The sequence below is a fragment of the Pholcus phalangioides genome, unplaced genomic scaffold (genome assembly GCF_987345545.1).
Source record: "Pholcus phalangioides strain wild (caught in Gottingen) unplaced genomic scaffold, Ppha-v1.0 ptg000027l_1, whole genome shotgun sequence".
Lineage (NCBI taxonomy): Eukaryota > Metazoa > Arthropoda > Arachnida > Araneae > Pholcidae > Pholcus > Pholcus phalangioides.
In genome coordinates, this window is record NW_028301617.1 from 5,012,677 (window position 1) to 5,084,765 (window position 72,089).

At 40.2% G+C, this 72,089-nt stretch overlaps 1 protein-coding gene across 2 annotated transcripts; it reads right to left on the reverse strand.

Moving 5' to 3' along the window:
- Window positions 1-5,317: 5,317 nt before the first annotated feature.
- LOC149068232 (3'(2'),5'-bisphosphate nucleotidase 1-like) lies at window positions 5,318-38,986 on the reverse strand. Of its 2 annotated transcripts, XM_089251825.1 has the most exons (8): window positions 38,684-38,986; window positions 35,394-35,495; window positions 30,810-30,917; window positions 19,362-19,410; window positions 18,122-18,213; window positions 13,025-13,042; window positions 10,041-10,241; window positions 5,318-6,505 (listed from the first exon to the last, which is right to left on the reverse strand). In XM_089251825.1, the coding sequence occupies exons 1-8, from the start codon at window positions 38,801-38,803 to the stop codon at window positions 6,257-6,259; spliced, it is 939 nt and encodes a 312-aa protein (XP_089107951.1). In that variant the 5' UTR covers window positions 38,804-38,986; the 3' UTR covers window positions 5,318-6,256. The 2 variants fall into 2 exon arrangements, with proteins under 2 accessions (XP_089107951.1, XP_089107952.1); XM_089251826.1 differs by lacking the exon at window positions 13,025-13,042.
- Between the last annotated feature and the right edge of the window lie 33,103 nt (window positions 38,987-72,089).

Genomic DNA, 72,089 nt, shown 5'->3' on the forward strand with positions numbered 1-72,089 from the left:
CTGCAATTGATTCCGATAATTATTCAGGGTGTCCTGTAAGTGCTTTCAAAATGAGCACAACTCAGGTCTATCACCATCTGTGGACAATTTACTACCAAGTGAGTTGTGCCGGAAGTGTAAGTGCACCTAACAGTCTAGTGTCGTGTTCGATTTTTCAGTGCTGCCATCTATATTTCAGGAGTGAAGTGAATGTATTACGATTGAATTATATTTGTACTGTTTGTAGGTATTTTGCTCTCTGTGGCAAGACTTTTTAAAGGGGAGATCGGCTCGCATTCATGCCTCAAAGTTGGAGACAACTACTGTGTGGTTTGAACCTGGAACCTCGCAATGAGTCTGTCACTATGACCACTTACCACCACAGCGGCTCCTGTAAATGCTATAGCACAGCCTTTATCTCATCAACCGTCTATCGTAGAGGTATGATTTCAGTCTAAAAAAATGCTCAGCAAGCTTTCAAAAATTATCCTGGACCAGTTTTGAGAGTGAAAATACAGTGTCACAAAATAAAAAGAAATCTAAATTTCTATGCAATCCTCCCTTCCCGCTCCAACTTCCAATTAAAAAGTTGCTTCTTCCAACTTCCAATTAAAGCCCCTGTCTCGCCTGATGCCAGAAAAATTCCTTGTTTCTAAGTGCAATATTCATAGTAATATTTGAATTTAAAAAAACAGAGGAAAATTTGGGAAAGAACAGTGTTAAATGCAAGTAAAACCGGTTTTATGCATTTAATGCTCTTCTTTCCCAAATTTCCTCTTGTTTTTCGAATATCTCTGAATATTGCACTTAGAAACAAGGAATTTTTTTTTGTTGCCACCAGGAGGACAGAGGCAACAACTTTCTGATTGGAAGCAATTTAGACTTTATTTTGTGACAGGCTGTTTTTACGGCCGTAATGAGATGGGGGGACTTTGAGGGCCCCCAAAAAGTGAGAAAATGGAAAAAGATGTCCAAATCTATTCTATCACTTTGGTCCCCTCGAATGGAATTTCTGGGTATGGGCCGGACACGCTGTATTTTCACTCTTGAAACTAGTACAGGGTAATTTTGGAATGCCTATTGAGCATTTTTTAAATTGAACTACGACAAACGGTTAAGATAAAGGCGGTGCTACACTATCTACCAATAAGTATTTGGACACCTATGCAAATGACGATATCTGCGGTCCTGAGATACGTCACGCCCTCCGCCGGTATATATCGTGTAGGAAACAACATCGGCATTAGTCGCATGCAAGATGCCGCGCAGTTCGGAGCTCTCTGATTGCGAGAAAGGTATAATTATTGGGTATCACAAAAATGACCGATCCTTAAGGGACATATCTAGCGAGCTGAAGTACCCAAAATCGACAGTGGCCTATGTGATTAAGAAGTGGAAGGTGAGCTGTGATTGTCGGAATTTGCCCCGAGTCGGCAGACCAACGAAACTGGGAGATAGAGGCCGACGGGTGCTGTCCAGAGAAATTCAGAAGAACCGCACCCAACCGATGGCCCTCATCCACGAGGAGTTTCAACAGGCATCCGGGAGTATTGTTTCAATGAATACCATCCGTAAGGAAGCACATCTGATTGGTTTTCATGGTCGTGCTGCTGCCCATAAGCCTTTAATCACAAAGTCCAACCGCGTTGCTCGGTTAATGTGGTGCAAAGCACATCAAAATTGGACCGCAGATTAGTAGAAACGGGTTCTTTGGAGCGGCGAATCAAGGTTCACCCTCTACCATTCGGATGGCAGGGTCTGGGTCTGGTGTCTGCCTGGAGAACGTCTCCTGCCAGAATGCATTGTGCCAACAGTCAAGTTTGGCAGAGGTAGAATTATGGTCTGGGGGGTGTTTCTCCTGGTATGGACTAGGACCCTTGGTCCCCATTCATGGTAAGCTCAACGCTGATGCCTACTGCACTATTTTGGATGACAATGTGCTTTCTACGTTGCGGCAGTTTTACGGGGTGGACCCGTGTTACTTCCAGGACGACAATGCCAGGTTAACCAAGGCTTGGTATGGTGCCAATGGGGTTCATCGAATGGACTGGAATGCCCAGAGCCCAGACCTGAACCCTATCGAGAACCTCTGGGACGAGTTTGATCGGCGAATTAAGGGGTGTCCTACCCGTCCAAAATCGGTGAAGGAACTGACATGTCTTTTCCAAGCAGAGTGGAAGAAAATACCACACTAGCCGTCACACAAGGACTTGTGGAAAGTATGGCACGGAGGGTTCACGGTGTAATTGCCTCTCGTGGAGGCTCTACCAACTATTGATTTTGAATAAAGTTATTCTTTTCTATCACAGGTGTCCAAATACTTATTGGTAGATAGTGTATAGCACTTATATACATGACATCCTGTATAAAGGATTACATTAGAATGTATATGATTATATTGATGCTGTAATATATCTATATATAATTGATTAATTGACAGGGCCCCCCCCAACTAGAGAGGATCGGGTGGGGGCACCAGAATGTGTGCTTGTCCCGGCTGACCAATCATCTAGTTGCAGCTCTGTTAACCGATATTAGTCAATGTCACGAGCGTAGCCAGAAGTTTCATTCGGAGGGTGGGGACCAAAGTGATAGAACAATAGATTTTGCCATCATTTACTGGTCATTTTCTTACGTTTCGGGGGATGGGGGGTTCTTGCAAGTTCGTGCCTAAGCGGAAGGCATGAGGATTACAATATGACAACCTCAGCTTGTGCGAACTGTCAATTTTACTTTTTCATGTGGGTTCCATTACTTTTTACCAGAGCTGGTTTAAAGATTAGACACTTCCAACACCACAATTTTGCTTCTTAACATGCATGCTCAACCCATGGCCCGTGGGTCAAATGGAGCCTCGGAGTCATCTGAAGTGGCCCATGAACTGAAATCTAATGTTGTAAAAATAAACTGAGTGACACATTTCCAGACCATTTGATCTTATGTGGTCCTTGACATAGGTCTGTATCAGAAAACAGTATAATGTGAATTTACACTTCATGGTTATGAAGGCCCCCCAAGGCCCTAGTGAGAGGGGGGGGGGTGTTGGTCCCCCTGAAATGTGAGAAAATGACCATATGACCCCCCTTGTAAATTCACCTTGGCAGAACTAAAACTGCAAAGGGACAAACATCCAGGGCCCTTTAACAATTTTGGTCAAAATTTCGAAAAACCCTTTCTTAGTGGGTCTACTTCATGAAATAAAACTACTGACCACATTTCATATTCATAACTTCAGTGGTTTTGGCTTGGCGATGATGAATCATTCAAGGCCGTATTCACAGACAGTTTAAATTATAATTGTAGGTTAAAGGATTAGATATCAACATGAATTGGCTAGAATCCTGAATTTAACCAATCCGTCTTGATCTCCAATTCTTTCACCTGCGATTGTGGTTTAAACTCTGTTGGTGTAAGTTATAACCACGGTTGTAAGTCAGTCAGAACATGTTATTTTATATATATACAGATGATGTCAAAAAATAAAAATTTGTTGCCAAAAGGTTTTTTGGTTGTCCTTAAACTTTTTATCACCACCAATGGATTGCATTTCCAAAGTTTAGATTCATTTCTAGCTGATATTGAGAGAAAATTTGAATAGACCAATCAAATAACTGGATATCGCAAGCAACCAATCAGATTGTTGCTTGAGCCTGATACGAACTCACTGCTTCATTCTAAGCCGCCTAGAAAGGGAACTAAAAGTCCTCTATCTATGAACAAAAAAAATGGTTTGCTACAACTCCGGGTCGGAAGTATAGTGAGGCTAAAAAGGGGGGGGGGGGGCAACTACCCCTTTGCAGTAAACTGAAGGAGTGAGAAAAAATAATTTCGCAGTGGAGGGGGCAAAATCATGTGTTCCTCCCCTATCACAAAAATCCCAGTCATCACCCTGCTCCAAGTGATATCCATTAAAAAAAAGCAGGATAGGGAGCAGTGATATTACTGACGTCACAATTAAGCTCAAAGATGGCAGATGAATAAGCCTAGGATTTTAAGGAACTTCAATTCCAACCACAGCGTCAGATTATTACTTCTCATTAGTCAGGAAATTAAAAATTCTTTGATGGTGACGTCCTTCAGAAGCAGTCCATACATACACTAATGCATAGCTGCCAAATTTGGAGTAAGAATTCTGGAGGTTTTCGAACGGATCCAAATTTGGTACAAAAATAAATGTAATGAAGGGATTTTTTAAAACATTTTAGGGATTTTTCATTAGTAAAAAACAATTTTAGGGATATTTTCTCATTGTAAAAACTGTGACACTGTGCAAGCCATTGCTAATCATGGCCAACCAGTAGGTTGAAATCCTTGGGTTACATTACCTCTCAAAAATCAAATCTCGCAAACCCAAAAAATCTCTGTCGGGCCCGAAACGGGACATATGGATAAAGCAGATGCACGTGATTGTGCTAATTTAGAAAAGTCAAATTGACGTGTGCTGATTACAGAATTTTGTGTTTTCTCCCCAAAAATGAAATTTTCATTTGTGATTTCACGAAATGACATTAATTTACACACAACGCTTATGAAGCAGCAGTTTTTTTTCCTTTCGGGTAAATTCTTGAGGAATAATTTTTCCCTAAATGTAGTTATTTGTTACAATCATGGGTGGAATTTGGGAGATAAAAGTATTTTTCCGGAGTCCAAAAGTAGAAATTCGGGAGACTTGGCACATATGCCAATGTCCTTGTTCAGTGTCTAAGTAAAAATTACAAACAATTCTTATTTAACTCTATAATGCCCAGATCGCCCGAAGTCGGCCGAGTAGGTTAATGCCCATAACCGCCTCAAGTCAGCCCAGCTAGGGGGTATGGGTATGTTTTGGTGGGCTTTTGTCACCAACGGGGAATAAGATGAAAGCTCTTGTCAGGGGCGGGAACGGAAAAGACAACTGCAACGCCCTATCAATGGGATTTTAAAAGCTGATGTACCTTGTTCCTTGAGAATGGACTAAGGGTACTCAATGCATTTTACAAAGAGATAATACTGTGAGGAAAGGGGTGTTTTCAGTAGACAAATTATCTCCCGAAAATCCATTGAAATGAAAGGGTGAACGTCAATGCAAAGGGTGGCATGAATAGAAACTCATGGAGAAAGGGTGGGGAGAGGGAAAGTGGCCGAAATTTGGACGAGTCCACTTCGAACACAAAAAACTTGGTATTTTCACGGCCCTCCCAGGTTTTCTATCTGGGCGTTAAAGAGTTAAAATGCCTCTAGCCACTGCTTGCTTTCTTTTGCGGATAAATAATTTTCGAAACAACTCGTACGTGTGCCGACCAACATCATCGCTGCTGCAGAGTAAACAGAACTCATTGCATCCATTGTGACAACATAATAAACATATATTATAAATTTATTCAATATATAATCTCAATAAAGAGGATTCATAAAATATTGATGCCGCATTACAGAACATATACAGCACAGGCGCACAACCTTTTTAGTCTGGGTGGGGGGGGATCTGCCAGAAATTTGTATAAATGGGGTGACCATATGAATTAATAGTTTTACGGGACATTCTCTCTCTCCAGTAATTTTCGTCGTCCTAACTTTTTCACAGAATGTGTGTGTCCTGTTTTTCCCTGATATTTCCAACAAGACACTTTTGAAAACAAGAATAGAGATTATTTTCATGCGTTATTATGCCTTTGGCATTCTTTTTTTGGCTGAAATTATCAACTTCACTTATTCTTGGAAAACAATTTTTGCCAGTAATCTTACTATATTTGCTTTCGATAATTTTACTGACTGCGATTGAAAACTTTACTTGCCTCTGACAATTTTTTCGGCTGTAATTGGGAACTTTATTTGCCTTTGATGATTTTTAGGTAGAATTAGCCACTTTACTTGCCTCTGACAATTTCTTGTCTTTAACTGGCGACTTCACTTGCATTTAACAATTTTTCAGCCTAAGGGTTTATTGTGTGGTGTTTATTGATACTTTTCCACTGGAACACTTTTCACAGGCAGGATGGAACTTCTTGGCAGGCTGCGTGTGGCCCGGGGGCTGGAGGTTGTGCATCCCTGATATAAAGTCAAGCAAAAGCAATAAAGCTGCTTAATGGATAATCTGTTCCATATATATATATATATATAAACATGCTCATAATTTAAACAACACTCCCACATTTTCTGTCTCTCCACATTCGCTAGTTATGCAACAGTTTGAGTTTAACATAGTTTAGCGAGGCAACAGAAATGCCAGAGCAGGGGCTACCAAACTTATCTAATCGAGATCGCTTTCAAGTCCAGGTTCCGCAAAACAAGGTCAGGTCTACAGCATCACATCTGCTGGCATTTTATTAACGTACCAGTCATGCACAGAAGCTGTATATGTTGCCAAAACACCTGTCAAATTTGGATGTTCGACATCCGCATGGTATTTGATGTCTTTGCCATGAATATCTGTGAGTTTACCACCGACTGAATGAAGGAGAGCCTCTGGCGCACAGGTGTCCCATTTCTTGCAGCCTGGACTGGGAAAAACGTAGCCTGTTGCTTTTCCTTCAATGAGAAGCAGGACCTATAAAAAAAAATAGATATGGATGAGGATTAAAATGGTATTATTCTGAAATGATGACCTAAGATAAGTGAAAGAAACTTGTCCCTTATCTAAGGAATTCAACATTAGAACAACGGACGGGATCCAGAAATTTTGCCTCCAACATTTCATCCCTCGAACGTTTTGTCCCCAGTACATTTCACCTGCCCTAACTGTAGGAGTGACCATATAAGTGGGTGAGTGACTGTATGAGTAGCCAAATGAGTGGGTGATCGACTGTATGAGTGAGTGACCGTGTGGATATCATTATATCGTGTTTAAATTAATAAAATATCCTTATATCTTGATTTTACTGTATTGAAGCATTATATGCATTCACATTTTTGCAGCCTACTGATATTTATACAGGGTGATCCAAAAGTCATGCAACCCATTATAAAAAAATTAATTTCTCAAATTCTACTGATTGTAAGTAAAGTTTTTCATAGACAGCAGTGTTATATTGTTCAAGATGGAAAGTTGTTTTTTTTATTTAACAAATGCACAGATACTTAAACAAACCTTATTTTTGTATCCACAAATGTCTTATTTGAACTATACAGTTTATTTGATTTATTTCGTGATAGAATTTTAAAAATAAAATATATTAGAATGGGTTGCGTGACTTTTGGATCACCCTGTATAAGGGACGAAATGTCAAAGGGAATGCCAGGAACAAAATGTCAAAGGTGAATTGTCAGGGACGAAATGTTCCACTTGATCACTCATATGGTCACTCAACCCCTTCAATTAGTTACTAACTTCTTCAATTGGTCACTCACCCACTCACATGGTCATGGCAGTTGAAATGTCAGGGGCAAAATTTGTGAAAGTGAAATGTATCAGAGGCGAAATTTCGTAAACTACGATGGATGCTGCGATTTCGACAACAAAGTTATTTTGATATGCGATTACACCTAAACAACTTCTCAGAATATTGAAAAATCACAACTTTTTTCATCTTCTTGCGACTTCTGATTTCCTAGAATATAAATAGTCTCTTAGTTAAGTGGCAAAAAGGAATTTCTACCTGGGGTGACGGTAGTGGTAATTTTTACCTCTATCGAGATTTTGCACAAATATGATTATCGTGAAATAGATTTTCTTTTTCCTCTTACTTTTGCGAATATAAATATTGCAAGAATAAATATTTTATCCCATTGTTTGCTGGATTTTTAGTTTGTATATGTTACAGTAAATGTGATAAATATTGGTGGTTATACATAATAACTAGTTATTATGCATTCTTACCAATCACCTTGGTAAGTTTGATAAAAAATTTATAACTTTTACCTGTGGATATGCACAATACCCAAACTTTGTTGGTAAATTTGACGAATATTAAAGAAATTATCACTTTTACAGGAGATCATGAATAATACCCAAGCACCATCTGTAAATTCAATGAATGCTGTAAACATTATCACTTTTACTAGCGATTATGCATAATAACCACACAAGTAGTGTTGGCAAATTTGATGAATACGGTGAAACCGTAAAATTACCGTTATAACCATTATTCCGGTGAAACCGGATTTGATTGTGATTCTTCGAGCAAATATAAATTCTCAGCTTCATTTTCACTCGGCAGCCCAAGGTTTGAAGCAAAATACAGTTCAAACATTTACAAAGAGATCGCATTTACAAATTTGAAAAATTTTAAATATAGCTGTCATATCCCGAACATTGCATATGCTACTGCCAACGCCCAAAGTGCGGCCAATTTGTGATGGGGATGGCCACTTCATGAATTGGCCTGGAGTTTTAGCTAGAATCCATATTGCATAAATGATTCAGGCTTTGGCCTGCTATTTCGCGAAGTGGCCGGAGATCCTTGGCAAAAGCTCGATGTACTGATGTAAGATGGCCCGTTCCGGAAGTAAGAATTAATGCAAGAATTCCGGTGAAACCGGAATAATGTTCCGTTTTAGACCGATTTCTGTTTTATAAAGGTGCAAATAAAAGCACTAATCATTGAACAGACTAATTTTGATTCTGTTTAAGACAGGTTTCCATCTCATAACAATGTCTGTCTCAGACAGGTTTCAGTGCACTTCAAATTTATCATCTTTGTCCATGTTTATGCATAATACCCTAGTGTGATTGGCAAATTTGATAAATTTCAAATGAGTCTAGTATGCGTGTTGAAAAAAGTTGGAACCCAATATAATGATAACAAATTTTACGACTGTAACTCAGAGAGAACATCACACCCAACAGACAGTTGTTGTCACATAATACATGTTGCTAGTTGTTCAGTATATGGTGAATATTTTGGAAAAAACGAGCTAGGATTCTTATCAGCTGATGATTTTGAAAATACATCAGATCCCATATTGACAGTAAGCAGAGCAAATCTAGGTCTTGAGTATCGGGTTCCCAGAGGAATTGAAATTGTGGACAAGGCAAATAATTAGGACTTTACTGTAAGTGCACCGTATACACCTTTGATTAAATAAATTGACTGTACACAACACGATCAGCATAGAAAAGCTGTCATTTGTGTATGTATATGTTACTTGCCAAAGAACGAAATTGGCCAATTCCACTTTGTGAATTGGGCAATTCTGTTAAATACTGACCCGGCCAGTTCAAGAAGTGGCGTGATTTCTGACCAAAGTCCAATAACAAAAGACATGATTTCAGATCCTTGTCAAGCTGGTATATTCTTTTGAGACAATTATGCTCTCGTTAGTTATGGCAACTCATCACACCGCAATCACGATGCAGAAATCATTTTTTATCCCCAAAATTTGGCAGAAAAAACTGTATGTTTATATAATTATTTTTATAGTTTTTCTCTCTCGTCACATGGAGCTAATTGAATACAGCTGCTCTATCTATGGACATGTACCACACGTTGGCAATTAAAGAAATGTACTTGGCTGTTAACGGGCCATCTTACATCAGTACATCGAGCTTTTGCCAAGGATCTCCGGCCACTTCGCGAAATGGCAGGCCAAAGCCTGAATCATTTATGCAATATGGATTCTAGCTAAAACTCCAGGCCAATTCATGAAGTGGCCATCCCCATCACAAATTGGCCGCACTTTGGGCGTTGGCAGTAGCATATGCAATGTTCGGGATATGACAGCTATATTTAAAATTTTTCAAATTTGTAAATGCGATCTCTTAGCAAATGTTTGAACTGTATTTTGCTTCAAACCTTGGGCTGCCAAGTGAAAATGAAGCTGAGAATTTATATCTGCTCGAAGAATCACAATCAAATCTGTTTTACGGTAACAAAACACAATATTAGTCTTTGTCATTACAAGCCATTTTGTCCATAATTCCAAAAAAAGGTATATGAATAACAATTTAATGCAAAAATAAGTCGAAGAGACTGAATAGATAGGTTAAGAATTCTTTTGGTAAAAGAAAATTACATGCAATTTTTCTTATTGCGGTTAAAATGACCGCTTCTTGTCATTCTAGTGTTAAGAAGCTGAATGAAGTACAAAAATATTGAAACATTTTACATGAAGTAAAATACAAAAATATTGTATGACATGCTTACCTTATGGCCTGCTCCGCCAACCTTGAGCACCTCGTCCGCATTAATAGAAGAAATTGCTTTCTGGACACCAGGATTCGAATGAGACCTGGTGGTTGTAATTATCACCTTGTCTTTAGGTGGCGATGAGCAATTTATACCGAATGCCCCGACGCCTACTATTCCCCACATGGTTCGCCCTAACTTTGTATAGTCCTTTTCCACCTGGAATTAAAACCAAATTGCATTCGATGAATCTCGATCGTATCAGGAAATTTCAAGGTTATCCCAGAAGCAATTGACCTTTCCCATAAAACGTTGAGTTTATTTTGAAGCTTTTATAACAATTATAAGCCACAAAACATCAACAATGAGGGTGAAAAACCAGGCCAACTTATGGGATAACCAAAGTTAACGAAAAACTATTGTGAAATTAAACATATATCATGAGTCACAAACATGCACAAACCATTACATGCAGAAGATTTTTGCATGCTCATCAAACATGTGATTGATAAATTTTTTGAACAAAAAGGCAGCTGTTAATTGTTCTTTTTTGAAAAGCATGCATGCAAAATGAAAAGTTCAATAATCAGCGAATACATGCTCCTTGCAGATAGAAGATTTGTGCTATCATTTATGGAAAATTCACTGATAACAGTTTGGCACAAGTACGTGAGTGAGTGAGTGAGTGAGTGAGTGAGCAACATAGTGGGAGGGGCGAATGGGCACTACAGTGAGTGAGCGGGCAAGCAACTTAGTGAGTAACCTAATCAGCAACCTAGTGAGTAACCTAATCAGCAACCTAGTGAGTTAATGATAGAGCAAGCAACCTAATCAACTGCTCCCTTGAGCAACTGAGTGAGTGAACGGGTTGCTTGTTCACTCACTGGGTTGCTCATTCACTCATTCATTTGTTCACTTGTTCATAAGGTCACTGAGTTGCTCATTCACTTCATGATTTGCTCACTGACCCAATCTCTTTCTTACTCATCCACTCCCTTACTCACTCATCCTCTTCCTTTGCACTTAACCACTCCCTGGCTCATTACTCTCCATTTGCTAACTCACCAATTGTTGTCTGTGAATTTTTTTTCCGGTGAATTACATGGAGGTGAATTTCCAGACACCACATGCTACATTGAAAATAAACATTTAGGTTCAAAACCACGGAAAAATAAAGAAAATTAGAGCGAATGCAGCTCTATTTCAAAGGTAATATGGACTGACTTCAAAGAAACGACTGCAGTCTCTCTCTCACAAAAAATAATTCACTAACATTCATAGCCCTGCTTACATGGAAAATGGTAAAAAGGCAGTTTAAAACTCGCTTCAAGAATTTTCATCAAAACTCATTTATAAGGATCAGCACTTTAATCCCACTTTTCCAATGTCGTCACTCATCAGAAATCACATGGCTAGCCTCCGTTGGTTCCTCACAAACCGAAAGAGATGGATGAAATTTTGTCACTTTCCAAAATTTTGACAAACGAGACAGCAGAATGCAGACTCAATTTTTCAGGAAAAGTGACTTGCGACATTTTTCCATCTAACCACAGATTTATGATAGTTTCCCAACTAATGCCGCAGTTTTGGTTTCCAGCCAGGACAGCAATCACACCTATATGCTGTGATGGTTCCAATGACATGGGGAAAAAATTAATGTTCCAAGGTGTTTTTAAGCAAGTTAGGCTTTGTAACAGCACAACTGAAGCATCAAGTGAGACAGTATTCAATCTCAACTACACCAAATTGAGACTGGACACATGAAAACAGCTGAGGTTGCTGGTTCCTTGCCACCTTGAAAAAGATGATAGACTAAATAGGTGCTTCTCAAAATGTGTCGCGGCTCCAAGGGGCATGACAGATGTTTGTCAGGGGTGTCGAGACGAGCTGAAAATATTGATGTGTATTAAATATGTCATGTCAAATATTCAATGCCATGAAGTGGTTCTTTTTGAGACTAATCTGGTGCACTGCAGATAAACAATGATAAAGGCAAGGGAACTGTGGGATTGGAAAAAAGAAGGGGGTCTGTCCAGACATTTTTTGTAGGGTCCTATTTTTTAAGAAAATTTCCTTATTCTTGTGAAATGTCTATCAATTTTGTTGGAAGCGAAATAATCTAGGTAATTTATAACAAAAGAAATGAAACGCCAAATTTATAGTTTCATTAGTATGTGTTTTGTGAAGGCTCTGTTTTCCAGATCTGGAATTTTGTGAAGGGTCCAAAAAAGGACTCCAAATTTTGGCTGGACAGACACCCGAGAACGACTGGACTTAGGGTATTGGAATGGAACAGAGTATTATTAATTAAAAAATATACGATCCTTTGAGATCAGGAAGGGGCGATAATTTTTTTCCCTTCTGAAAAAGGGGGGGGGGGGCCTAGAAAAGATAGAAGAGAAAAATTTGAGAAACTGTGGACTATATATAATACTTTACTGCACACCAACTGCAGTCATATATCACCATACGGCAATTTCCAACCATTGGAGTTGGGTGGGAAATGAGGGCGCCGTCTATCGGTAGTAGCCACAGGCTCGGTAGATAAAGAACTGTTTCTGATGTTCTTCCATGGATTCAATGATTCATTTCATGGTTCACCTGCGGACCTTGATGGTAAACTTCATTAGTGGAAGACAAGCATCTTACCACTGCACCACTCAGGCATATAAACTATAGACTAGTATTTGAAAGTGCACACAACAGCCTTTCTCCAGCAATACTTAACAGACACATTGTATGACATTTTAAAAAAGAAAGTTTCTACACATTTGAAATTACTTTAAATACACTTGATTCTACTTACTAAGCCACAAGCACACAAAGGTGTCCATTCAATTATTGTATGTAGATATGATAATTGAAAGGTGTAATTAACGGTAATATGTGTTTGGAATCATACATATGTATTATTATCCCATGAAAAAAATTCCACATGCAAAGACTAGTTTGTTCATGAGTCAAACGTTATTGCATGCTAAAAATCAAGGAGAAATTCTTACGATAACGATGTCCATCGGCTGCAAGAAACAAGAGCTTCAAAATAAAATGAAACAGAAACAGTATAAGCATCAAGATATCGCATGACAGATAGAGCCAGACTCCTTTCTGGCAGATCATTATAAAGTACTCTTAGTGGCTGAAAAATTAGGAACACCCCTCACTACAACAATATCTTCAGACTTCAAAGCAGCTAAACCAAAAAAATTTGGGCGGAAATCACTTGTGAACGAAAGAGGTGCTAGGCGACTGACACGCATTGTATGCAGCAACAGACAAGCTACAACGCAAAAAATTGAAGTGTAATACAATTCAGGATCATCACAAAGCATATCCGTATACTCTACAAGACAGATCTTAAAACAAATTATGTTTTAATAGCCGGCAACCAACTAGAGTCCCTTTGATTTCGCTGCAAAACCAAAGAAAATGGCTTTTGTGGGCTTGACATTGCAGAAATCAAACACTTGATGAATGGAAGAAGGTTTTCTGGTCTGATGAGTCAAGATTTCTTCTCCATGACGTTGATGGCAAGATCCGTGTGTGGCGCAAGTAGCACGAAGCCATGGATGCCACATGACAACTGTTCAAGCAGATGGCAGTGGAATCATGGTCTGAGGAGTATTTTCCTGGTATACTCTTGGTCCCTTATTTCCATTGGAAACACCCACCACTGCCTACTCCACATCGCTGCTGACCACATGCACCCTTTTATGGCCAAGTTTCCTGCTGATGATGATGGCTATTTTAAGCCGGATAATGCACCCTCCCACGGGGCTGGAATTATCTCAGATTGGTTTGAGGAACATGATTGAGTGTCAACTGTTTCAATGGCTCCCTCAGTCACCCGACCTCAACCCGATTGAGAATTTGCGGGACAAGGTTGAAAGGTCTGTTAAAAGCTCCAAAATACCACTCTCTAATCTGAGGGAATTAAGAGTTCCCATTTCGTTAGCATGGGCTAATATTTCTCTTCAACGGTTTCAGCAACTTGTAGAGTCCATGCCTAGAAGAATATCTGCAGTCATCTAAGCCAGAGATCCCACACAATATTAGTGGTGAATAGCTGGGTGTTTCTAATTTTTTGGCCATTGGGTGCATATAGTAGTAAATATAACGCTGAAGAAGTATATTGCACATGATATAGTAAAATTGAAACACTATATAACAGAAGCTCTCTTAACCCTTTGAAGGGCAGTGGGAACCCCTTTGTTACTGTTATAAAAGAATCCATTGTTGATGAAACATATACTCCAGGACAATCAAAAACGGAGACAATAACTCGGAGCAAAACTCCACAACAAAACACTGTTCCGAAATTCGGAGAAAGGATTGGGCCAAGTGATAAAATTTTGGACTTGGCAGAAAAATCCCCTATTGTGATTTTTATGTGTTAATTTACATCACCCTTCATTGCGCACATTGTTTTCCAAACAGATCTGTATGCAACCCAGGTAGAAATGGGGTTTGATCCAGTTTCAAAGGATGTGTTTCTATGCTAAGTTTCTATTATGGCTAAAAACCAAAAATTTAGCTATGAGCATTAAAAAAACTCTTTTGTTAATTTTTTTTGCATTTTATATACATTTTTTTTGTGTATATATATGCATATGCATTAGTTTTTGCCTCTTCTTTGTATTCAAATCGCAGTTCTACAGAAAAAAATTTTCCATAATTTTTTTCAATTTTGCACTTGAACTTGCCATTTGAGACTTCACATCTTCCATCACGAATTAAGATACAATTTAGAAGTATCTCTCTATATTATGACATCCTTTATCTATTCTAATCTTTTTCTGGTTAATAAAATGAAATATTCCCTATTGTAAAGGTGCCTTTGTAACCTGCCTAGCATTTTCAACCTCACTGATGATTGCTAGTGCGTGGTGGGACAAACGGTGTCCCACCTCATGTAAACAAATATGTAAATTTTTTTCTGAATTTTGTGAGGAAACCTAATATGTACACCCATATGTATCAATCAGTACATCAAATATCAAATTATTTTTTCATATTTTACATAATTTGATGTTGCGCCCTTTAAAGGGTTAACAGCTCCAAGTAGCACAGAGGGTCTGCCGGTTCAGAGAAAATCAGGCTAAAAAAAGGCCTCATTGAAACTAGTGCAAAAATTTGTTGAGTATGAATTGTATTGATGATGAAAATATATCTTACACTTTGCCTAAAACAATAGTATTTTCTTATTTAAGAAATTTATAATTCGAATAAATTTTCAAGGCAAAAAAATAAAAGAATTCAAATAATACCTATCGTGTTTCTGAAACTACTGGGTGCCATTATCACAGCGCGAGAGGTGATACCTTTAAAAATGGCACCCAGGAGGGCCAAAATGCAACGGGTTATTTAAAAATTCTGTTATTATTTGTCTGCATTGAATGCTGTTAGAATTGTTAATTTCTTACGTACTGAAACTTTTTGGTAGCTCATGGAAATATTGTGCTATATGAACCCCTACTTGATAATAAGGCTGGAAAATCCCAATCAAAAATCAAGAGTCGTTTGACACTTACAGATTAAGGATCACTGTGGTAGCATACCAAGATCACTTATGCAATAGGAATTTTTATAAGGTTGGTATGGGAAACGCTATGTTTAAAGGATGGCTTATTAAGTGATTTTAAACTTCATACAAATCATTTCCTCTGACTGAAACTATGAACACACACATGAATCACCACAGCACAAAATTATATTGGTTGAAGAAAAAAATTTTTGGGGATTTCAAGAAAAAGTTACATAATCATTTACAATATGTTCAAATCTTTGGAAAATATATTTCTTCTGCACAGTTAGGAAAAAAGGATTCAATCCAGACATGCACTTACAAAATGAGAAGTATAAAAATATAGAGAAGAGTGGAGGTGAAGAGAAAAAAATTGAGTAGGTTAGGTTGAAATGGAAAGAAAAATTATAGAAAAAAAATGTGCCAGAGGTGCATACCATTACAAAGGTATGCTTACACACCTTGAAATCCGGCTCAGCCAAAAAGGACATTGCAAAAACAGGCTGTCACTGGCTAGTCTTCGGCGTGCTCCAAGTCTGCTTGATTGTTCATCACCCGATACAGGGTTGAATAAATGATCAGCCACATGAGCGTTTCTGTATTTACATGCAGTATCAGCACATGTTCATGATTGCAAGAACTTTAATCAAACAAATCACACATCTAAATTTGTATCATTTCATAAGAAAGATACTTAAATTCCAACATTATATTCCAGCATTAACATTACAGTAGAACCTCGATCAACCCAAAGGAATGAGTCCAGAGCCAACCCAGATACGGTGCACACCGCCTTAATGTGATCAAATCGGGACTCTAGGTTTCTGATAACAATAACAGATCTATAACTATATTCCCAAAAATAATCTTGGTTGTAAGTATGATGATCCATGTCCCATGCAGTCGAACATGACACATGGAAAATATTTATCTTAAATGTTTATAATACCATGTTTATCTTTCCAGCATAACAGGTTTCAAAATGTTGAATCATGTCTTTTTTAAAAATCATTTTAAAACAGAATTCTCCACCCTCCCAACTAAAATAACTTTTTTAAATTCAGAAAAATTATGAGGACTAAGAATGGAACTGTCTAATGAATATTGAAAATTATGATACTTTTTATAATGTACGGTACATTCATAGATTCTTGTTAAAGTCTTCAGGCTGAGGAATTGTGGTGTGGTCAGAAGAAAGAAACTGACCAAGAACTGAAGAAAGGGAGTTTTTTTTACCTTACACACGCATACCATCGTGAGATAGATAAGTTTTACCCTACTGTTGAGTAGCTAGCTATTCTCGTGTGTAGGGCAGGCTTCAGCTTGGCAATGCCGTTATGCAATGTGCCAAGATGCGTGCTTGACCTGGCTGACCAAGCATCTAATTGTGACCTCGCACAAAAAACTCCTATTCTCTATTTTTTATGGTATGAAACCACTTCTCAGTACTATGTATGCCAAGTTCAATTTAGGGAACAGACAATGTCACATAGTTTCAAAGCCCTGGGCTTCGTAGATTGTCCGATTAGAAGCAGCTTGTTGACCAAACCAACATTTCCACAGTCAAAAACTGTGACTGCAGTATACCTCAATCTGATCACATGCCATAATTAATCGAGGTTCCATACTATTAATTGAATCAACAGTAACCAAAGAATAAACAAAAGCTAAACACCTGTGAGTTTTCAAACAACTAATATAAGTCTCCCCATTGCGCCAGGCAACACGTTGATAAAAATAAGAAACAGAAAGAAGTGCAAGCAAATTTTGAAACCTCAGAGAATCACATTATAGATGTTTCTTGCTTTGGGATAACCAAAACAAAGAAAGTTTGAAAACCCACTGTCATAGGCCTATACACAACAATGTAAAACCAATAATTGAATGCATTATTTTATTGATAAGGCTAGTTAACACGAGTTAAGTACTTTAGTAGTCAGCTAAATTTCAACTCATTTTTAAGTTCGCAAGTATTTTAGATTCGTCCCTTTGGACGGGGGGTCTCAAACTTTTTCACCTGCAGTGCCTCGTTTCCTAATAAATGCTTATTTGCAGCTCAACAAAGGATCTCTTAAAAAAAACTTTGTCATGATGGCCACTCCACAACACCCCTGATAAAGGTTAGGGGGAGCACAGTTTGACAATCTCTGTCCTAGCATTTTAACTGAGTCTATAACCGAGGATAACGAGTTTATGAAACCACACCTACTGGAGCTTGTGCATTACGCCTACTTAATGAAAAAATATACTGTACTGGATTTTGTTCTGCTTGTAAACTTGGCCATTAAATCACTAACTCGTATCTTGTTATTTGACACCCCATTCGTCTGTTCGAATTCACTTAAAATTTAATTAGAATTCGCTTGACCCCTAAATCCATATAAACTGGCCTTTAAAGTTATGTTTCAAACATCACTAAAGGAGGAAATGATAGAAAATTACCTGGTAGTTCTAATAAGGCTGTTCGAATTCACTTAAAATTTAATTAGAATTCGCTTGACCCCTAAATCCGTATAAACTGGCCTTTAAAGTTATGTTTCAAACATCACTAAAGGAGGAAATGACAGAAAATTACCTGGTAGTTGTAATAAGGCTGATGAATAACGCCACCCACGGCTTTACCTTCAACTGCCACGCCTATGAGGACAGTCACATGGTCTAGAAGCCCTGTTAAGAAAAATTAATGAGTTACACATGCTTTAATATGGCAACCGGGACCAGAAAATAGAGAGAAAAGGGGAAAAATGCCCACAGCAGTCAACATTAGGTGGGAAAGAAAACACCATTGTAAACTCTTGAAATTTTCCCGTGGAAAAGATGGCATAATCACGTTTGATCCTAGTTATGGCATTGCCGGGTTTGCATTACTTTTTGAATCACAATATGGTAATACCTCAATGGTAAAAAAAAGTGAGATATCACCAACAACTTCATCTAGGTTCTATTTTTAGTTAAAGTATGTGCACACCACGCAAAAGGCGCTATGCATTGTCTTCTGAATTCATTGAATTTCTGTTTAATGTGAATGGGATACTACAGTCGATGCTCATTATAGTGACCAGGCGTTGCTATGACCGTTCCATAATAACAACTGAAAACGATAATTTTCAAATGTTTTCACATTCATCCCATGTTATTTTTCATCCAATATGACGACCTACAAAGACCATTCGATTCAATATAACTTTTGAACTCAGCTCTGCCTCGCCTTTTTTTTGCAAAGAAACGTACAAAATACAGAAATATCTGTATTTTGTGGTTGTCAAAATTGTGTTTTACCCTCACCCTTGATATTGGAGAGTTAGGTAAATAGGTGCTGGAACCTAGGGGGCTCAGGCCATTTGAGCCCCCCCCCCACTAATAATTTCTGAAAAACAATGCAATCCTTCCCTGTCCCATATATACGGGACGACCAGCAACTTTAAGGCCCCCAATGTTTTCTTCATGTCGGTGCCTCTGATAGGTGGCATCAGAGTTGGGGCTGATGGGGGCAACAATTTTAAGTGGGAACAAAGAACATTGTTACAAAATTATGAAACTTTAAGGTTGTGGGGGCGGCAAAAATCCTAGTTATGGCCCTGGGTGTCATGCATCTAATGCATTTTTACTTTTGCTTCCTTTGTAAGAAAATAAATAATATAATGTTTTATTCCGTTGAAATATTAATTCTATTAAGAAGCTAATTTTTTTTCTGATGTTCAATATCAATATAACGACTTTCCAATATAACATTCATTTTCCTTCGAATGATTGAGGGTTGTTGAAAGAAATGCCAACTATATAAAGAAGCAAAAATAAAAATAATTCACAAATACCTTGTGTGTATTCTTTTGTCCCATCTAAAGGATCGACCCAAATAACCACCTGAAATATAAACAAAACAATGTCTTAACTCCTTGTAGTGAATCTGGTGGTCCACCAGAAGTGCTTTCAGAATGCCCCCTGTGTAAACAGGGTCCATTTTGATGATGCGGGAAAAAAGGAGGAGTCTCTCGTGAGTTGCTAGTACACTGTCTTGGCATGAATTGGTTTTTGTCACCAAGTCATTTCTGCCATTCCGTCAGTGGTTTTGGTCTCACAATGTGCACTTTGAACATCATATAAAAAAAAATTCTTCGTATATTTTGAAACTTGTTAATTTCTTTTGTAAAAAAATTTCCATTATATCAGTAATAATTTAATTTCATTAATAACTCTTTTTTTTGTAATTTGAAACATCTCTTCCCTGCGCAATCGAATACAGTCGACCCTCTCTATCTTGAAACTGACGGGTGCAAAAAAATTTCGAGATAGAGAGTTTTTGAGAAATAGTTTATTTATAGTGAGGAAGAAAAAACACGCCACAAATCCGATTGATATAGACTAAAAAATACCATACTACATTTTACTTCATACTAATGAAATTATTGGCTAAGTTACACAATCAATGTTCAATCGCACTATATTCATAATACTATGCAGTAAAATACGTTCAAATTTTTTTTTTGTTCCATTCAATTTTATTTACATACCTTATTTAAGATAATTCATAAGCTTAGATTGATACATTTTTTTGCTCTTTGAGCCTTCATCTATACTCTAGCAAAAGCTGCGAATATTTCTGGCTCTTATCTTCTCAGTTTCGTCCTGAATATGGCGCAGCATGTTAACAGTATGTGTTCAGCCATTTTCACATTGTTACTTTTTGCTAATTTCTCTGCAGTATTTTCTGCTGTACTTTCATCACCCAAGTCGGCCACACCATCAGCAATAATTTCGGTACCGGCCAAGATGCTGCAAGTTTGTAATGAACTGTCCATTTCCACAAAATTGGAAAATGAAATTTCTAGCTTGAGTTGTTTTAGTAATGCCTCAATGTTTTGAAATCATCTTCAACATTGTTCTTAGAATCGCTAAAATTTGAGTGAACCACCAGATATGATCCTTCATCACTGAGATGATCGAACCCAACTTTCTTGATGCAAATTTCAAATTTTCTGTTCGCTGACTTTCTGCCATGCTGAACAAGCCACCTGTATGACCCACTCCCGTCAATCATAGCTACCTATGGTTGACAAGATCCATTAACATAATGGGCTGTAATAAGAATATAATCCTTTCTTAGTTTTTTCACCTACAGAGGAAAGCCAGATTTTCGCGACAGAAAATGAATTGCCAATGTAACGTATCGGGATCCGATCCCTCTACGTTAATGGTGGTCTTGTCGTTATGTGGGAAATTCCTTCTTATTTTAGACCCCAGGGACCTCTCAGTTACCGGAAACCACCCGAGGACCCACTGGCGAACCGGTAAGGGCCAGAGTGTTCGATTAGTTCGGCAGTCGGCGGGTGGGGTCTTTCGGCTGTCGAACGAGAACGGGCCAGAGGTCGGGCTACTGATGTCCCACATAAATTAATTCCCCTCATGACGACGATGCCGCTATTTTCGTGGAGGGGTTTGATCCAATATATGTATAGTTGGGCGAGGCTTAGCCCAGTTTAAATTATTTTTATCGAAGAACTTCCCGGGGGAGTTGTTGCAAGTCTCGTTGTGCGGATACGAAAATATAGTGTTGTACTCACTTATTTTCGGCGGGGGGCTGCAGACCTCCGTCGGAACAATTCATTTCATATTGTTATGTTAGTAATGTTTACATAATCGGGAGAGTCTGATCAGCTCTCCGGATTATGTCATGTTGCCAGATTCCAATGTAATTAAATTGTAATGTTTATAATAGTGACGCATGAGTATGCAAATTCGATAATTTTGTTGAGGCGAAAAGGCCATGCGAGGACATGTGGTCCCAAACTTCTTGTAAAAGGGGAGTATAAATTCCTCCCTCTTTGTCTCTCACATTGCGTTCGTCTAATCTTGTTCTGTTCAACTGAAGCCCTCTAGTAGGACGGTTCACCGTCTTACTACCGTATCTATTGGCCTTAGGCTGAATTGTTAAAATGCAATAATCTACATTATTTGAATCCGTTTTCCGGCAGGTCCGGAATCAAAATATAAAACAATCTTCACAGTCAAAGTTCTTCATTGCTGATCGAGGTGGTCCGGCCCTCAACCGAGAGGCCCCCGGAGCTGATCAAGGTGGTTCGGCCCTCAACCGAGAGGCCCCCGGAGCTGATCAAGGTGGTTCGGCCCTCAACCGAGAGGCCCCCTGGAGCTGATCAAGGTGGTTCGGCCCTCAACCGAGAGGCCCCCTGGAGCTGATCAAGGTGGTTCGGCCCTCAACCAAGAGGCCCCCCGGAGCTGAGCAAGGTGGTCCGGCCCTCAACCGAGAGGCCCCCAGGAACTGATCAAGGTGTTCCGGTTCTCAACTGAGAAAACTCCTCTGGTATTTACGGAAAAGCTAACAACATCGGATGTCCGATCACTGCACAAGTTGACTGTTGTTGATCATCAATTGGTGAGCCAGTATCTTTACTGCTAACGTCAAATAGAGGGCTCCAAGATATACTAATCCATTGTTAAAATTAACTAACCCATATAATTGAATAAATAATAATATTTCATGCGAAAGTTTGTTTCTAATCATTTTCCACTTGTCGTTTGCCACTTTATTGCTGGATATTTCGAACCGGGCAAGCAACTCCCATAAGGGACGTTGCAATTTTGGGGGCTCGACCGGTTCTCAGTAAGTGTGGCAAACCGCGGGTGGAAAGTACTTTCGCTAAAAAAAAAAAAAAAAAAAAAAAAAAAATTTTTTTGATATTTAACATTGATTTTAGAGATGAATTCTAATAATCATAGTACGCCTAGAAATTTAGGTGATGATGTTCGTGTACAAATTGAACCGGAACCAAGTGGTTCACAATCGAATAATGGTTCACAAATGAACTTTACTTATCCAACAATGTCAAATCCTTATAACGAGACGCATGTAATACTTCCCCCGGCATTACCTTTAAATCCCGCAAATGCTTTGGTTCCATTGACCCAACGCAGTGTTGGTAGTCTTATATTTTCAGGTAGTGGAGAAGACGTTAGAAGCTTTTTATTAAAATGTGAATCGTATTTTAATCCTTACAGTGTTCCTAATAAGATCGAGTTAGTTGTAAGCACGTTTGAAGGTCGTGCTCAGGCCTGGTGGCAAACGATAGGCAGGCACGAATGGGAAAAATGGGGCCCCCATAAATCGTGGGAAAGTTTCAAGGGCTTGTTATTACAAACCTTTTCAAGGTATCATACCAGGGTTGAATTAGCTCGTGCTTTATTCTCTGAAAAGTTTTCGACGGGCTCGTACCTTGATTTCGTATTACATAAGTTAGATCTTTTTCAGTCGTTCGATTTAACCGTTCCGGAGTCGGACAAAATTGAACTTATAATGTCACAATTACCCTATAATGTGAGAACATTTTTGGAAGTTAGGAAGCCTAATTCTTTGCAACAATTATTTGTAATGTTAGATCAATTTCTTGCAACGCGTGAAAATGTTCAAATTGAATCTCGTAAAAATTTTGAATCTTGTGAAAATTGTGTTGAGAAATTTCAACCTGAAGTTAGAAAAAATTGTGTGGGACCTACACAAAATGTAGTACAACCTTCAAGACGGCCTTTTAGGACAAATAAATTTTTTCGACAAGTTACCTGTTTTGGTTGTGGTCAAATCGGCCATATTGTAAAAAATTGTAAATCAAATGGGAATCAGGGAAACTAGACCTGGGATACATGAGAAGGGGTAGTGTATCCATGGGTAAAAAGACCCCTAGTAAAAAATTTAGTTTTCTTAATCCAGTTGTGAGAGTTAACAACAAGATTTTGACAGCAAAAATTGATACCGGTGCCGATTGTTCAGCGATCAGTTTCGATCTGGCTCGGCAGGTTGGTTCACCCACTAATCAAGTTAGACCCTATCACGGTGATAGATTTCAGTTGGCATCCGGTGAGTACTGTCAGCCTGTGGGGATTCTTCGGGCCCAAGTGGAGATACGAAACAGTGTCGTGCACACAGATCTGATAGTGCTCGCCAGGGTCCCATTTGGGATCTTGATCGGCAGTGATATTTTGAGTAAAACTGAAATTATAGTTGACTTCAAAAACTTTGAACTTAAAGGAGGATTGTTGTCGTATAAAGGAGATGTTGATCAGGAAAAAATGCAAAATTTAGTAAGTAAATCGGAATTTGATTCCGATCAGAAAAAAAGGTTGTTTGAATTGTTAAAACAATTTCCGAATTTGTTCAGAAACACTCCCGGTAGAACTCACGTTGCTGAGCATAAGATCGTGACTGACGGAAAACCGGTTTTTCGATCCCCTTTTTCTCTTCCGCGATGGAAAAAACAATTAGTAGAAGAGCAGGTGCAACAGATGCTCTGTGATGACGTCATTGAGCCTGCCTCCACAAACTGGGCTTCCCCGTGTTTTTTAATCAAAAAGAAAACTGGTGATTGGCGATTTGTCGTCGACTATAAAAAGGTGAATAAAATTACGGCACCCGATCGGTACCCTTTGCCTTTCATCGATCAAATTCTACAACGAGTGGGTGACGCACGATTCGTCTCTACGTTCGATCTGGCCTCAGGGTATTGGCAAGTTCCAGTGCGGCTAGAGGATCGGGACAAAACGGCATTCATAACCGATTCTGGAATGTACCGATTTAAGGTAATGCCCTTTGGACTCAACAATGCCCCGGCCACGTTCCAACGCATGATGACTACAATCCTGGGCCACTTAGTCGGTAAGTGTGCCGATTTTTATTTGGATGACATTGTCGTTTACAGTTCGAATTTTGAGGAACATTTACAAAACTTGAAAACAGTATTTTCGTGTTTGGAAAAAGCAGGCTTAACTCTTAAGCCAGACAAATGTAATCTCTATAAAAAAAATTTGGAATATCTAGGTCTCTGTTTGACCAAAGAAGGATGGCACGTAAAACAGGACCAAACCGACGCCATTTTGAGTTTTTCTAGGCCTAAAACAGTAAAACAGGTGCAACGTTTTCTGGGACTCTGCGGGTGGTACCGGCAATTTGTTCCCCATTTTGGTGATGTCGCTAACCCCCTTTACGGCCTGACAAAAAAAGGGCAAAGGTTCAAATGGGACAAAATACACCAACAGGCGTTCGAAAAATTGAAACATCTCTTGTCTTGTGCTCCCGTTCTAACCACAAGAAAAAAAGATTGTGCCTTAAAAATTTACACAGATGCCTCAGGAATTGGGCTTGGAGCCATTTTGCAGCAAGTTGAGCCTGACGGGGAAAAGCCGTTAGCCTATGCCAGTCGTACCTTGAATTCAGCAGAAAAAAATTATTCGGTAACAGAACAGGAGGGACTCGCTGTTATATGGGCGTGTAATAAATTTCGAGCCTGGTTTTCAGGAGAACCTGTTACTATAGTAACGGATCACAGGGCAGTCGCCTGGTATTTTGAGGCTAAACAATTGAAGGGGAGGTTAAGCCGATGGGCTCAATTACTACAGGAATATCCTTTAAAGTTTGAATATAGAAAAGGTTCGACCATGCAGGCCCCTGATGCCCTGTCCAGAATGCCCGCTGTTGTCACCGCCGAAACTGATTTCGAGGAAAAAATTGATAATAAATTATATTTGTTCTCGTTTTTGGATTTACCTGAGTTAATTGTTCAACAGAAAAAAAATTACCAAGATATTATACAGTATTTTAATGATAAATCTGTCGGAAGACAAAAAATTGATGAAAAAATTGAAAAGTATTACCTTTTCGAAAATCAAAAATTGTTTTTTAGATTCAGGAATAAAAAATTGCTAGTAATTCCTCCACCATGTAGAGAGAAATTTTTGACTGAAATGCACATGCATCCCATTTCAGGTCACATGGGAGTCAATAAAACTCTTCAGCGATGCCGACAACGCGCGTTCTGGCCCGGTATGCGTAAAGATATAAAAAAATTTGTCCTGTCCTGTAAAAAATGCCAAACATGCAAATTCGACAATACGAGGCGATGGGGAGGCATGGTGTCAACCTCTGTTGATCATCCAGGAGAAATGGTTGGGATTGACACCATGGGTCCCTTTCCCGTTTCTTCCAGAGGGAACGTGCATCTGTTAGTCGTCGTCGATTATTTCACAAAGTGGGTAGAGTTATTTCCACTAAGACGAATTACGACAAGTGCAGTTGCTAAAAAGTTTGTTCATGAGTACTGTATGAGATATGGCTTTCCAAAAAGATTAGTTTCCGATAATGGTTCTTGTTTTATATCAAACCTTATGAGGGAAACTTGTAAAGTTCTCCAGGTCAAGCAAAGGTTCACAACCCCCTATCATCCTCAATCAAACCTTACCGAGAGATTTAATAAGACAATTAAACAGATGATCTCCTGTTATGTTGGTGATAAACATAAAGACTGGGACAAAAATTTAACCTTTTTTGGTCTTGCTATTAGGTCGGTTCCCTCGGAAACTACGGGTCAGTCGCCAGCTAAATTGTTTCTTGGTAGAGAATTAGTTTTACCATTTGACTGGGCTATGGACATACCGGTTTGGGAAAGGGTGAGTTTGCCCGAAAACTTACTTAAGCAAGTTAAGGAAAATGTCAAAAAACAACAAAGGAGACAAAAAAGATATTATGACAAAAAAAGATTATTGCACACCTTTAATCAGGATGATTTGGTATTAAGGAGAACGCATTTCCGTTCTAGTGCGCAAGGCAATGTTATGGCGAAGTTGAAACCACGATGGGACGGCCCGTGTAGAGTCCTGGAAAAAATTTCACCTATTGTCTACCTGATAGTGGATTTATCCAATGATAATGTCTATAAAGTCAATGCTTGTGACTTGAAAAAATTCGTTAGTAGTGACCAAATCGTTCTTGAGCCTGTCCCGCAGTCACCTGAGAGTAGAGAGGTCCTTGTACAACACACTTCCAGTAATCCGAGTCGACATCATGTTTCACAAACGCCCTTAAATAGTGCTAATTGCAATAACTCTAGTACGTCCTTTAACCGGCAAAATCCCGAGGAGGACACCACTCCTAAGATGGTGAAAACGAATTTCATTAAATCTTCCGTAGGTTACTCTAAGTTTTTGGTTCCGATTCAGAGAGGGTGGCAAAGGGTTCTCGTTAAGAGGAAAAAAGAACCTCGTATTGACGTCTATTATTACTCTCCCGAAGGGACAAAATTCAGAAGCAGTGTTGAAATTTCGCGATACTTACAAAATCGGGATACTGATTTGGCTGTCGATAACTTTTCCTTTAGTGGGAAGTTTAATATACCAGGTGATATGTTAACATAGTTTTTGCAAGTATTTCTGTAAATTAACTTTTTTTAACCTATAGAATTTTTTTTTTTGGGGAAAAATTCTTCCGTGGTGAGGGGGAATGTAACGTATCGGGATCCGATCCCTCTACGTTAATGGTGGTCTTGTCGTTATGTGGGAAATTCCTTCTTATTTTAGACCCCAGGGACCTCTCAGTTACCGGAAACCACCCGAGGACCCACTGGCGAACCGGTAAGGGCCAGAGTGTTCGATTAGTTCGGCAGTCGGCGGGTGGGGTCTTTCGGCTGTCGAACGAGAACGGGCCAGAGGTCGGGCTACTGATGTCCCACATAAATTAATTCCCCTCATGACGACGATGCCGCTATTTTCGTGGAGGGGTTTGATCCAATATATGTATAGTTGGGCGAGGCTTAGCCCAGTTTAAATTATTTTTATCGAAGAACTTCCCGGGGGAGTTGTTGCAAGTCTCGTTGTGCGGATACGAAAATATAGTGTTGTACTCACTTATTTTCGGCGGGGGGCTGCAGACCTCCGTCGGAACAATTCATTTCATATTGTTATGTTAGTAATGTTTACATAATCGGGAGAGTCTGATCAGCTCTCCGGATTATGTCATGTTGCCAGATTCCAATGTAATTAAATTGTAATGTTTATAATAGTGACGCATGAGTATGCAAATTCGATAATTTTGTTGAGGCGAAAAGGCCATGCGAGGACATGTGGTCCCAAACTTCTTGTAAAAGGGGAGTATAAATTCCTCCCTCTTTGTCTCTCACATTGCGTTCGTCTAATCTTGTTCTGTTCAACTGAAGCCCTCTAGTAGGACGGTTCACCGTCTTACTACCGTATCTATTGGCCTTAGGCTGAATTGTTAAAATGCAATAATCTACATTATTTGAATCCGTTTTCCGGCAGGTCCGGAATCAAAATATAAAACAATCTTCACAGTCAAAGTTCTTCATTGCTGATCGAGGTGGTCCGGCCCTCAACCGAGAGGCCCCCGGAGCTGATCAAGGTGGTTCGGCCCTCAACCGAGAGGCCCCCGGAGCTGATCAAGGTGGTTCGGCCCTCAACCGAGAGGCCCCCTGGAGCTGATCAAGGTGGTTCGGCCCTCAACCGAGAGGCCCCCTGGAGCTGATCAAGGTGGTTCGGCCCTCAACCAAGAGGCCCCCCGGAGCTGAGCAAGGTGGTCCGGCCCTCAACCGAGAGGCCCCCAGGAACTGATCAAGGTGTTCCGGTTCTCAACTGAGAAAACTCCTCTGGTATTTACGGAAAAGCTAACAACATCGGATGTCCGATCACTGCACAAGTTGACTGTTGTTGATCATCAATTGGTGAGCCAGTATCTTTACTGCTAACGTCAAATAGAGGGCTCCAAGATATACTAATCCATTGTTAAAATTAACTAACCCATATAATTGAATAAATAATAATATTTCATGCGAAAGTTTGTTTCTAATCATTTTCCACTTGTCGTTTGCCACTTTATTGCTGGATATTTCGAACCGGGCAAGCAACTCCCATAAGGGACGTTGCACCAAGGCCACTATCACCGTGACTTTAACTTTGAGATAGTTTTTCAAAAACTACTTTGAGACAGAGAGGTGAAAATGCATTGATTCAGTGCAGTGAATGTAAGAATTTTTTCATTTTTCGAGAAATATGGTTTTCGAGAAAGAGAGGTTTCACTGTATTACGATTCACATCACAACTGCAAATATACAGGGTGTGTAGCGAACAGGGGCGTATAGCATTTTACTGGCGAACTATTGATCCTAGAGGTACACTTCCAATTAAAAAAAAGTTTTCATATAACGTGTAGTATTCAGATATGTTGTTCATGTTTGAAGGGGGTTGTTTAGTTATTAAAATATGAAAACAAACTTTTTATACAGTCCCAGTGTGCCCAAAAACCAAATTAAAAAGTTCTTGCCCGTCCACGGGCCAAGAAAACGCGTAAGTTGTTCCTGTAGAAAAGTATCAATGTGTGTCTCTCCTGATGTGCCAACTGCAAAAATTACACGTTTTCAAGTGGAACACATTCACTGAGATATTTGAACTAAAAACAGGAAAGTTGGGAAAAAGTCAGCTCTAATGTGGAAAAACTGTTTTATCTGCACTTAACACTGTTTTTTTCCTCCAATTTTCCTCCGTTTTTTGAAACTGAATATCTCAGTGAATATTGTACTTAGAAACATGGAATTTGTTTGGCATCAGGAAAGACAGGGCAAAAACTTTCTAATTGGGTTTTTGAGCACACATGGACTATATAAAAAGTTAATTCTTTTATTTTGTAACCAGACAATCCCTTGAAACATGAATGACATATCAGAGTACTGTGAAGCATCGATTATCCAAAGCAATTGAGAACTGGGGGGTGTTTGGATAACCGATCATTCATGGAAAAAAATTGTACCAGTGTCATAAGAGCAATATGAAACAAAGAAACAGTGCTAGGGGCCTCTATCTGTTGCTAACGGAACTTCTACATGCCATGTGAATTTGAATTGGCCTACTGGAACGCTTTCGGTTAACCAATGTTTCGGTTGATCGGTATTCGGATAATTGATGCTCTACTGCCCTATACGTTATTTGCAAATTTTTTCTAACTGGAAGTATACCTCTAGGATCAATGTTTCATCAGTAAAATGCCATGCCTCCTGTTTGCTATGCACCCTGTATATTAACCACTATGTACATTATATTTTTCTTAGACAAAACGTTTGGAAATAACAGCAAATATATTTACAACTAGCAAAAATGGCTAGCGAGAATAACTATCAAACCACTATTTCATAGTCACAAAAAAAAAACATTCAACAATAAATCCGGAAGATAATGTCTGCTGCCTAATGAAAAAATTATGTGTGCCGTCAGGCACTTAAATGTTGCGCCTTATACCCAGGGCTACAACGATACTTTTTCAGCCGAGCAACAATGCATTATGCCTCTGCCATGTAATTCTGAATAATTAAAAAAAAAAAATTAGCGCCTCCTCTTGGTCTAGAACAAGATCCACCTGCACCCTTCTCTTGGCTTGGAGGGGTGGGGAGGGGGGGAGGTTCCTGTTGAAACCCTAGGCCAGAGCGTTTGATGTCTGAATTCTAGTGGTCTTTAGCAGAGTTTTAGTGCGTGTATGACTTTGTTACAAGGTCAAAATGTAATAAAAGTTTTTGTCCAGTTTTGCTGCCCCTAAAGTTTAGCGGCCTAACGCAACCGCACCCTTAGCATCTACCCAAGTCTCACCCTGCCCACATCAATTAAGAGGCATGCAGCACATTTTCAGATCACCTAAGTGACCCGGGGTGCATTTACAGACCACGTAAGTGGCAAGCGAAACAACTATACATCACTTAAGTGGCCCTTTTACCCTCTCCACTGCCATACATCCATCTAGCAATTGTACTCAGGAAAAGGAAACATACATAATTCCCCCCATGGACTTCAATGGAAAGGGTTTAAACTTCCTTGAAAATTATTTTTCCCTCATAGCGAGATGCATATATTTTTTTGATTCCACATCCAAAGTGGCGGTTGTTCAGAAATCATTGTTCGGCGGTTACCTGCAATGTTAGGTCTATGGGGCACGTTCGGTTCCAACAAAATGTGGCAGTTTTTCAGAGATGGCCATTAGAAGAGGTTTCACTGTGTATGTACAAAAGTTTTATTCATTCTAAAATTGTTGATCCGTGTAGAGAACACACACAGAAAATCAATTTTATGTACAGTGAAATCTTGCTGCAACGATAAATCTGTGTACAATGATATATTTTCAAGGCCTGTGTGCAAATGTCTATACTCTAATGCTAAACTGCTTGTTACAATGACAGACCCTCTAGTAAAATATCTTTTCTTGGTCTGCAGAATATCGTTATATCGAGGTTTCATTGTATATAGATTCATTTTGTAAATCAATTACATCCATTTGAAGTTTCTCCTATTTTAACAACTGGCTGTTACTGTATAGAATAATTTTTGTTGGTCAGCTTGGTAAAAATTGATCCTCTTGCCCACCATTACCCTGATAATCAATGTTCTACTGTATATGGAAATGTTACATCAGATATTGTGACATAACTACTCACATCCTCTTCTTTAACGGTCTGGTAAGGCTCTGGACATCTCACATTAAGCAGCTCACATTTCTCCAAGTTCAAAGTCAATTCATCATCACTGTCATGCTTGTCAAGAGTCTGAAACATATGCAATATATTAGCAAGAATAAAAAAAAAATAAATTTTCAAGCGCGGAAATAGAAACAATGGTATCCCATATTATACGGGAAAATAATGAATTTCTCACCAAAGCCAAATGTTTACTTTCGATTACATTGTTCTTGTACGCAGACTCAGGCTAAAATTGCAACTTTCATTTACCTGATTTGTGAAAATTGCATCCGGTACGAGAGAATGAACTTGATGAAACTATTAATGTATTAGGACATAGGGTTTTTAATATTTTTGTTAGATGGCATACCCTGGTGAACTCCAATTCAAATTCTTGCATCTTAAGTGAGCTTCAAATTATGTTCTTGCACCCCTTTGAATGAAAATTATGTGCGGAATGAATGACTTATAGAATATAAAATTTTCTGAATCACTCTTAACAATGCCTTCTGACACTCTCAGTGATGCGTGCACCTGTGGTTAAAAGCTACCACTACTACTTCTTAAGCTGAGGCCACACTCTTGTCCAGCCTGGCCCAATACGGTCCTAAGGTTGGTCATGGGTGAGTAGTGTGGCCACTCTGCCATTGGTAATGACAGTCAAATAAATGCTGGAGGCTGGTCGAACAGAGTGACCAGTATCTTCCAGCCCCAACATTGGGACAGTGTGTAGTTAGTTCATTATTAGTCACATCATTCCCCTCTTGCTGCAATGCAAATATTTGCGAATGACTATTGAACCAGGTTCGAAATGAGCGTAGACTTAGCTTTAACTGTGCACACACTCCATACATATTCCTTGGTAGGATGAATCGGTACATGCTGGAATCTGTGTTGAGTGTATTTGTGGCCCCTAGTGTATAATGTATTCATGTTGTATGAGTTGGGCATGTTTTTGTTCTGGTGGTGCTGCCATCTGCCTTCCATACTTTGAAATGAAAATGACAAATGCCAGAATTTTCGTGTTATGCAAGTATGACATTGAGGGTCATGAAGAGCGACTTTTTCAAATGAGAGATAGGCTTGTATTTATATATCAAAATATAGATAAAACGCAGAAAACCAATTTTAGCAGACTACCACTGTTACTTAATCGACACACACTGGCTTGGCATGTGCAAGAGAGAGGAGAGGTTTATAACTCAAATTTTTTGTATTGTCTTCAGAAAATCTTACGCACCAATAGCAAATTTGGCACCTGTAATTTCTTAAGCTCTGTTCTAGAAATATGAGCCAAGACACTGCCAAATAACATTCAAGCTGCAGTACTGGCAAAAAGGCAGTAATGTTTTAAGTTCAATAACATATGGTGAATCTAGTGCATCAGCAAACTGGGTACATGTATGTTCTGTCCATTTGTAGCCCTTTGGAAAAAAGTAAACAGCATTTGATAATACACACAGATACCAACTTCATTGTGACATAGTTGAAACGTGCAATGGATTTGAAAAGCATCCAAAAAGAGAGATGAGCTGAACATTTCCGACATCAGAACATCATTATAGTTAAAAACGTATGAAACACAATTAATATAAAACACATTTTTAATATGCGACATCAATCAAAACAATATACAATCAATAGTAAAAATACAAAAAAGGAATCTAGAGAGGGGTCAGCAAAAGAAAAAAAGGAGAGAGAGAGAAGAAAATGAATCTCGAAACAAAAACTGATAAAACTGGACATTTACCTCAGACTTACCACAATGAGGCTAAGGCACACAAGGACTAGTTATAGGGAGGCTAATGCATACGAGGAACGGTAATATTGATTAATCAAAAAATATGCGAAGATCCTCAAAACAAATTATATTAAATGTATTGTACACATCCTTATATCTCATATGTTCTTTCAATTATTGCTTGTTTATCTTAGCGTGTGTTCAATCAATCAATCATCAACAACAACCATTTTCAATCCACTGCTGGATGAAGGTCTCCTCTAAATTTTTCCATTTTGCTCTGTCTGATGCTTTAGCCATCCAGTAGACTCCAGCCACTCTCCTGATCTTGTCAATCTATCTTGCGTGGGGACGCCTTCTTGGACATTTAGCACGACGGGGGTACCAATATAGAATACTTGTGGTCCATCTGTTGTCCTGTCTTCTTGCAATATGCCCAGCCCATTTACATTTTAGACGTTTAATTGTTTCCATGATATCATATACTTTTGTGTGGTTCCTTATCCAAGTGATTCGTTTTCTGTCTGTTCTTGTGATGCCTAGCATACATCTCTTCATGCTCTTTTGTGTTGTCTGTAGCCTTTGTATCGTCTTATTTGTAAGTGTCCATGTTTCAGCTCCATAAGTCAGTGATGGTAGCACACACTGGTTAAAAACTTTTCTTTTCAGACATAATGGCATCTGACTCTTCATAATTACAGTTTTTGCCAAAAGTGCTCTATCGAATCCTGATCCTGTTTATTACATTAATGATTCCGTTGTCCATGGTAATTTCTTGTCCCAGGTATACATAGCTCTCTACTTCTTCTATCTCTGTGTTTTTGAGCAGGATTGTCCTCTTCAACGCAAAGGGGTTGAACATAACTTCAGTCTTTTAATTAAAATTTAATTTTAGTGTTTGAATTCTTCATCAGTAGTTCATGATACGACTACAAAGTAATCTCGAACACTTTTGAATTGGTGGAGGGGCCCTGGGCAGGGAAAAGTAAACAGAAGACCTCAACTTGGGAAACAATGTCTAATTTTTTTCAACAAAGATATTTTGTTTAAATTTCAAGCCCTAAATTAATAGAGCCAATGCTTTCTATGATTATTTATTATCCGTGCCCGGATTGCACTTTGACTTTAACTTGATTAATTTGATTCTTCGATTTACATAATTTTTGATTTCCTTGCACCATATGTAATCTTTGACGTATCAATAAATTTTGGTTTTGCCGGAGATGCCCCCCCCCCCGGGGGCGAAGTGCTTACGTTGCTTCTTGCGGCAGAGCTTGGGTGTCTCGTGGTTTGTCCAGTTTTTCCAATGGAGCCCAGGCAGAAATGAGATCTAGCCTGAACAGTCCCAAACGTTCCAAAAACCTTAGTCGGCAAATGAACTTCCCCAGCATAACGTTCGTTACTTAAACTGTTCCTTTTGGGTATATAGGATTTTATGGTGACTTTTAAGCATATGACAATGCTGTTAACAAGCTCTTTTTTTAATGGGAGCCATAAAAATAGTCTGTCCCTCTTTCTCATACTTTTTCATAGTGACAACTTAACCGAAATTAGCGACGAATAAACGAGGGTTTAATAACATTATGGTCTATGAGAGCTGGAAGGGTCTGAAGAAAAATGACGACTTAAGCGGAGTGACGACTTATCAGGGTGACGACTTAATGAGGTTTTACTGTATATCTAGAGCTTTAACAACAGCAGATGTGAAGACAGAGTCAAACGCTTTCTCAAAATTAGTGAAGGACATATACAATGGTAATTCATATTCCTTGTGTCTCTTTATAAGTTCCCTGATTATTTAGATGTGATCCATTGTACTGAATCCACTTCAAAATTCTGCTTGTTCTTTGGATGTATGTTATAAGTTAATGTTACGTAATGTTATTAACATTTATCATGTGCTATATATATAAGTAGGGATATATATTTATCATATTTACCAAATGGATGCGATAAATGTAAAATTTGCCAAATTTGCCATTTTTTTATGAATAAATGCACAGTTTGAATTTTATCTGATAATTTATACTTTTTGAAGCAAGTTGTAATTATGCTGAGCACTTGAATTCTGGAACTATCAACTGTGAGCATGTGCATGTGGCCTCATAATTGAGCTATAGAAAGTTGCTAGTTTAGTTTGATTTTGTGGATGAATGCAAAATTTTTAATTTGAAAATTTTTTTTGCAGATGAATGCATAATTATTGATTCCAAAAATATTTTTAACACAAATAAAAAATTATTGATTTTAAAAACATTTTTGCAAATGAATGCAAAATTTTTGATAAAATTTTTTTATTTCTTCACAAATCAATAGAAAAATCAACCTGAAAACTGTAATTTTTTCAATTCTACAATTTGGAAGTTTTTTGTTGTTGCAAAATTTACATATCTCTAGTTATAAGCCAATTATAAACTACTTGAAACACAAACTCTGGCCATATCGTTATATTGCAATTTACCGCCATTAATGAGATGGCTTGGAAGTGAAGGTGCCTTAAGCTTATCCGTCGTGCTTATCTCTTAGCTTATGCCTTAAGCTCACTAGGGAAAATATCTTATCTCTATCTTCCCTCGGGTTCAAATCCGGGACCATGACAACAACCTTCACTGTGGTAGACAAGCATCCTTACGCCACGCCACTCGGGTGCAAAGTGATGCCAACAGCACGCCGTAGCAAATTAAAATGTCACCTTACAACCAATTACAACATATCAGCCAACAGCAACAGATAGGGTTGAAGCAACTGTATTAGCGTAATTCCACTTAACTGCAACCAAGACTTAGGTTCTGAAGAATAACAACAAAAGCAATGACGCCTACCTCTTCTCCGATAATGGTGATCTTAGGGAAGTGCCTTGAAAGCGAATTCACAATACATCTCTGTGCTAGACGATCTGCTTCAGTCTGTAAGTCATTGATACCCTGGAACATATTAAATAATAGCAACATGTATCAACAATTTCATCGAAGAAACATTTTTTAGAGAAACTCAATTCAGAATACGCTAACATGATCACTCATAAATGCATCAAATTTAAAAAACGAAAAAATTATTTAGGAAAATACCAATATGCTCTACAGCTAAGGTTTCAAAAGTTCATCAAGAGCCAAATTCCCCTGCTGTGATATATCTCCCCCACTCCTTTCATTAATCATTATTTGCCAACAGATTTCGATATTTTTGAGAGTCGTAACAAATCGCGCCATCTATCATCTACAGATCGTAACAATACACTGAAACTCTGTTTCACTCGTATGTCTTTAAAATTAAAAGTTCTGCGATTCAGCCATGTGATGGTGTAATTTTTCTTTTAAATTATTTCTATTAAACTTTAATATTGTGGGCTACAAACTTCAGTATTCCAGTCTCCTTGACGGGAAGAAGGACGAAGGACAGAGAATATTCTTGAGAATACTCTCTCGAAGAACTACTATTATAAATTACTAGAGAATATTCTTATCGAAAATAATAAGAATTATTCTCAAGTTATTTATAGAGATTATTTATTATAATACATGTTATTACATATATTCTTGAGAATACTTTTTGGAGACTTTCTTCCATAACTGGAGAATATTTTCATCGAGGAGAATATTGTGAAGGACTATTATTAATAACTTCAGAATAATTCTTATTATTTTCTATAAGAATATTCTCTAGTAATTTATGAAAGTAGTCCTTCCAGAGAATATTCCCAAGAATATTATATATAACTATATTATAAATAGCAGGAGGATATTCTCATCAAGAACTTATAAGAATATTCTCAAGTTATTTATAATATATTCAAATTCCTCCAGAGAATATTCTCCTAAAGAATATTCTTGAGGATTTTACATCTCTACCCTTTAATATTTTCTACATGTCGGCACCTCTGTTGCTAATCACTAGAGCCCGGATTATATGCAAATGCATATGTGCATATGCATTTGCATATTTTGGCCTTTTTTAGCATTAATGCATATAAATGCATAAAATCAAAGAATTTCCAGTATAAGTGCATATTTTTGAAGGTTTACTTAAGCTCATTCAATTTTTTTTTTATAATTTTCCAAATAAATATTGTTCATAATATTTTCATAACATCGATTTTTTTCCCCGTATGTGAAATTTAGTGAATTAATACATATTTATGAAGTATTTTACGACTACTAACTGTTTTATTGTAAGGCTATTTCTAGAGATGTGTTAAAATGTTAATTTTATTTTTAGAAATAGTGTCGAAATTCTTTTATTACTGCTATTTTCGTTATTGAGCAGCTACAACAAACTGAAAACTAAAAAAATGCCTGAATAAAAAATATGTAGAAGTTATTTGCATATGCTGTATACATATATATGAGGGGATATTTTTTGGTAAAAATGAAATACATATGCACTAATAGAAAACATGTATTTTAAAAACACATTCGTTTTTTTTTTTGCATGGTGTATTTTTTAATGATAGTTTCTCTTTTTTAATGCATATTTTCTCTTTTTTTATACATATTTCGGAATTTTTGACTTTTTGAAGATTTCTAATGCATATTCTGGGGTGTTTAATGCATATTTTGGAATTTTCAGTGCACATTTTATATTTTAAGTGTAAATTTTTGAATTTTTAAGTGCATATTTTTGCATTTTTAAGTGCATATTTTTACATTTTTAAGTGCATATTTGCATATTTTTAAGTGCATATTTTTACATTTTTAGAGCATATTTTGCCACTTTTTTAGTGCATATAATCCGGGCTCTACTAATCACTAACTTTTTTTACAACAAAGAATTCTATAACAATTTCTTTGTATAAACACAGAAAACTAAAACCCATTTAAGCTATTGCTCTTTATCGCAACACATGACTGACCCGGATATGATGTCAACCAGAAGTAATGGATATGCGACAGACCATGAAATAAATTTCGAAACTGCTTCCACTTGGGTCTGATACATAGAAGCAACTCACGCGGAACTACACGAGTGAGTTTCTTCAACATATTACTGAAATGAAACACTAATGACACACAGCCATACAAGGGCGTAGCAGGGGGGGGGGGGGACCCCCCCCCCAAAATGACCGAAAAAAGGGAAAAAGATGGCCAAATCCATTGTTCTGTCACTTTGCCCCCCCCCCAAAATGAAAGTGGTCCCCCCTAACGAAATTTCTGGCTACGCCCCTGCAGCCATACACACATACATAGGCCCGAGCAACAGCAGAATTTTGTGTCATGGGTTCGAGCACCCTAGAGTTAAAGAAATTCACGATGATTTGCATGGGAGATTATAAATCTCCAGCTGAGCACCCATGAGTCTAAAACATTTCCAATCCCCCTCATCCTGCAACAGGAGCACCGAAGACTGGCATCGTTGGCTGCCTTTTGGATCAGATTTTATTTACAGGCTCGGATCTGTGGTGGACACTCCGATCCGATTTTTCACGAGCTGGGATCATTGGTGGGTTTTTAGATCAGATTTATCCCCAGCTGGAAACTTTTGGCAAGCCTTTCGATCAGATTTTTTTACAGATCCCCCAGGCTGGGATCTAGGGCGGCACCTTGAATCAGATTTATCCTACAGGATCCCAGGTGGGCCTTAAGATCAGATATTTCACAGACCCTTCCCCCTCTACAGCGAATTTATAGAGCGTAAACAAAAATCATAAAAAAAAACACCCTGGGTTCATGTCAGCCCCACCCTCATAACAGCTCAAGGACACTCCTGCATACACATGGCAAAAACTCAATTACGATCCAAAACAGATAATCTTAACAATTGGGGCAAGGTATCTCAACCAACGTTGGTGTCCCAAAATATTCATCAAATATACATTCAACAACTGACCGAACATCTTTAACCCCAGCCGCCGGAAACCTTCTCAATTCCTAATTTGCCAATGCCCCCCCCCCCCCCCCCCCCGCCCAATAAAGAGTCGGGTACTGTATAAATGCAAGGGTGGGGTCCAATAATCTGATTGGAGAGCCCAGAACTCGTTAAGATAGTTTTATATAGGAATATCGATAAAAACCATACATAAATTTAAATGATTAAAAACAGCACAGAAACATAACTGTAACCGTGTCTGCACTGATGTCGAATCATCGATTAACGACAATTAATTAAAGCTCCTCACCTTGTCGACAATTCCAAGATCACCTTTCCTCATGATGTCTCTGATTATTTTCCCAGCATGATTAGCGACGGCGACCGAGGCGGACATGACTCGGAGCAACAGGAAAGTGTTAGAAGCCATCACTATAATTTTTTTTCAAGATCGTTAAAGATTTAATGTGTAATCACGGATCGAAAATTCTACGACGACAAGTTACAAGTGGTTTTCGATAGTGATCCAAAGTCCGCAATAACCGATGTGGCCGAGAGACAAGGACAGAGAGAGAAAGCAGACGAGAGAGGGCAGAAGAGGGGCGGGCGAGTGTTGTTTATGTTTTGCGTTAAAACTTCTGACGAGGAACGTAAAATATCACTTTTTCCAAACCTACCGCGAGACGTGCCAAAAAAAAAAATATTCTTCCTGTCCAAGTCACTGAAAACTTTTGTGACCATATGAACTGAACTTCCAGGGACACTATTTTCTCTTAATTTTGACCCTCTCGACCTTTTGTTTAGATAAAAATCAGGGCGTAGCAAGAGGGGAGGGGGGTGACTCCAGTGGTCTGGTCCTCCCCCCTCCCGAAATGTGAGAAAATGATGACAGATAAAAGGGAAAAAGATGGCCAAATCTATTGTTCTATCTCTTTGGTCACCTTCCAGAAATGAAAGTGGCCCTCCCCTCCCCCGAACGAAATTTCTGGCTACGGGCCTGGATAAAAATGTCCCCTTTCTTTCAACGAGAACAACTCGGATTTTTTTTAATTACTAAAATTAAGACTTAAACGTATTTTCCCAACTCATACCGTATTCTTCCCCGCATTAACCGGCATGCCGTGGAACTCGAGGGACATCAGCTTTTTGAATGTTGCGGTCGGATCGATTCCCGGCATGCTAGGGAAAGTGAGGTTCAACAAGAATATGCATTCAACCAATTCAATGGATTTATTGAATTCATTTAAGAAATGAATTCATAATTCATAAATGAATTCATTCATCATTCAATGTACGTACAGGGTGATTCAGAAAGATGGGAAAAACTTTAAGAGGTGATAGTGCACACCAATAGGCTACAAACGACTGTCATCAGAGAAAGCATGGTCTACATGAAACGCAAAACGGCCGCTCCACAAACGTTAAAACATTTGCGCGCTTGCATCGGCAGCTGTGCGAAACGGGATCCCTTCTTGCTTCCCGGTATGATGTGGGCAGATTTGTATACGGCAAGGAAGGATCCCATTTTGCGTTTTCCTGTGGGGAAAATGCTCACCACTTACATTCGTGCTGCCTCTGTGGTACTTCCGTTTGCAGTTCCGTAAATGAAATGCATGTCTGCTTTTTCAGTATTACTAAAGTGCACCATTATCTCGTGCGTTGCAACTGTTAGAACGGTCGCATGCTGGAATAACTTCACAGGGATTCGTCCGCGCCTTTATTAACTGTGACGGAGATTTTCATACGGTTTCTTCTTTTTCCCCAGGTTACATTTGCATGCATGTGTTCTTTTTCTCTCGATAAATTTCAACAGGAATGCTGTTTTAACGTTTGCGGAGCAGCCGTTTCGAAACGCGCGTTTGCGTTTCATGTTAGACCACGCATTCTTTGATGACAATTGTTTGTATTGGTGTGTACTGCCACCTCTTGAAGTTTTTCCCATGTTTTGTGAATCACGCTGTATACGTTAATAATGATTTTAGTGAATAAAGGCACGGAGAGATTAATGCAGAGAAATGATGCTGAAATATGCAGAGGATGAAGTGGGGCCAAATTTCAAGGAGTACACAACCGTATGTTATATCTAGAGCATTGGCGTACGCTAAGCGGGGTTTTGGGGTTCTAACCCCGCACCCGAGCCAAGATTATAGTGTTATTTTGCAGGAGAAAGAGTAAAAACCCCCTCTCAGAATGAAAAAAAAATCCGAATTTCCCCCCCCCCCCCCACCAAGAAAATTCTGCGTACGCCTATGATCCAGAGTATGTAATACGTGTACTCACGGTAGTGCTATCGCGCTTTCTTGAACAGATGCCAGTAAAATAAAATACACTGCTGGACACCGTAAATCCAACACCCTGAAGGAAGCATGCAAATAATATGAAATTTACAACATGCATTAGCGGAGGTGAGATATGCAAATGATTATAATTTCAGCGCAGACGCACATCACGCGCGCCTGTGGTGCCACTTCAAAGCGCTATTTCAGGCTTGGAGATTTCGACGATTTGAAGTACGGCAATTGTGTTTTTCTTGTGGTTTTTTCAAAAAAACGATCAATTATGCCTCGTAGAAAACAGCGATCATCTTTTGATCAAGTATCCGAGTTCGACAGAGGAAGGATAGTGGCCTACCGACATTGTGGATTATCTTTCAGGGAAATCGGTAGTCGTGTTGGACGAAACCAAACAACTGTAATGCGGATATGTGATCGTTGGATGCAGGAGGGTACGACGGACCGACGTGTTCGATCGCATCCACCTCAGTGCACCACTTCACGTGATGACAGGCGTATTGTGCGTATGGCAGTGACGGATCGCTCAGCCACATCACGAACCATAGCACAGCACATTCAGTCTGTACCGCATCATCCAGTGTCTGCGCGTACCATTCGATGCCGTTTACAGCAGAGTGGTCTGTCCGCAAGACGTCCATTGCTTCGTCTACCCTTGACGCAGAACCACAGACGTCTCCGCCGCCAATGGTGCGATGAAAGAAGGATGTGGACGGCACAATGGAATGAAATTGTCTTTACTGACGAGTCACGCTTCTGTCTGCAACACCACGATGGTCGGATTCGAGTCTGGAGACACCGTGGAGAGAGGATGCTGAACAGCTGCGTTATGCACCGCCACACTGGCCCTGCACCGGGTATTATGGTATGGGGCGGTATTGGATATCACTCTCGCACTCCTCTAGTACGCATTGCCGGTACTTTAAAAAGCCAGCGCTACATCTCCGTGGTGTTGGAGCCAGTTGTCCTTCCTTACCTTCAGGACTTGCCCACAGCCATATTTCAACAGGATAATGCGCGACCACACGTGGCACGCATTGTCCAAAGGTTCTTCGTCAATCGCCAGATTGAATTGCTTCCCTGGCCAGCTCGCTCTTCGGATCTTTCGCCGATAGAAAACATGTGGTCCATGGTTGCTCAACGATTGACCCAGATTACATCCCCAGCTGCCACACCAGATCAAATTTGGCAACGCGTGGAAGCTGCTTGGTCTGCTGTACCACAAGAACACATCCAAAGTCTCTTTGAATCAATGCCGAAGCGAGTGGCAGCGGTGATCTCCAACAATGGCGGCTACTCTGGCTACTGATTTTGGCAGGAACCACACTTCACAGAAGTCTATAAATTTAATCATTTGATGCTTGGTCAACGTGTTATCTACAAAATAAATATTGTTGCGATATCTCTTGTCTTTCTTGGTGTTGCAATTTGGGTGGCCAGCAGTGTACATTCGTGTTAGCGCCGCCTGTACTTAAAGTCAGGCCTGTACTTTTCACTGTTCTTAAAGTCATTCCATTTTATATCAATTTTATTTGTCATTAATAAAGACAGTAAAAAATTAAGAAAATTAGCTAAAGAAACCAAATTTCACAGTTACGTGTTTCACAGATTCATCTGGTATTTTATCAGTAAGCTTTCAAGATTTCAGATTTATAATTGATGCCGTTCACGGCGTCATCGTTTTTCTATCTCAACTAACGGTCATGCTTTCTCCTGCTCGTTATTTTCATGAAATAGAATTAGTAGATAAACGATCTTAAATGGTGTGTGTGTCTAATTATTCTGAATTTTTTGGCTGAATCCCGTGCAACGTAGGACTAGACAAACACCTTCAACCGCAGTAAGCCTCCGCGTGAAGCTTTGACGTCACTGAAGTCGTCTATTTCACTTGTAGCCATTGGATATAGCAGCCCGACGTTTGCGAAATCTTTACCTTTTTTTGTAGTACATTGTTCCGGATAATGTCTCACAAGTCCTTGAAATGAGCAGAGGATGAAACAATTTGCAGGACGTCATAGATTTGTTCACACGGAACAGGTTTTAAATCTTCTAAGAAATGTATGTGCAAGCAAAGCACCAGGACCAGATGATATCTATCCCAGGGTCCTCAGGGAATGTGCTAATGAATTGTTGGGGCCAGTCGCACAGATATACAGGAGTAGTGTTGCTGACGGTATCGTCCCAAGGGATTGGAAACTTGCTAATGTTGTTCCGATATTTAAGAAGGGTAGTAGAGAAGAGGTGTCCAATTATCGTCCAGTGAGTTTGACGAGCTCCCTCTCGAAAATTTTGGAAATTATCATCAAAAGGCAGTTTGTGAAGTGGATAGACGAGAATAATGTATTGTCGGATAATCAGCATGGGTTCAGGAAGGGAAGTCATGTGTAACTAACCTCCTTTGCTTCTATGATTACGTGACTAAGGCTTTGGGTAAGGGCAAAAATGTAGATGTTGTTTGCCTTGATTTCCAGAAGGCATTTGATCGTGTCCAACATGGCAAACTCTTGAAGAGTTTACACTAGATTGAAATTGGGGGCAACTTGCTGAATTGGATAGAATCGTGGTTAAGAGATAGGTCGCAACGAGTTATGGTGAACGGGGAATTCTCTGGTTGGACAGACGTCACAAGTGGAGTTCCTCAAGGAAATGTCATTGGCTCCATACTTTTTGCACTTTTTATCGATAAACTCGATCAGAGTATCGATGGGATTACTAGCAAATTCGCAGATGATGTGAAGGTAATGGGGGTAATCGGGAATCAAAACGATAGGGAGTTGCTCCAGACCAACTCAAACAGGATTGCAGCATGGGCAAATGAATGGAGCATGACGTTTAGCGTTGATAAGTGCATGGTTGCTCATTTTGGTTCGAACAACCCACGGTTCTCTTACGAGTTGAATGGTGTCACTATTCTGGAGGCAACTAGGGTCACCGATTTGGGAATTCTCATTGACGACCGGCTTAGGTTTTCTGAACATTGTTCAGCGGTAGTCAAAAAAGCGAATAGAATGCTTGGTCTCATTTTCAAAAAGGTCTGTTCGCGTTCTCCTAAAGTCATTCTTCCGCTTTTTCGAGGCTTAGTTCGTCCTGGACTGGAGTATGCTGTACGGTTTTGGAGACCATACCTACAGAGGGACATAGACTTGGTTGAAGGGGCAGAGAAGAGCTACGTGCGTCCTTATTGGCACACGGGGCTTGAGTTAGGAAGAGAGAATTCATTTTTTGAATATGTTTACATTGGATGAACGCAGGTGTCGAGGAGATATGATCGAAGTGTTCAAAATTAAGACAACCATAACTATTTTTTATGGGCATTGTATAATATTTTATCATGTGTATATATTGTTTACAATTTTTTGTTGCATTTTTAATTGGGTATATTACATTTTTAATTGGTGTAAAATATTTTTGAAATATATGACATCCATATTTTTATGGGCATCTTTTTCTCAGCCACCTCGTTGGGCATTTTGCCTGTTGTGGCGTTGTATTTGTATAACAGCTACTTTACACGTGTTTATAGACAGTGATTTCACGAAATACGCTAACCAAATAAAGTTCTCGTATTGAAGATAAAAGTGAACATCATATCCTCCACCATGCTCACCCTCTCAGTGACGGAGTTCTTCTCCTGGGAGAGCTCCTCTTTCACTTCAGCGACGGCGATTTCGTTCTTTACTCCAGCGATGGCAATAACGACATCTTCCTCCACAGCGGCGACATCTTCTGTAACTTGAGCGATGGATGTACTAACGGCGGTGACATCATCTTTGACTGCAGCGATGGTGGTGTTGACAGCTGAGCTCGTGGTCTCTATCTTGTCATTCACGGCGTCGATAGATGTGCTAACGGTGGCGGCAGATTTGTTCATCTTTTCAACAACAGGGTGGGCAAAAAGTCCGTAGAAATTTTAAAAATTTCAAACAAACCGGAAAAATAACCGAAATAAAAAACGGTTTGCAGGGTTAGCATCTCTAGGTCACGGGATTTTTTAAAACAGGAAAAAAAAAACAACTAAAAAAACAGCCGATGGGTGGCACTGACGTACACAAGTTAAAGAAAAGATACGCAAATAACGAACAGAATGCCTCCAAATCGTTTATTACCGCAGTATATGTACCACATGACCACTACTACACGGGATACCACATTGCAGGCCAGTCACAAATCTAACAACAGCAGAGTGCAGCATACATGTATACATGACACCTCTCGGCAGATCGCATCTTTCAGTTCCGACAGGATGGATGGACCGGATCGATACACCCGGGATTTCAAATATCCCCATAACCAGAAGTCTGCCGGTGTCAAATCTGGAGACCGAGGAGGCCATGGGAACCTGCAACACCTGCTAATGATTTTGTCTTCCCGAACGTCTGTATCAGGAATGCCTTGACCCTGCAAACCGTTTTTTATTTCGGTTATTTTTCCGGTTTTTATGAATTTTTAAAGTTTCTTTGGACTTTTTTCCCACCCTGTATATCTTTTAAAGTTGCATCCATCCTTCGGGAAGGTTCAAATCACTTAAGGTGACGGAACCTGGGCGCATTTGGTTCTTGAAGTTCAGATCTCTACAGAAGCTGGTGCTGTTTGAGCGCAGGAATGTTTTGACCGCTCGTTTCTGTTTTCCAGAAGCATCGGGACTCCTAGGGTCGTCGCGGAGAGCTTGCGATATTCATACATGCCTGTTCATTGCTTTTAAGTTGTTGACTTTCAGACTATTTTTGAGAGCCGTAGATGAACTTTGACTATCTAGTCAAAACCGTAGAGCATTGAACAGTGAAGGATCGGCCACACCTCGCTTCAAACTCAGGAAGATATCGAAATCTAGGGCTATCGTTGACTAGGGCAAGGAAGCTGCTGGTGAGGAAAGTTTGAGAACAACCGCTGCAAACGATATACAGTATAACCCAGGCGCGGATCTATGGGGGGGGGGGAGGAAGAGTCGGGGTGATCAACAGCCCCCCCCCCAAGAGAACTGCGAATATGATAATATTGCGTTCATTAAATCCGTTGAAAATTATTTCTATCAATATTTTTGATTAAATAAGGGATTCAAGAAAACTTTGACCAAAAAATAAAGAAAATCGGGGTAGTTTTTTTCAAAAAAAGATCGAAACAAACAAAAAATCGTGTCTATCCCGGAAAATACGGGACAGTGTGGGACGTATGGTCACCCTTTGACAGTGTAAAAAAAAAAAAAATTCTCCCCTTCCTACAGCGAGCTCTAGATCCGCCCTTGGTATAACCTGTATCTGTTCTCCTTCAGTCTGTTATCAGAATCGTCTGACATCCCTCCACCCCCAAGACTCCTTTTCTCGCAAACAAGGTGCCATTAGAAGCGAGTACAGATATATGTCATTTTTCTGCAGCGGTCTCCACGATGCTTCGAAATAATATGTTTTGCTTGTTTTGACCCGAATCATTGGCCTATTGTTATTTGACAGCTTGAAATATCGCCAGAAACGTCGACACTTTATTAACGCCAAGTTGTGTCAGACAAAGAACACCTTAAATTCTTTGGATCATTTATTGTTTGCGTCTTTTCTATGGGATTAGACTAGTGTTTCTCAAAATGTGAGCCGCGGCTCCTAGGTGCGCCGCCGACCTTTGCGAAAGACATCGCGGTGAGATTTTTGACATTGATGATTGCCTATTTCGTTGTGGCTTTGAAGTAGTTCTCTTTTAGACTATTTTTTCTGGGGGAGCTGTGGATAAACGTTGGCGGTAACAACAACTGCAGCGGGGGAGCCACGGACAGCAAAGGTTTCAGAACTACTGTCCTAAATCATCTGTGCATCACGTACTCTTAACCTGGTGGGGGGGGGGGTCACGACCAACACTTTGGGAACCACCGTATTAGGATAATAGAGGTGAAGAAAGAAACTTTTTTTTCAGATAGTCGTATTCAAAGGGCGGCAAAACTTTTAGGACCGACCCTATTCCGTTCACAGCACCTTCTGGAATCAGTGATAAGAGACAAAACCAGCGCTCAGCCAATACCTTCTTCTGCTCTAGAAGGTATTGGCTCAGCGCTTTATGCCTTCGATGACAGCACCGTCAAGCGGTTCACAGCTTGCATAACGACCATGTGTTGTACGATGAAAATTGCTTGTTAACAGATGTGTTATATAACTTCTCAAAGTTTTGCCTAAAAGGTTTCCGATTCAACCCGTACTTACCCAGGGTCATAACTAGGATTTTTACCGTCCCTCCCCCAACTTTAAAATTTGATAATTTTATAACGGTGTTATTTGTTACCACTTAAAATTGCCGCCCACTAAATTTTGCCACTTGGGGCAGTTGCCCCCCTAGTTAAGGCCCTGACTTAACTACTGAACGGGATGGAGGGAGAGAGAGACATGAAATTAAATGGCGATTGTTTCGTTAATGCAACATTCTTTATTGAAATCTTATAATTCGACCGGTGCAGAGTAGAAGAGAAGACATCTTGGTGACCAGATCATGGTGTTGAGAATAATCGATGTAATCGAGGGCCAACTTCTTCTTCTGCTCTTCGCGGCTCGAGTCTTTACTGAAAAATTGGAATCAAAGAATTAAAATCGATTTTTAATCGATACCTTCCATCATCGATCGGATATAATTGTGTGATTCTTGTTTCAAAAAACCCATGCTGAATATTACAATGAAAAACAACCAGAAAAATCTCCTGGTCAAGTAGAAAATCGATAACTTACTCCCTTTATCATGAAAGGAACATTTGAGAACAACTTATCAACATATGGGTACAATGTGATTTCCTCTCTCACTCAACCGTGGGAATCATGTTGGTTCCGGGCGTTCGATCTCAACATGTCGGAAATCCCTAAAGCCCGAAATCCTTACAGTACAAAACCAATTTCTTCAAAAAAAAAATGGTGAGATTGACTCTATTTAATTTCATCAATTCATCAATTCGTTAAGGAGTTTTGTTATGGCCCAAAAAAATAATAAATTTTCATCATTTAATATATATATAGTGAGTTATAACTTCATTTTAAGCAGCGCCATCTCGTTAACAAATTAATGAAATTACCGCGCATCCTGCTCATAACGTTTCCCACTTTGAAATTTTCTCGCTCACTACGATTCATTCTCGTTGTCCCAAACTCTTGACAACACTCATCAAGATTTCCCTTTTAAAGCGTTTTCTCGCGTACAGTATTTTCCATGACAGCGTTTTTTTTTTTTAAAGAAACGTTATAAGTGGGGACCCACCACTGCAAAATGAAGTCGATACCAATATTTTTTCTGTCACGTAATTAATTTTTTGCTAAATAATTCGGGCTGACGTGATACTGTCCCAGACATAAAAATTATGTATTCATACTTACAACCTGTACAGTAAAACGATTAAGATTATGTTAAGCACTAAAGTTATAAACACCAGTTAGGCAACAGTTCCTGTTCAGTGTTGCAGGAAACTAGTGCTCCTATGATTTTCATTGAAACCGCATTTCACGATGAAGAACAAATATGAGAGAGAAAAAATAACTGTAAAAGACTTACGCAAGATTGCTGTAAAAATGATAAATCACGGGAATGAAATAAGTGCTAATGAGAGAAAGTGCCATATCAAGAGGAATATCTGAGGTCAGTCAATACGAAAAATGGCCAACATTATTGTAGATCAGTGGTTCTCAACCGGGGTACTGGGATACTTCAAGGGGGGGGGGAGGCACGGAAGAAAATGGAGAAAGGGGCCATGACAGGGGGTTTGGAGGGCTGCAGAGAGCTGAGAAGAAAAATTAAGGAGGGAAGATATAATGCTTTTATATATATCGTGACTATACACTTACAAAATCCAACAAAACCACCCATAAAACCAGGGCCATCTTAGGGCATGGACCCACTCGGTCCTCACCGACTACATTTTACAGCAGATTCCCTAAGGATGGGGGTTTTTCGCAGGCCCCCCGGCTAGATTTTTCACAGAACCCCCCCCCCCCCCTCTATATTAAAATTATAGAGTGAAAAAACAAAAAAATGATGAAAACCATATCAGGCACCGGGCTTCAGCTCTGTCAGTCCCACTCTTGTGAGAGGTCATGCCATGAGGGGTCTCATGTCCATAAGTGTCCCCGCCCCTCACGATATTTTGCATAGTATAATAAATTTTGTGAAAATAAGTAGGAAATATGTAGGCTGTTCATTTCCAGCTAAGTATGGGACTACCACAGCATCACTTTGCTTAAGGGGCTCCATGATGTTGAGACGGTCCTGAGTAGAACTCGAATTAGCGGGGAGCTCAATAAATTCTAGGCCAGTTGTCTGGAAGCCAATCTTATTTGCAATATTTTCATTCAGTATAAATTCACCGGAAAAATCAATTCAATACGTATAAAGGATCTTGCTTCTAGATTAGGGTCGAAGACTCTGGGTAAGACAGGGGAGCCACAAGAACAAAATATGCTTCAAAGGGGCAAAACAAGGTTGAGAAACGCTGTTGTAGATCACCGCGTCGTGTCAGACCAGCACCTCCTAGAGATAGAAGGCCTCTGCGCTGTTTGCCATAAACGTCATTCAGACTACTTAGCAAGTTTGCCACATTTTGAAACACAGCATCCTATTTCGTTTCTCCTTATTTTTGGCGTAGAATCTTCCTGATTGGCTCACAAATACCGCATAGTGATTGGATGAGGGGGCATAGAAATCACCAATTCTGGGGCCGATCATTTCTTTTCCTCACGACGATGATAGTGGAACGAGCAGCGAATTATTTTTCCCTGAATATTCCGAGGGAAAATGGACTACTTATTGACGTCACAAGTAGACTGCTGAGGCCTTCTATCTCTAGGTGGTGCTGGTCAGAAAAGGCAGCCATTCCTTAACATAAAAATATGTCTGCGCCTGCGCAGCCACGATACGATAGATATGAATACGTTCACTGGTTTCATGTTGAAAAAATGTTTGCCGTGTCTGATACGACGCGGTGATGTGAATCCACCCTGAGAACTGCCGTTATGTTTACCAGCTGGTGTAGAATTGTTGTCATTATTTGACCAAGAAAAGAAAAGATTCTCTCTACTTACACTCTGTTATTATACATACCATCATCACACATGATTTTATGCTCCTAGTTTCGAATCGGAAACATTACGATACGTTACCGTAAGCGCCGCATTAACGCAAAAAAATGACTTCGCTCATACTTACTCCCTGCGATTTCGCGATCAAACAACCGGGTCATTAAAAATTTATAAAAACGCTTGAATATGAAACGACATTCAAAATTATTGGCTACTTCACATGAAATATCATGTTCTGTATCTAAATTGGGCTCAAAAGACCTCGAATTCATTAACACAACCTTTTGAATAAGACAGATACTTACGTCCTGAAGGATACAAGACTATCGTTATGAAACTGCATCGTGTTTTACGGTAGGTGTAATAATACAACAGGTGGCGTCATTGATGACTACTCATTATCTTCGAAAAGGGCAAATCGAATCATAATAACGGTGCAAGTGTATTTTGTACGCACTTTTTTTTTTAACAAAATGCAACTCACAGCAAAAAAAAAAGGCATAAACAAAATTCTAAACGAGTAATTTCTATAAATTTTCATTATCTCGATAGTGGGCTTTATCAAAGGGAGACTAGACCCCAGCGCCATCTTAACGCATGGGCCCACCCGGGCATGGCACGGGGGCCTAAAGAGAAAAGGAGGAGGGGGGCTCACACAAAAATAGAAACTAATTGAAATTTTCGAGAATTTTCCAGGTAGGACCTCAGAAAAATCAATTGGCCCGAGGGCCCATGATACTCTTAAGACGGCCCTGACTAGAACACCTTCTACAGCATAAGACCTCCGCGCGAAGCTCGTGAAGTCACCGAGGAAGGTCATGTCACCCATAATGCTACTACTACTAAAGCATACATGTACCTCGTCCATATTCCTTCTCCGGAACCTCTAACGAGTTGGAACGTGCGTGTAAGTGTAGTGAAACCTGACGTGAAGTTTGCTTCTGTGTAATGCTTGCTATGTGTAGTGCTGCCATCTAGCACCAGTTTCTTCCTAACTATGAGTGAAGTTTAATGATTGAATAATTGTATCGTTGTAAGCCTGTTACTCTCAATGTGGCGAGACTTTTCAACAGGGAGATCAGCTCGCATTCGCGCCTTGAAGTTGGGAGCCACAGGAAACCAACTTCAGCCGACTACCACTGCGGCGACGGTTGGATATCGGATGTACTAAAAAAAGGGTAAATATGGCGCATGCGCCGGCCTGCTATATCTAGTGGCTATAGGTGAGATGACCTCCTGTCACGAGTTTCGCGCGGAGGCCTTCTGCTATAGATGGTGTTGGCTAGACTAAATTGTCCGAAAAAAGAAATAGCTTCTAAATCTTTTCTTTTCCAAATCTCTAAGGTCTTTTATTTTTTAAAACCGTTCTTCTATCCTTTTATATTGAAGTTTTTCCTATTGATAGGAAGCCATCATTTAGTTTTGATCAATTCATAACTTTTATATGATTCTTGGATTAAGGCCGGGATTACACTATAAAAGTTTGATAAAAGATATTTTACAAAATTTCGAAAATGCAACCAATAAGACTATCGGTTGCATTTGCGCGAATGTAACCGATACTATTATTGGTTGCATTTTTCAAGTTTCATGTAAAAGATCTTTTACTAAACTTTGATACTGGGTAATCCCGGCCTAAGACATTATGGGGGAATTGGATGGCATCCACGATGCTCGTGGACATCTGGAAGCGTTCCGCAATACTTACCGGGTTCGTCTGAGAAAATAAGAAATCAATTGATGCGATTAGTATCTCAAACTAGTAGAAAATAAAGCTCATGAAAAAGAGTAAACAGTATATTTTATATTTTTCTGTTTCTAGTGACAGGTTATTAGATAGGTCTGCCAATATGTACAGTGTCCTATAAATTCGAAAAAAAATCGAAAGAATCAGAATTCATTTGAATGTATTTAAGTGAGAAAAGCATTCTCACGGAGAACGGATATTTCTCGAAACGAATTTTTTTTTTTCCAATTTTTTTGTCGATAGGGTGCGTTTAAAGCATAGTTTCCCAACCTTTTTTGTCCCACCGCCCCCTTCTTCAGAAATATTTTTCTTCCATCGCCCCCCAACGCAATCTACCCCCATAGAATCCCATGTTAAATCCGTAGCTTCTACCGCCCCCCTGGAACATTCCATCGCCCCCCAGGGGGCGACGCCCACGTTGGGAATCACTGGTTTAAAGCATTTGCATTCAAGCAAGTGTTTGTTGAACCAACGATAAATGTTCCGGCGTCCGCCAGCTTCTTCCAGGCTAGTTATCATTAACTCGCCACATTCGTTAGTTCAATCCCAAAAAATCCATGAGAAGAGGGATGGTTAAGCTGACCATATTTCCTCGAGAGAAATAGGGGAAATTGGAATTCCAAATACGGGATATCGCCAATTATCGCCAAGAACAACGCCAAAAGTGTACAAAGTTGCCAAATATTGCTGAAATTACGGGAAAATCGCAATGGCGGGAAACGAAGCGTTACTGCAAATTGCAGTGGATTAAAATGAAATCCACGAAATAAAACGTTGAACAAGGCAAACGTGGGAGATCAATGTTCTTATTTATAGTTTTAATTATCATAATATAATTTACGAGATGAAAAATAATTTCAATCTTCGACTTCAATAAAGGATAAAAATCCAAGTAGGCGTTATGTAATAAACGGGAAGAACCGGTAAACTTTTGCAAAAAAAGTCGGGATGACCAGAAAAACAAAGAAAACCGGAAAATACGGGACGTGGGATAACACAATCGGTGCTGTGTAATATGATTTGAAATGACTTGCCGGTGTCGGGAATTATGAGGCGTCGGTGGTATTGTTAGACGGTTGCATGTCGTTTCAATTCAAGATAGACATGCATTTTGTCTTACACGAAAGGACGGACTTCATTTACACAACATACTTTTTTTTCTTTTCAAACCGAGCACAACTCAGGTCTATTGCCATAGGCAATTTACTACCTAGTGAGTTGTGCCGGAAGTGTAAGTGCGTGTACCTAACAGTCTGAGTGCGTATCTAGTGTTGTGTATGATTTTTCAGTGCTGCCATCTATATCTCAGAAGTGAAGTGAGTGATGTGTAGTGACTGAATATTTGTACTGTTTGTAGGACTGTTGCTCTCTGTGGCGAGACTTTTTAACGGGGAGATCGGCTCGCATTTGCGCCTCGAAGTTGGGAACCACAGAAAACCAACTTCAGCCGACCACCACTGTACCACTGTGGTGACGGTGGGGCTCGAACCCGGGTCCCCGCGATGCGAGTCCGTCACTATGACCACTCGACCACCACAGCGGCTACACAACATACTATGTGCAGGACGAGAAACGAACTGAGTGATAATTCTAATAATCACACGATGGAGAGTGTACATCAATCATCGCTCTGGGGAAGTGGCTTTCTCTTTCCACACGTGTCGGCGGCGACGCCACACCTGAATGCAGTTGAATATGATTTTCGATAATGATTTCAGTGCATGAAGCGCTCTCTATCGAAAAAAACTTGTAGTAATTGTTTTTCTCAAATAAAAAAAAAATCAGCGCTTCTGTGAGAATCAATTCTTTTCCCCCCCTTCGTGAACTGCATTCGAATTTCCAAATACCTGTAGTTTTTTTAAGCATTTATGGTACACCTTGAACACAAGTTTCGATATAGCGTGAGCGATGACGCCACTGCTTGTTATCGAGTGACGCAATAATAAAACTACATGAATCAAAGCGTTTCACTTACAGTCTGCTCGTGAATAAATTGGCATACGTTGATTTATTGTTGATTAACTATAATATCTGAATCAAACTTTTCTATTGCATCATAATTTCCTGCAGTTGAAACCTCTCAAGCTAACTTTCCGATTATCCGAGCTAATGTGGACAGTACGTCGCTCGCAGATAACCGAAATCTCGGATAATCCATACCTTACAGAAGTTTGGCGTTATAGCCCGATTTACATGGGAAATAAAATATTTCGGGAATTTACCGGTAACAGGGATTTCCGCGACAACCCGTTTGCATGGCTTTTAGTTTCTATGCCGGTATTCCCTTCCTTTGCGGAAGTCATCACTGGTTACTTGGGTCGAATGGAAGTGGTTGGCTTTAAATGGCTGACGAAGGAGCTAACAGTAGTTTGCGCGGCACAAAGGATTATGGGAGATGAGGTCGAAGTCACCCACTATTATCCCGCAACAAAGATGGGACTTTTTTAACGAATCTCCGTCCCTCCTTTTTTCTCCATGAGGGGAAAAAAAGCTGAGGTCGTATAAGAAGTAATATAAAGCAACACCCCCCCCCCCCCCCTCTTCCACATGTAAACGGGGCTTAAATGAAATAAATAAAGCCATAAATGGTCGCAGAGAGGTCGTACAGCACAGTACAACAGCGCCACTAAGTGTTCTTGAGCATGAAATACCTTACAAAATAATAGCACAAGATGGATAGAAGACTTAGCAAAATGGGGCGAGCGCATGCAGCAGAAACTGCGGCTTATTCGTTCATTTACTGAGGAATTGCAGAAGTGTCAGAAGTGCTTCAACCTTTTGAGCACCCGAAGGTTGAAGCTTCATACAGGAAATTTCGATTTCTGAACCAATTCTGAAGATGCTTGGACCGCCTTCAACAAATTTCAGTGGGTGTTCCAGCACCCACAGCACCCCCGGCTCCGACGCCACTGGCGGCTTGGAAGAGATTTCTTCCGAGAGATTTATATATATATATATAAATAACCGCTTTTGTTTAAATACTTTAATAAGTAATTTGAACATCACACCGATGACTGTAAAAGAATCGCATCGGTCTAAAACAGTTATCATTACTAATCAATGCAGACGTGTAGGAAAAGCGATACTTACGCACTGCGTATGTATTTGCCACAGTTAAAACCATGTACATAACAAATATTTCATGTTTCTTCATAGAGACAAAAGTGTTCCGGCATAAGACATTTTTGTTCACATTTTACCCATGAAGCCCCCTCCCCCCCCCCCACATTTGCCTGAAACACTTTTGTTCACATTTTTTCCCACCATGGGAAATTTTTTTCCTATGAATGAATTTTGCCTACACTTTTTTTTTCGCCCATGAAACAATGAACAAAATTGTTCGCAAAAACAAACTTTCACCATGAAGAAAAAATTGTTAGCATTTTTATTCCACGATTCAATATAGTGGATTCCGCTTATAACGTTCTCACTTAAAACGTTTTCCTACCTAGTACGACTTATATTTCCACTGCCCAAACTCTTTCTAATACCCATAGAGATTTCCCGTTTACATAGTTTCTTCGGGACGGTTTCTTTTGAAAAAAGTTAAAAACGGGATCCACTGTAGTTAATGGAATATTTCGGACCTGTGCTGGACGGAATTGAAATGTATACTTACAACTGGGTCAGTCTAAAAATGATAACAGAAAAACCAGGAATCAAGGTTGAGAATCATGACAGTAACGGTGTATAAATGGCGCCACATGATTGTATGATGCATCGAGTACAGGGCCAGTTCTAGGCATTTTTCAAGTGGTAGCGAATAATATTTTCGGGCAGCAGACAACAATCGCCCCACATTGTCCCTCCACTTCAGTTGGTGACGTCTGCGGCCGCGTAGTTCGCAGGATTTAAGATCCGGCCCTGATTGAGTATCAGTCTTGCTCTACGTCATCATCGCGCAATGAAATCTACATGGGCGTGATACAAGGGAACGACCGACGTATGTTGACCCAAAATTGCAAAAAGGAACCACGGCTATACGCGTTTCGAAACGTGTATCAGTAGCAAACAGTGAAAATACTCCTTACTGTTGCTACTGGTGTGAAACTTCATATAGTTTCGAAACGCCTATAGCCGTGGTTCCTTTTTGCAATTTTGGGTCAACATACGTCGGCCGTTCCCTTTTATTATCTAACCCAAAAGGTAATTCATTTCTAAATGGGAGTGATTTTGATGGGGAGTTAACCAAACAATACAGGCCCTGGGAGAGGATGCATAGAACATACAATACATAAAATTGGTTCGTCGCTTTCGAAATCGTCAAGAGTATGGCGAGAATACTCTGATGGGGGAAAAAACTTTAAATGCCAAATTTGGTCCTTGAGAGTTTTAGTGAGAGACGCCTCAGCCATACCGTATGCCACCATTCAAGTCTAAACGCTCAACCACCTCATTAAAACTCAGCATCTGCAATTTAGTTGGTATAGACAAACCACTCTGGTGTGACACATCCTGCAATCGAATACGTCCGTATGTACCGAATACTCTTCGAAGACACGTTTTCGATGTTCTTCACAATCTATGTCACCCAGGCATCTAAGCCACAACACGTCTTGTCTGTGATCGCTTTGTATGGCCTTCAATTCGGAAAGACTGCACCACCTGGACTCGATGTTGTGTGCCTTGCCAAAAGTCAAAGGTGCACAAGCATACTGTTTCCGCTCCAGGAAAAATAGAAATGCCAGACGCTCGTTTCAAGCACGTTCACATCGATATCATTGGCCCACTTCCGTCATCTCAAAATTACACATATTTCCTCACCTGCATCGATCGATTCAGCCGTTGGATCGAAGTATTACCGATGAAGGACATGACAGCAGCCACTGTTGCTTCAACATTCTATTCTGGTTGGATAAGTCGTTTCGGAACCCCAGAGAAAATAACAACAGACCAAGGTCGGCAGTTCGAAAGCTTCATTTTTCACGAACTCACCAAACTCCTTGGCATTCAGCACATCAGGACGACACCTTACCATCCTCAAGCTAACGGGATGGTAGAAAGAGTTCATCGACAACTGAAAGCAGCTCTGATAGCTAGGTCAAACATGAACTGGGTGAACACACTTCCAACAGTCCTGTTAGGGCTACGATCCTGGTACAAAGAAGACCTCAAAGCCACACCAGCACAACTCGTATACGGCACAGAGCTCCGATTTCCTGGCGATTTGATCGCCAACAGTAGCAACACCATTCCGTGTCCCACAGAATTCGTCTCCATTCTAAGAGACCAGATGCAGCAGCTACAACCAACTCCTGCAACGGCGCATGGTGAAAAGAGACTCTACGTACATTCGGAACTGAAGAACACCACCCACGTCTTCCTGCGGTCAGACACAGTGAAACGAGCACATTTAGCCTTCTCATAAAAGGAAAACCTTCCACGGTATCGGTCGACAGGTTAAAACCTGCCTTTCCGCTCACCGGCAGTGTGCCTCAGCCAACCAACAAAAACACAGATGCATCCGTGCCAAAAACTTCCTCCCTCGTTCCGAAAAGCATCCTGAAAAAGACAACGGCCAGCAGAAATATTTGGGAAAACCGTCTACGTTCATCGAAGCACGTGACTTTTAAAATATAACTTTTTTTGTTTCTCTTCTTTCCTCGTCCTTCGGACTGTGAGGGGGGTAATGTAGTGCTGCCCGCACGATGGCGCTAGCGTATTTTCGCAGCTTGTATAATGATTATTCTATTTTCTGCTCGTGGCAACGCAACAGAAAATCGGGAGTCAAAGGCGTCTGACTCTGCTTGTTTGTTGTTGATGTTGTCTTACTCACCGACGCGCGTGTCTGTGTCTCGACGTGCACGGGTCACATTTTTCTCTACCAGCATTCCCGTTTGTATTATGTAAATATTATCCGTTGTAAATAAAGTGTAAATATATACTCAATTGGCTGAATGTTTGTTCAGTCTGTAGGACGGTACAACCCATAGGGCCTACTTCGCCGTATAGGCTTAGAGAAGGCTACAATGGCTCAATAATGGCCTAGAATGTTACTTCATGGCAATGTTTATGACTCTTCTGGTACTTGTACCAACGGTTACCATCACGGAAGTACAGCTGTTTTTTTTCGTACACCTACATTCGTTTATGAACATAATCGAATGAAGCGACCATCTTCATGGAAGTGGTACGGTAGGATACGCTGTTGTACCACAGGCTCCGGTTAGCTACAACCTGGTTGGAAGAGCATTCCAGGGACTTTCCTGGAATGAATTGGCCATCCCGAAGCCCAACTTCAATCTCATTGAGTGAGTTTAGGACAATGGGGTGAATGTACTAAAAAGCACGATGACTGACACCGGCGATCCCTCGTGGATTCAAGACGGCTGCAGCTGATGTTTGGCAAGCATTGCCTTTGGAAATACATACGGCACGCTTAACCTGGATAACTACGCTTGACCCACCCATAATTACATAATTATTATGGCGCGCTTTGAATTCATGCCTCTTTGAAAGCCGTTATCAAGATTGGTGGATGCATCATTTGGTATTGGGTAAGCATCCAGTGGTACCTCAGAGTATTCTGGAAATGGATACACTTCATCCAAGTTCACAGGTGGGAGAGAGACCAATATACCGATGGATCCGGAATATATGTATTTCCATACTATATAAGTTATATACGAGTTTTACCGACTTAACATATGAAATCCGAGATTTCGTTGCATGGCGGAATGGTTATGAGTGTCATGATTTTTGGTCGTGTTTCCAAGATAAAGCATTATATACAGTTAATACTTACGCACTGGAGGAAAACGCAATTATAAATAAAACATGCCAAGCATACACACAATTATTGCAATGTCCATCATCACGAGATGTTTCGGTAACCATTATTTGAAAATTACGGAAGAGACATTAGAAGGGACTTTGGCATTAGGTAAAGATCCATGTTCTCAGCATGGCGTCCGAATCGTACGACACCGGTATGGTAAATTTACAGTGTAAAAACCGAGGAATAATGAGTTTCAACTCGGGCTCCTCAAGCTGAATTATCTCGCGCTGCTCTGAACTGTCGTGATACCGAGAGGGCCCCATGGTAATCAGGAATGTTGAAATGTGATTGAAGTGACTGCCAAACCTTGTTGATTGTTCTGGAAGAACTTCATAACGAACGATAGAAAAATGACATAGAGTCCGCCAGTGGCTATTTTCGCACTTCACGTCTTTTCGATTATGAACTACTCATCTAAATATACACTATTCAGCGTATTAGATAGTTTTGTCGTAATGCTAAGGCTCAATTTTATACATACAGAAACTGCAGTTATGCATAAATTCCGGACATGATTGTATCTCAAACATGAATTCGGGCTTGCAATTGACTTTATCACGCTGGACTGTTTCATCTTTACTTGATTTTTTTTTCATGTGAAACCTGTTCGACTATTCAATCTATATACAATACTATTACTCTATACATTGAATAGCTCTCAAAATGTGCATCGTGCCAATCCTCGGATATTTATTTGTTCAGTGATCAGAGTAATTAGAATTTAGCCGACTATTCGCACATATTTGTTACACTGCTTTGAGAGCGTCGCGGATAAACGTGACAAATAGGGCAAGGTAATACGGGTAAGAGAGGGCAAGGGAAAGAAACGGATAAGTTAGGGGTAAGGAACCACGGGAAAAGGGACGAGTTTATCTGAATATTAAGGCAAGGAAGCCTTGGGTAAATGATCGCTGAGATAAGGGGCAAGCAAAGTATGCCACTATTAGGGAAAGACATAGGTATGCACTCCTGACCCAGCCCTAAGGCCATACAGGTTACTTGTTGAACAGACGTCGCCATACTGCTCGGTACAGATCCGACAGGCGAGAAGGAAATAATTCCCGAATCGAGATCCGGCGAGAGTCTGGTTCGTCGGAGTGGGGGAGGGGGGGGGGGGGTTGCCAACCCTCTACATGTCCGTCGCGTGTCACTATCAGGGAAAGAAAAATGCGGTTGTCCGTAATCTCTAATATTTGGCAACAACAAGTTTACTTATTTTTCTCTCTTGATTTTATTGCCTATAAATGAAAGAACAGTTCGGTGGTTTTAAAGTTCCTCCACGGAGATGTTCCACGATGTCCCTTTGAGAAGGGCCCCAGAAAATTCACTTTGCCCGGGGTCCTGTGATGCTGCTAAGACTGCCCTAGCCGGGTTCAACTTTTTTTCCCCGTAATAGTGATTTATAGTTATAGTGATTTAAAATCACTGTAGAGACTTACTGTAGCTCTCAATTTCTCGCCAAGAGTTGTTTGTAAAGGAATAATTAATGATTTGGCCGTCAATTAACAATAGTTTTGGCGAAAACTGGTGATATCCCGCATTTATGATATCAATTTCCCGTGTTTTTCCAACTCAAATATGGCCACCCTGATTATAATAATACAACAACTTCATGCACGCTATTCGACTGCATCTGATTATATCTTTCATACTTAAAAGATCTTGAAAACATCAACCTCGGTGGTATTGGCAACTCGGTTATAACGGAAAAATTTCGCGGAATCTTCGATGTGTCATTACTACCACGTTTGGTTGCAATTCACAGTTGTACCAATTGATGAGGGAAGTAGAGAAAACTGAAAACTGGTCTGTGGCTCGTCGTGGATTGTTGCGGTCATGAATCATTTCCGAAATTGGACAGAGATCAAATGGACTCGAGCCAGGCAAAATGAATCGCTTGTGCGTTGCCACCTTAAGGGTTGAATGCGGACCAAAATAAACGAATTATGAATAATGGTGGTAATTAGGATAACGGTCACTCAGGTATATGACTATCGGGGGGAAACAGTGGTAAGTGGAGGGGGGGGGGGGCTAAGGTAAGAGCAGTGCCGTCTTAACGCATGGGCCCATCCGGGCACGGCCTGGGGGGCCTCGAGAGAAGAGGGGTTTCACGAAAATGAGATCCAGTTGAAATTTTCGAGAATAAGCATGTGAATTTGTCTGGTGGGCCTCAGAAAAATCACTTGGCCAGGGGGCCTATGATGTTCTTAAGACCCGCTAGTTGATGACTATTATGTAAATGAAGTCACAAGGAAATGACAGCTAGAGTAAGAGAGCCGTGTAGGTGCCAAAAGTTTAAGAGCCACTGGTTTAAGTCCGTTTTCCATGCGATACTTACTTTCTGTTCCTAAATCAAAAAGGAAAATTGATAAACATGAGATTAATAGTCAAAATAATTGGAAAAAGTTAATATAAATTACAAATCATAGAAATTATGGCTCGTTATTTTATTATGAGATCTTGATACTTACTCCCTGGGAAATTTTATAACACGAAGTCTGTTAGAGTGGTAATAATAACCCATAAAATTTTGGCATGTATTTTACTTCATATTATTATCGATTAAAGATACGTAATCGAAAACAAAGCAAAAATTATTTGTTTACTCACTTCCTTTGAAGGCAAATTAGAGCGTGAACTAAATGAAATTTTTAGAATTTTACGCCAAATGAATAACTTAACTAGATATAAGGCACACGGTATGTTTTTCGTGTACAGTCGGATCCCGTTATAACGAACTCCAAGAGACCGGAGAAATCACTTCGTTATAGCGAAATTTCGTTATGAAGGAATTCCAGGTATTCGCATTGTTTCTATGTAAATTTATCTGGGGTATTATAGAAAAGTGTTCTTTAAAAACGAGATTTTCGCTATAACGGTATTCGTTAAAACGGGATTCGACTGTATATTCAGATGCACACAAGAAAATTACTTTTTATCTCAAAATAACTCGTTAATGGTGAAAAGGTAGGAGTAGAGCATAGTTTCCCAACCTATTTTTGTCTCATCGCCACCTTCTTCAGAAATTTTTTTCTCCCAGCGCCCCCAACGCAATCTAACCCATAGAATCCTATGCCATACCCGTAGTTTCTACCGCCCCCTGGAACATTCCATCACCCCCCCCCCCCAGGAAGCGTTAACGTCCACGTTGGGAATCACTGGAGTAGAGTATCTCAACCCTATTTATGAAGCACCAGCGATGCCCACCTGAGACTATATGGCTATACTGCTGGTCTGCTTTGGCACAGTTGTTCCTCAATATTTTTAGATTGGTCGTCCACTGCAAGCGACAGCATGAGGCCAAGCAACGCGAGCGACAACCGCCGACATCGAGATGGACGACTATTAGAAGGGGGTACAGGAGTGCATAATAGCGACTAGAGACGAAAAAACAATTGTATTGTTTTGTTCTACACCTCATATACTCGAGAGGAAGAGAAGGAGGCACTCAACGAAGTGCGGGATTCGAACAACGGTGTTTGTTTTCACCTCGAGGTGAGGATTTTTGATATCTGCTGATTGGTCCGTTTCTCTCATTTTTTTCTTCTTCTTCTTCTTCTATTCCTCTACTGTGGAGGCATCATCATCGTCATCGCACCTATTAAATTTCAGAACCCTTCTGTGGCCGTCTTCTTTATCTTCTTCCTTTTTACTATGCGCGGACGTCCCTTCCTCCACCCTCCTATGCATTTTTTTCCTTCCTAGTCGCGATTCTTGGAACTCGTAACTCTTCGCTCCACTATAACCGCAGCCTAGACACTACTCAGATTGCGACTGCAGTCCGTGCAGATGAGTGTGCTAGTTCAGTGTTTCTTAACCTTTTTTGCCTGCGGCCCCCTTTGAACCATATTTTTTTTCTCGTGGCTCCCCTGTATTACCCAGTTTTCGACCCTCATCTAGAAGCAAGATCCTTTATACGCATTGAATTGATTTTTTCAGTGAATTTATACTGAACGAAAATTTTGCAAATAAGATTCCCCTCCAGACCATTGGCCTAGAATTTATTGAGCTTCCCGCTAGTCCGAGTTCTATTCAAGGCCGTCTCAACATCATGGGCGCCTTAGGCAAAGTGATGCTATGGTAGTCCCATACTTAGCTGGAAATAAACAGCCTACATATTTCCTACTTATTTTCGAAATTTATTGTACTATACAAAATATCATAAGGTGGGGTCACTTATGGGCATGAGACCCCTGGGCATGACGGCCTTGGACTGACAGAGCTGCAGCACGAGGCCTGATATGGTTTTCACCATTGTTTGTTTTTCACACTATAATTTAATATAGAGGAGGGATCTGTGAAAAATGTAGCCGGGGGCCTGTGAAAAACCCTATCCTAGGGAACCTGCTGCAAAATGCAGGCAGTGAGGCCCATGTGGGTTCATGCCCTAAGACGGCCTTGGTTGTATGGGTGGTTTTATTGGATTTTGTAAGTGTATAGTACTAATATAAAAGCAATTTTATGTTCACACCTTAATTTTTCTTCTCAGCTCTCTGCAGCCCTCTAAACCACCTGTCATGGCACCTTTCGCCATTTTCTTCCGTGGCCCCCTTGAAGTATCCCAGTACCACTAGGGGGGCCATATGGCCCCCACTAACCACTGTGCTAGTTAATAATCTTGAAGAAATATTGAAAAACTGAAATTTTTTGAGAATGGATCCAATTTATAACTGCAATTTTAATCCAATTTTGGACTTAATGAACATAAATTCGTGTTGTGAATAAATGCATCTCAATGTTTAATCGATACCACACTGTGTCCTAAAAGTTTATGGAAAATCTTGTTTTTTCGTATAACTTTTGTAGCACGGAAGGAAGAGCATTTTTCATAGAATAATAAAAATTGTGTTTATAATCGTTAATTTTGCTGAAATTACGTGTCCCAAAAGTATATGGAAACTATTGATGCAAATTTGAAACACCTAATTGTGACGCAAGGCTTGAAAACTATGAATTCAGTAAGATTGGAATAAGGCTTAAGATAATCTTTCGTTTACAAGGCAGAAAAGAGACCTAGCTTTCCGTAGACGAGATCAACAAAATTTTCATGTTGTTGATGTTGCAAAGTAAGCATATTGGAAATTTTTTCAAAGGCTTTAAATCGTTGCAAAAGCATAATTTATAGCGTTTTAGCCGGAAAGAAGCCTTACCACCCAAAGTCACGAACTGAAAGATTTCTACATACGACTTCACACGATGATACGTTGATAAAAAGAATGGTGTCTACCAGCACCTCCAAGAGATAGGCCTCCACACGGATTGCCATAAACATCACTCAGACTATCTAGCAAGTTTGCCGCGTTTTGAAGCACAGTAATCCTATTTCGTTTCTCCTTATTTTGGCGTAGAATATTATTGATTGGCTCACAAATACCGCATAGTGATTGGATGTGGGGGCATAGAAATCGCCAATTCTGAGCCCGATCATTTCTTTTCCTCACAACGATGATACTGGCACGAGCAGGGAATTTTTTCCCGTGAATATTCTGGGGGGGGGGAAATGGACTACTTACTGACGTCACAAGCAGCGTGTGGAGGCCTTCTATCTCTAGGAGGTGCTGTGTCTACCCAGGTGATGTTTGTTTGAGGAAACGCTCGAGTCTCTGGTTTTAATATATTTAATATATTGTAAGGCTTCAAGAAGATTATAAAAAACTGGTTTAATGGTTCATGTGGAAAATTGTCTGTAAACTAGCCCTCTCAAAGCCCCACATTCAAGCACACAACGCACCACACTTCGAGATGTTTGAGTGGACTCAAAACCACGTAACTTATGAATGTAAACAAATGAATGTAAATGAGACGAAAAGAAATGTGGTTTAGATGATCCCGATGCATATGAACAAGGTTACATTTACAAAGTATTGTCGCTATCTGATGGAAAAGCTACGCTTATACTTCAGCACTTCACAATATGAAATTTATACTTCATAAAATCAGACACAACACTAGATAAGCACTCAGACTGTTAGGTGCTCACACACTTTCGGCACAACTCACTGGGGGGTAAATTGCTCTTGGCGATAGACTGGAGTTGTGCTCGGTTTGAAAGAAAAACAGAAAGACATCAGAGTGGAGGTTCTGTGATGGTATGGGCGACCTCCACATTCGAAGGACACGCATATTTAGCACTCCTAGACTGGACCCACAAAAATACAGTCGAATCCCGTTAAAACGAACTCCAAGAGACCGGAGAAATCACCTCGTTATAACGAAATTTCGTTATAAAAGAATTCCATCATTTTGTTCCTATGTAAACTCATCTGGGGAATAAAAAAAGTGCTCGTTATAAAAAAATAGATTTTTGCTAAAACGGGATTCGGCTGTACATAGAGGCACTAGGAAATCATTTCGATCTTTTTGGTCAAGTTTAGGGGGGGGGGCAGACTTTTTTTTTCTCAGCTGGACAATGCTCCCATGCATACGCTCAACGTTGCAAAAACCATTTTTCAGGATGAAAAATGTGGCTCTACTGGACTGACCACCGATGAGTCCTGATCTCAGCAACATACTCTACGCCTGTGGGAGGCAGTTCAGCTCGGCGAAAGCCTTGAAACATGTCATAGAAACTGAATAGTATAATTTGGACCATTAATTGCTACAAAGTTTAGTTCTTTCAATGGAAGATCACTTGTCTGAAGTCGTTCAGAATAATTAAAAAATTATCAGTTATCAATTAACACGTTTTTGTTAGAAATTATAATGTATTTGATTATTCCGTAAACTTTTGTGACAGAGTGTGCTTACCAAGCGACAATCATCGAATTCACAGCTTCCATGTGCATGCAACAAAAAGGAGTGATAGAGACCAAAGGAGAGGAAAGAAAAACGGCGCAAGTGGCGTGAAATAAAAAGTAATCAACCTCACTGCACCTGCGCAGACAAGACAAGACGCGTAAAATCCCATTCGGTTCTGATTTTGGTCGACCGTCTGCTGCTGTAGCCGGAAGTCAATCGCTCACGACTGTTTTCCAATGAACGGCGCTCTCCTACTTAATGTGCAATGGGATCAGTCTTGCAAATACAGACAACTTCGCGCGATATGTTTGTCGCTTCAAGTCGCTTTTAGTGGATGACTGGCCTTAAAGACAGGTTTTTCTAGAAGCAGGTTTCTACAGCGCGTGCAGCGTGAAAACTCTGATTGCTCAAAAAAACCCCTGTTTTTTAGTTTTTAACCAATCACAGCGTTTTCACGCTGCACACGGCGCAGGAATTCTACTCCTAGGAAAACCCGGCTTCCTCTGGAAACGTGTAAGACGTTTGCGCCCTCCGTAGAAATGTGTTGAAAGCTTAGCGCTGCTCTCCCCGAAGAAATGCGTCGACCATCCCCATCCCAAGATTATCTAAAACTACAAAATACTTTGTAAACTAAAAGTAAAGTATTGAAAGAAAATACCTTTATATATTTGTATGCCGGAGGTAAAGGGAAACCATGTTACGAAAGGGAAACTTCGCTGGGGAGCCGTTTAAAGAGTCATTTGAGCTACGGAGCTCGCTTGTTTTATAAAGTGAATATATCTGTCATTCATTGAAATAGGACTTAGTGTCCTATACCTATGTGTAGTACTGAAAAATTAATACTAATATCCGAACATTTACGAAAACGGACTCATTGGTCCTTCACCTCTTGCATACAGATAATTTTGTTCCAATCAATTCCTTCCTACTTAAGAAAATAGGTCTTGCGTGCGCCCCTGCTATGGGTGAATGTTAATTATCCGTTTCCTTTTATTCTCTCATGTCAACAAAACCAGATTAAACATGGCGCCCGCAATGAATTATTTACGTAATAAATTACCATGACTCGTATGTGTCACCGTGTGTTTAATAAAATGATGGGCTCTTGTCGATATGGAATATGGCGGTGACATGCCGATATCCGTATAGGCTATAGGGGGAAAAGGAGTTTTGAACTACTAATCTAGCACTTACTTTCTGTAGAAATGAAATATTCAGTGACTAAACGGAATAGAAATTCGATTGAAATTTATAAATATGTAATGGCATTCCACTTATGCAGGATGTCCCGTATAGACATTGATATTGAAGAACTAGGCGGCACGACCCCCCCCCCCCCTACTCTATATCTCATAGAGATGTCAAAGTGTGCCCGGAGGATGGATGCATCTAGAACAGGGGTACTCGAGCTTTTGCATGGTGACGTCCATTGGATTCTCTGGTCAGAACGACTTAGTTGCCGTGCAATTCATCGATACAACCGCTGAATTTACCGTAATAAATTCTACTTTTTTACTTTGCACAAATTCTCATCAGTCGTGTTGTTGAGGCATGCCTAGTGAACAAACATGCCTCTACTACAGGAAAGCCGCAAAGACTAACAGCCTCTGAAAGCCTTCACAACACATACTCGACCTATATCCCGCGGGTCAAACGTTCCCCTCCGAGCCATCCGATGTAGCCCGTGACCTCAAACCCTATTTCGTAAAAACGAACTGAATCATTGTTCATACGAGTATTTTTTGGTTAAACAGCGGTGTGTTATCGCGCACTCCGCGCTTTCGCTGTGAACGCCAACGGGCCAATGCTCGCCTAAATTCCAACGTAGATGGCTGCCATGTGAAAAAAGTGACCTTCGACTGTGACCCCTCCCCCACACGACCGATTTACAAAACAGTCAAGGGGGCCAATAAAAGGTTACCAAATTGCTTGAGTGATCCACTGAACAATTCCGGATCACTTGAGTGGCGCCCGCGGCTCAGCTCTAGATCATTTAAGTAACCCTCGGTGCATTTACACATCATTTGAGTCCACACAATGCAGTTCCAAATCACTTATATGGCCCTCCGGCGCATTTACAGATCAGTTAGGGCGGTATTCACCGACATGGTTTAAACCATAGTTTGAAAACCTTTTTTGTCCCATCGCGCCTTCTTCAGAAATTGTTTTGTCCCATCGCCCCCCCCCTCCAACGCAATCGAACTCATAGGATCCATATATATCCGTTATACCCGTAGCTTCTGCCGCCAATCTGGAACTTTCCATTTCCCCCCCCCCCCACACGTTGGGAATCACTGGTTTAAACTATAGCCACAATTTTTTGATAAGAGATTGACACGGATAGTGGTTAAATTCAGGTTTTTACCAATCTATGTTGATCTCTTATCCAAAAATTGTGACTACAGTTCAAACCATGTCGGTGAATACGGTCTTAAGTGACCGGATCCGTACCGTTACGGATCACTTGGCTGGCCCACGTTCTCCAAAAGGTAAAGCACTCTTGATATAAGGCGACATTTTTACACCTCCTGGTGGTATGTCCATTCATATAATCACGTCACGTCTTGGATAGTTTGCGTATATGCTTGAAATATTGACTCCATATTCAATTTTTCAGCAAATCCTTTCAATTGCGAGATTTTGTTTTCGATAACTGAAGGGCTTGTAGCAAGAACTGGCAGCCCCATTTTGGCACTTAAGAGTCAAGTCCACTTTTTCTTGTTAAAAATATATATTTCCTTCGTTAGGAGCTAGACGAAAGCAACACCAGCAGCTAGTTCCCGTGCTTATTAATGAATAGTGCTAACAATATCGTAGCATTGAGGCCAAAAACGGGGCCGACTCTTTCTTGGTCCAATGGACGAAAAATGGAGTTAACACCCCCCTTCTTGCCGCAAGCATGGTGTAATATCAATTTTTCACTCGCATGAAAAGTTTTATTCAACGGACAAAGTAAATAAAAAAACGTGTTTTTCGTGTGTATTTATGGGAATACTTACGGTCTTAAGACAAAAAAATCGCAGATTCAATATATATCAAGTTTGTTCATAATTGATGTTTTTGACACCCATCAATATGCATTATCGTTATCCTCAATCTATCGGACACCTTCACCTGAGAATTTCAAGTACCAAAGAACGGTGATATGGTGTCAAAGAATTTTATGTACTTCCTGAACTGTCCGCAAGTGTACAGCTGACAAAATATTTTGCAACGATCAGAATATATAAGGATTGGCAAAAAGTCCGCGTAGAAAGTTTAAAAATTCATAAAAACCGGAAAAAAAAAATAACCGAAATGAGAAACGGGTTTGCAGGGTTAGCATCGCTAGGTCACGGGAATTTTTTTAAGACAGGGGGAAAAAAAAACAGCCGATAGGTGACGCTGGTACGAGTGACTTTGGTGCAAATATGAAAATGAGATGGTTATAATAACTGCGCTCCTAATCCACAATCTGCCGTTGCTGGATTTGTGACTCGCCTGCAATGTGTTATCCCCTGTGGTGGTGGTGATGTGGAACAAATACATTCTGCTGTAATAAACGATTTGGAGACATTCTGTTCGTTATTTGAGTATCTTTTTTTTTTTTTACTTGTGTACGCCAGTGCCACCTATCGGTTGTTTTTTGAGCTAGTTTTTTTTCCTGCCAAAAAAAAAAAAAATCTCGTGACCTAGCGATGCTAACCCTACAAACCGTTTTTTTATTTCGGTTATTTTTATGGTTTTTATTCATTTTTAAAGTTTCTACGGACTTTTTGCCCACCCTGTATCTTAATATCCAGGGGTTTTTACACGCTGGTTACTCCAGATTGTAATACTGAAGCGCATCAGTATTATTTCCCTGAAAGATTTCACCACGTTCAGCATGGCACTTAGATTTGTACCAGTGTTTCTCATTATCAATAAAGTTATACACTTTTATTTTAACTGGTGTTTCAATAACAAATATTGTAGAAATGTTCACATATTTTGTTTTGGTTCCACGGAACAGTCGCGTAATCACGTAATCAGCACCGGACGCATATTAACAAACCTTACGAGTAAGTAGAAATTTAGCGTCCCGTGATTGGTCTCAATGAGAAATACGAACGAATGCATTACGTCACTTCCGGTGGAGTTCGTGGTGATGTTAAAGATGAAGGTGAGTGTGTGTGTAGATTTTTTCCCCCTTTTTGCCTACCGTTATAGGAGAGCTTAAGCCCCGTTCATATTTGTGCAATAAAATATCCCGGGAAGTTACCCGTAATAGGGATTTTCGCTACAACCCGTTTACATGCCGTTTAGTTTATGCCGGTATTCCCCCCTCCCCACTCTTCTTTCCGGAAGTCGTCACTGGTTACGTGGAATGAACGGAAGTGGTTGGTTCAAGATGGATGACGAAGAAGCTTAAGGCCGAAACACACTACACTGACGTGACGCGATTATCATGTCTCGTCAGAGCCGTTGTGAATTCTGATTAGTGGAAATTCTGCGACGTTGAAATTATATGACGTGAAATTCCCACGTCGCAGAATTTACACGAATCAGAATTTACAACGTCTCTGACACGACGTGAAAACATATCACGTCAGTGTAGTGTGTTTCAGCCTTTACGGTAGTTTTCGCGGCACAAAGGATTATGGAAAAGGAGGTCGGAGTCACCCATCATTATTTCGCAGCAAAAGCCCCGTTCACATGTGCAATAAAACATCCCGGGAAGTTCCCGGTAACGGGGATTTTCGCTACAAACCGTTCACATGACGTTAAGTTTATGCCGGTAATCCCCCCTCTTCTTTCCGGAAGTCGTCACAGGTCACGTAGGTTGAACGGAAGTGATTGATTCAAGATGGTTGACGAAGGAGCTTATGGCAGTTTTCGCGGCGCAAAGGGGTGTAATGTGATACTCCTCCTCGTGGTGCACCCTGGGTAATGCTAAATCTATCACACGTCATTGTCATCGCTTATTTGTGCTCATATCCTACACTTTCAATAGCCCAGATTACATGTTTTTTCTACACATCTTGCAGTACTTGTCTTGCGTCTTGTTTTGTCCTGTACATGTTTATGTCTTGTGTCCAACCCCTCATTGTGGGCCCCGCTCAGGCGGGGAGGGGTCCTCCCAGACGGGGCATTGCTTCTAGCGTATGCCCTATCTGGGACGCTGTCTACCTGCGTGTTTGCCGTGCGTGGAGACCCGTAAGGCTGGAGATGGGGATCCTGGTTAGCCTGATGCGCTAGCTTTGGCCTCGGATTCAGCCGAAACGGGAGGCCTGGATTAGCCCCGTCTGGGTCAATCGGCTGGTCGCCTCGGTGGCTGAAGGGGTTACACTACTGGGCAGGTAGAGGGACCGGGCCTGCCGGACTTCGTGAGGTTTCTTGGTGCTGCTTCACGTCGCTCTTGGATCTGGAACGCGTCTGCTCGCCTGTTTCGGTGGTGTATAGTTCCTACCTAACCTGGCGTTGCCACTAACCTTCATCAGTTACGTGTGCGCGTCCCCTCGTAGGGCTCCATGGTGGGCATGGTCGGTAGGGGCCGAACAAACTATCTCCAAAATGGGGAAAAATACAAATGCACCAAAACGTCAACGTATAGCTATGAGCGAAACAATTGTCACTGAACCTGCTCCTACTGTTTCATTTTTCTTCTTGCATTCTACTGACACCGATAAACCTCTGGCCAAAGCATCACCATTCTTAATAGACAAAGCTCTCTACGGCGCAATAGGCACATTAAAATCAGTGAAGGCTCTTCGTTCAGGAGACCTTCTAATTGAAACTAACACACCGAAACAATCCGAACTTATTCAAAAGCTCACATCTCTTGGGACTATTCCCATAACAGCAAAAATTCATCCCACGTTGAATTATTCACGTGGTGTCATTTCAGATACTAACTTGATTAACATGGATGAAGAACTACTAACAGAAGAGCTGGCATCTCAAGGCGTAACATCTGCCAAGCATATCATGAGCCGCAAAGATGGCAATCCAGCTCCATCACGTAACATAATCCTGACATTCTCATCACCGACATTGCCGAAAGATATTAAGATAGGCTATTATAGCCTCAAAATCCGCCCATACATTCCTAACCCTGTTAGATGCTTTAACTGCCAGAAATTCGGTCACTCACGAACGGCATGCCGAAGTCAACCCACCTGCGCAAAATGCGGTGAGAAGGACCACATTTCGGACAACTGCACTAATTCACCATTCAAGTGCGTCAATTGCGGTGGCGACCACCCCGCATATGACAGGAAATGTCCGAAATGGAATGAAGAAAAAGAGATCCAGAAGATCAAGGTCCTTAATAACATCTCATATATCGAAGCACGCCGTCGTATAACCTCTAACCAAACTCCAATAGGTACTAGATCATACTCTAATATGGTAGCAAATCCATCGTCAGCTAATAAGACTAACACTGTCACCAAAGCATCTGTAACAACTCAGACTGAACCAATAGCTGACACATCAACTCAAACATCATCATCTAACCAACCGTGCAATAGTTGTGGCTGCTGTTGCTCCGCTGGATTCCGGAGGGAGTCCACTACCTCCGAAGAAGAAGCGGGAAAAGCAATGGCTAACACATTCAAAATAACTACAGATACTAAACCAAAAATCAACTCTGCAAACAAATCGAAAAAGAAACCATTCAAGACTGGATATTCACGAAAAGCTGTACAGAGAGCGCTGAAATGTCCATCCGTGAAGAATGTGTCACTAATTGATGACACATCAATTGGTGACATGGACCTTGACAATAGATCAGATTCCGGTACTACCCGCCGTAAACTAGACCGGAATAAATTTAAAGATCTTGAACCGTCTACTTCTACTTAATTTATGGCCAACATAATTCAATGGAACATTCGTGGTCTTAGATCCAATTATGAAGATCTCAAGGATTTGATCAATCGTTATCATCCTGTTTGCGTGGCACTCCAGGAAACTTTTACGAAGCCCTCGGAGACATGGAACATCAGGCGACATTCCCTGTTCCGTATCGATTACGATGACGGGAGTAGAGCCTGCCGCGGTGTTGCTCTGCTGGTTCCACATCACGTGTCGTCGCGCGTTCTAACGCTGCGCACGAACCTGCAAGCCATCGCGGTGGAAATCTCTACAGGCCTAAGGGTTACCATCTGTTC

Excerpts from the sequence above, each read along its gene's own strand:
- LOC149068232 (XM_089251825.1), bottom strand. The coding sequence starts at position 38,803 with ATGGCTTCTAACACTTTCCTGTTGCTCCGAGTCATGTCCGCCTCGGTC. Across the intron at positions 18,214-19,361 it reads GACAAAAGAATACACACAAG|GGCTTCTAGACCATGTGACT; the intron begins GTATTTGTGAAT and ends TTTTCTTAACAG. Across the intron at positions 6,506-10,040 it reads TTGGCGGAGCAGGCCATAAG|GTCCTGCTTCTCATTGAAGG; the intron begins GTAAGCATGTCA and ends TTTTTTTTATAG.